We start from the raw sequence: 68,668 nt of genomic DNA on the forward strand, positions 1-68,668 counted from the left end.
AGGGATCATCAGGACCAGTGATCTGGCTGCTGTTTGTGAAAAGTCCTGTTCTATGTTCCTTGGTGAAGCCCAGCTTTGCCTTAAGGCCTCTTCTTTTTGTCTGCACCAGCTGGTGGGTCCTAGGCTGTGGGCCTATCAATGCCTCAAGACCCTGCCTTGGTCCTTGAGGCGGTCACATGTCTCCAGAGCCTCTGCCCCTCTCCTTACCCCTTCCCCTCATTCAGAGTCTGACAGCTTTTGTCTTTGGGGTCAGTTTATTGCACCAGGAAAACATGCATGGTTGGACGTGCGGCTTCGGAGCAGGGCCGAGCTCTGGCATCTGGCTGGGCTCAGGAGGCCTCTCAAGGCTCCTCCCTGCAAACACAAGAGGGGTCAGGGCCTGGGGGAGCTCCTGAGCTGGCTAGGGTCTTTGCCAAGGCCCTGTCCACACCATGCTTGGTTTCTGGGAGCTGCGGCCCCACCCAGGGGAAGCCGAAGCCCTGACACTGCTGGGGCAGTCTGTACTCTGAGCCCCCCAGTGTCCGAGGGAGCCACCTCCCCGGGAGACCGGACCCCCAGCAGCAGGGTCAGGCAGTGCTCCGGGGAAGCCACCAGCCCCGCCCCGACAGCCCATTGCTCTGTCTCCTCGCCCCCGCCTTGCCTGGCTGGCTCCGCTCAGTACTGGGGGCCCTCTCTGCTGTCAGCTGGGCCCCGGATGCTTGTCACTGTCAGTGCTGTGCTGTAGAAGAGGCTCAGCAGGAAGAGGGTGAGCAGCGTGACGGTGGTGGGCCAGAGGCTGGCCTCCGGGGTCTCTTCCTCCGGGCCCTCCCGCAGCAGGTCCAGCACCAGCCAGGGAAATGGGTCCCGGTGACCTGTAAGACACAGAGGGCCTGCCAGGCTCCTGCCTGTGTGGGTAGCAGCCAAGCCAGCACCCTCCCCTGCCATGCACTCTCAGGCTGGGCACACCGGCAGTGTGGGTGCCCTGTCTCAGGTCTGAAGCTGCCTCAAGGAGGACGAGGCAGCAGGACCTAGGGAAGGGGTTGGGACCCTTGCAGGTCTTGAGATGCCCACAGGATCCTGTCTCGGGGGTTCTCAGGGTTCCTTAGAGAGAGACAAGGCAGGGCAGGAGGGTGGGCACTCTCTTTGCTGTTTCCAGGAGAGCTCAAGCCCAAGGCCCCTGGAACCCCGGTCCTGCCTTTGTCCTCAGCAAACCCCCAGCAAGTGCCTGCTCTCGGACTGGCCTTGGCCTGGGCCCTGGGTGGGGCCAGAGAAGACCAGACATGCCCACCCTCAGGTGCTCCAGGTCAAGACATAGATCTGGGTCTGTGGCTCAGTGTGCCAAGGACCAGATGGATAAGACCAGGGCCTCTGTGGCTCTCTGAGGAAGTGGCTGATAAGCTAGGAGGGGCATCAGAAAGGCCCAGGTGAAGGCCCGGCAAGGCAACCCTGCTGTCTTCAGTTAGAGTCCCGGGGCTTCGATCTTCCATGTTGAGAGGAACTTGGACCTGCTTGTCATATGCTGACACATCCAGTCACTCATCCATTTGTCCATCCATCTATGTGTCCATCCGCTCACTCGGCCCTCCAACCATCCATCCTCTCTCCCATCCATCCATCCATCCATCCATCCATCCACCTGCTGGTCCATCCATCTATCTGTCTTTTCATCCATCCATCCACTCACCCATCCATCCACCTGTCTGTCAATCCATCTGTCCATCTGTCCATCCATCTATGTGTCTGTTTGACCCTCCATCCACCCATCCACTTCTCTGTCCATCCTTCCCTCCATTACATGTCCTATGGTCCATCCACCTATCTCGGTGCCATCTATCTGCCGGCTCCACGCCCATCTACTGACTCTTCCTCCTCCCAGTCTCTTTAGAGAGCTCCTCCTTTGGGCAGGTCCTGGCCCCTCGGTGTCTGGACCACCTTCTCTATGGGCAGCACTTCCCCAATTAATCCACTGCTCCCCCCACCCCAACTGCCCTTTGGTGACTGGGCCCTTGAGAGGGGTGTGGTGGCTGTAGAGAGTAGGGGTCCTCACCGCACCTCAGCCCTGGGAGCAGAGATTGGCACCTGAAGCCAGGTCCCCTGGGGAGGCCCAGAAGGTATCTAAGACAGGAGTTGGGGCCCCGCTGCCCCCTTGTGGGAGTCCTGGTGCCAGACGTCCCACAGCTGTCCTGGGACTGCCCCTCCAGGCTCTGTCTCCCCACTTCTCTTCTGTCAGAAGATCTAAGCATCAGCTGCATAGGGACCCTGGGTGGGAGCTTCTGATTTCTCCCCACCTCAGCCCCCCAACCCTGTCTATGGTTTGGGTCACACTTGGGCTCAGGAAAGGATGGGAGGCTTGAACCTGGGGGCCAGGTGGGGAGCAGGCGCTGCCTGCGAGGTCTCTCCCTTTGACCCCTGAGCTGTGCCCAGTTGGGCCTACAGGGAGGCCCAAGGCCAGGAGGGCCTGGGAAAACCCTCTGGGGGGTGGGTGGGGACTCCCCTTGCCCTCCCGGAGCTGGGTCTGGGCTGTGAACTTCCTGCACCTGCAGGGCTCAGATGCATGTGTGAGCCTGTGCACAGCCGAGAGCGTGTGGGCATGTGTGCATGTGTGTGCCCTGTGCACATGTGGGGTGGTGGGATGGGGCAGCTGTGCCCAGGCGGGAGGTGGCCTCCTTTCCAATGAGTCACTGGGGCCGTCCTGCACTTCTGCGCACGGCGCCCACAGAGGGTGGTAGAGCCTCCAGAACGCGGCCCTTCTCCCTCACGGTTCCTCCCGAGACACCAGACACTGCTGCGATGGCACCAGCCTCCCTGACGGCCCCGTCTCCCTGCTCACCCTCTCTAGTGCGCCCCTAGAGGCATCTTTCTGAAATGCATGTGACCAAGGCACCTGCCCATGGGAACTTCCTGCCAGGCAAGTTCCTGCCAGGCTGTGCCTGTCCCTGGCTCTGTCCTCTCTCCTGGGCTCACTTACACCCACACACGCACCCAGCGCACACTCACACACACAAGCACACAGGTGTGAAAGTACGTTGAGTGCCAGGCTGAGCGGGGGAAATTGAGGCCCTGAGAGGGTGGGGGCAGCGGGTGCTCTTTCCTCCTGGCTCCCCCCACCCCCGGCATGCGCAGACCCCCGAGGACGACAGACAGGCGGCTGGAGGGAAGCGTGGGGCTGCTTCAAGCGAGCACGGAGTTTATTCGAGGGGCGAGTGGGCGGGGCGGCTCAGTAGCAGATGCCCTCTGCCTCCGCCATGACCACGGACACGTTGACGTGGGTGGGTTTACCCGCCAGGCGGTCGATGGTCTTCTGGGTGAAGGCCAGGGGCAGGGCCTCGTGGCCCACCATGCAGGAGAAGGTGTCTCCCTGCTTCCAGTCCTCGGCGTCCACGCGCAGCACGCTGGTCACGGCGTAGGTGGGGATGGCCTGGCCAGGCTCTGGCAGGGATTCCCAGACGAGGTACTTGTCACGGGGCAGTTCCTGGCCCCCTTGCAGCCATCGCACCAGCACATCCTTGGGGCTGAAGCCCCGCACCAGGCATGTCAGTGTCACCAGCTCATTGAGGGCCAGCTCCTCCGACGGCGGCGGCAGCAGGTGGACCTGGGGCCGGAACGTGTTCACTGGAGGGCAGAGAGCATGGTCAGGGGTCTGGCCATGGCGGAGAGTGCCCCCCCGCCCCCTCAGTTTCCCTCTGTAAGGAGTGGGGGAGCCGGGGCAGAGGCAGGCTCAGGTGTGTGCCTTGCACACCGTGGAGCGAATGCCCTGCGGCTGGCACGTGGGGTCCACGCCCACCTTTGGGTTTGGTGATGGTGGCGGTTAGCGCGCTCTTCAACTCAGAGTGGGCGGCGGTGCAGGAGAATGTCTCTCCTTTGTTCCAAGGATCAGCACAGCCTGGCAGGATGCTGGACACGCTGTAGCAGCCACAGGAATCACGCGTGGGGGACGCCTGGACGGCATCCTTCCCACCTGAGGGCTGCCAGGTGAAGCTGACACCCTCGGATTTTTTCAGGCCACTGAGTGTGCACGTGAGGCTGGCATTGGAGCCCAGGAGCAGGTCTGCAAGGGCTGGTGGCTGCAGGGACAGGCTGGGCTTGCAGCACTGGGGACATGGATCTGAAGGTAAAACAGAGAGAAGTCCGAGCAGGTCAGCGAGCCCCACTGCCTGCCCTCCCCTGGCCTCCAGCTCCAGCCCTCCACCCCCCAAGGGCTCATCCTGGTAGCACCCCCTTGTCCGGGCAGAGCGCCCACAGGGCGGGGTCTGGGCTCTAACCTTTGCAGGGCACGTTCACGGACTGGCTGGATTTGGAGAGGTGCTGCACTTGGCACTTCAGGATCTGATCGGCTGGGCACTGCTCGACTGGCAAGGTCAGCTGGCTGCTCATGGTGTACAGGCCCCCGGCCTGCGCAGGGGGGAAGTTTCTGACAATAACGCCCTCGCGACTAGGGCTCCAGGTTACTGTCAGGGGCTCTGACGGGAAGAAGTCCCGGACCAGGCAGGCGATGACCACATATCCGGCAGGCTCGCTGCTCCCCAGAGTCAGTGGGAAGATTTTGGGGCTGGTTTCAGACACTGAAACACAGGATGGGCTGTGAGACGGCAGTCTTCCTGCTGACCAGACCCCCGACAGAGCCCCGTGAGTCTGGGACAATGCCCACCTTTCCTTTACACTGCAGGAAACTGGCACAGAGAGGGTTAGCGACTGCCTAAGGTCACACAGCTAGTACGCATTGTACCCAGCCCAGCTGGGCTGTTTCTGGACACACTCCTCAGGGCTCTGAGCACGTGGACCACCTACACTCCTCTGACAGGGCCTCAGGGGCAGGCCACTCCCCGATGGGAGTCTTAGCTGTTACACATGCTTCTCCCATTCCCCACTGAATCTTTGGGCACTGTCAGAGCCTTGGCCTTCCTCTGTGCAGTTTTCCTCACAGCCATGGCCTCCTCCAGGGTTTGGGGCCTTGGGAGAAATGGGCCAGGGAGAGGGCAGAGGCAAGACAGACAGGCCTGGGCCTGAAGCTGAATCCACATGGGCTGGTTTGGCTGATCCGAGGCTCAAACTGTGGAGGAGGGGGGACCTGGGCCTTCTGAGTCCTCCCTTCAACTTCTTGGTGTAGTGGGCTAGTCCACTGAGTGAGCCTACTCAGCACCGCTCAGCCCAGCTCATCGAAGTCAGCACAGCTCAGCCCAGCTAAGCCCAGGTCAGATCAGCCCGGCTCAGCCCAACTCCGCTCAGCTTGGCCCAGCTCAGCCCAGCTCAGCCCAGCTCCTCTCAGCTTGGCCCAGCTCAGCCCAGCTCAGCCCAGCTCAACCCAGCTCAGCCCAGCTCAACTCAACTCAACCCAGCTCAACCCAGCTCAGCCCAGGTCAGCTCAGCCCAGCTCAGCCCAGTTCAGCCCAGTTCAGCCCAGCTCAGCCCAGTTCAGCCCAGCTCAGCCCATCTCAACCCAGATCAACCCAGTTCAGCTCAGGTCAGCTCAGCCCAGCTCAACCCAGTTCAGCCCAACTCATCCCAGCTCGGCTTAGCACATTCAGCTCAACCCAGCTCAGATTAGTCAGCCCAGCTCAGCCCAGTTAAGAGTGGCTCAACCCAGCTCAGACCAGCTTAGTTCTGCTCAACCCAGATCAGTCCAGCTCAACTTAGCTCAGTCCACCTCAACTCAGTTCAACCCTGCTCAGCCCAGCTCAGCCTAGTTCTGCCCAGCTTGGCTCAGCCCAGCTCAATCCAGTTTAACCTAGTTCAGCTCAGCCCAGCTCAACCCAGTTCAACCCAGCTCAGCCCAGCTCAACTCAGCCCAACCCAGCTCAACCTAGTTCAATCTAGTTCAGCTCAGCCCAGCTCAACCCAGTTCAGCCCAGGTCAGCCCAGCCCAGCTCAGCATGTTTGGCTCAACCCAGCTCAGATCAGTTAGCCCAGCTCAGCCCAGTTCAATCTTGTTCGGCTCAGCCCAGTTCAACCCAGCTCAACCCAGCTCAGCCCAACTCAGCCCAGCCCAGCTTAGCACATTCAGTTCAACCCAGCTCAGATCAGTCAACCCAGCTCAGACCAGCTTAGTTCTGCTCAACCCAGATCAGTCCAGCTCAACTTAGCTCAGTCCACCTCAACCCAGTTCAACCCTGCTCAGCCCAGCTCAGCCTAGTTCAATCCAGTTCAGCTCAGCCCATCTCAACCCAGTTAAGGCCAGCTCATCCCAGTTCAGCCTCAGTCCAGCTTAGCCCAGCTCAGCTAAGTTAAGCCCAGTTCATCTCAGTCCAACTCGGCCCAGCCCAGCCCAGCCCAGCCCAGCTCAGTTCAGCTCAGCCCAGTTCTGCCCAGTTTGGCTCAGCCCAGCTCATCCAGTTCAATCTAGTTCAGCTCAGCCCAGCTCAGCCCAGCTCAGCCCAGCTCAGATAAGTTAAGCCCAGTTCTGCCCAGCTCAACCCAGTTCAGCCCAGCTCAGCCCAGCTCAGCCCAGTTCAGCCAGCTCACCCAGCTCAACCCAGCTCAGCCCAGTTCAGAGCAGCTTAAACCAGCTCAGCCCAGCTCAGCCCAGTTTAGCCCAGTTCAGTCCAGCTCAGCACAGATCAGCCCAGTTTAATCTAGTTCAGTTCAGCCCAGCTCAACCCAGTTCAGCCCAGTTCAGCCCAGCTCAGCCCAGCCCAGCCCAGCTCAACTCAGCTCAGCCCAGTTCTGCCCAGCTTGGCTCAGCCCAGCTCAGCCTAGCTCAACCCAGCTCAACCCAGCTCAACCCAGCTCAGCCCAGCTCAGCCCAGCTCAGCCCAGTTCAGCCCAGCTCAACCCAGCTCAACCCAGCTCAGCTAAGTTAAGTCCAGTTCAGCCCAGCTCAACTCAGCTCAGCCCAATTCTGCCCAGCTTGGCTCAGCCCAGCTCAGCCCAGCTCAACCCAGCTCAACCCAGCTCAGCTAAGTTAAGCCTAGTTCAATCCAGTTCAGTTCAGCCCAGCTCAACCCAGCTCAGCCCAGCTCAACCCAGCTCAACCCAGCTCAGCTAAGTTAAGCCCAGTTCAGCTCAGCCCAACTCAGCCCAGCCCAGCCTAGCCCAGCCCAGCCCAGCTCAGTTCAGCTCAGCCCAGTTCTGCCCAGCTTGGCTCAGCCCAGCTCAACCCAGTTCAATCTAGTTCAGCTCAGCCCATTTCTGCCCAGCTTGGCTCAGCCCAGCTCAACCCAGTTCAATCTAGTTCAGCTCAGCCCAGCTCAACCCAGTTCAGCCCAGCTCAGCTCAACCCAGTTCAGTCCAGCTCACCCAGCTCAACCCAGCTCAGCCCAGTTCAGAGCAGCTTAAACCAGTTCAGCCCAGCTCAGCCCAGCTCAGCCCAGTTCAATCCAGCTCAGCACAGATCAGCCCAGTTTAATCTAGTTCAGTTCAGCCCAGCTCAACCCAGCTCAACCCAGCTGAGCTAAGTTAAGCCTAGTTCAATCTAGTTCAGTTCAGCCCAGCTCAACCCAGTTCAGCCCAGCTCAGCTAAGTTAAGCCCAGTTTAGCTCAGCCCAACTCAGCCCAGCCCAGCCCAGCCCAGCTCAACTCAGCTCAGCCCAGCTCAACCCAGCTCAACCCAGCTCAGCTAAGTTAAGCCCAGTTTAGCTCAGCCCAACTCAGCCCAGCCCAGCCCAGCCCAGCTCAACTCAGCTCAGCCCAGCTCAACCCAGCTCAACCCAGCTCAACCCAGCTCAGCTAAGTTAAGCCCAACTCAGCCCAGCCCAACTCAACCCAGCCCAGCCCAGCCCAGCCCAGCTCAACTCAGCTCAGCCCAGCTCAGCTAAGTTAAGCCTAGTTCAATCTAGTTCAGTTCAGCCCAGCTCAACCCAGTTCAGCCCAGCCCAGCCCAGCCCAGCCCAGCCCAGCCCAGCTCAACTCAGCTCAGCCCATTTCTGCCCAGCTTGGCTCAGCCCAGCTCAACCCAGTTCAATCTAGTTCAGCTCAGCCCAGCTCAACTCAGCTCAGCCCAGTTCTTCCCAGCTTGGCTCAGCCCAGCTCAACCCAGTTCAATCTAGTTCAGCTCAGCCCAGCTCAGCCCAGTTCAGAGCAGCTCAACCCAGCTCAGGCCAGTTTAGTCCTGCTCAGGCTAGTTCAGCCCAGCTCAATTCAGTTCAACTCATCCCAGCTCAAACCAGCTTAACCCAGTTCAGCCCAGTTCAGTTAACTCAAGCCAGTTCAGCTTAGTTCATTCCTGCTCATCCCAGGTCAACCCAGTTCGGCCCAGTTCTGTTCAGCTCAGCCCAGCCCAGCCCAGTCCCACTCAGCCCTGCTCTGCTCTGCGACTGCGGCCCAGCTCAGCGCGCTGGGTGGTTCATCCTGCCCTCGGTCCTCGGGGCTAGAGGGCCCCTCCTTCCTCCTTCTCCTCCTCCTTGTTTTGGTACCTGCCTTCCTTCCATGCTTCCAGCCCAGGAGGCCCCGGTGTGGCCTGGCTGTGCAGGAGCTGAGGCCTGAGCAGCCTCTGGGACCCACCTGCTCAAGCTGCCAGAGGGTCCACGGTGGCTGGGAGAGGCCCAGGCCTCTCGGGCCTTGTGGCCCCACACCGCAGGTCCATCTGCCCAGCCGCTGCATAGGAGCTGGAGTGGGGAGGGAGGCCTGGGCCTCGTCCGGGCCCGCCTGCTGGTGGTGCGGCCTCAGCCGACCCCTGCCCTGCTCTGGGCCATTTGCACACTGCGAGGCGAGGCTGAGGCTGTGGGGGCCAGCTGGGGAGGGGCTGCATGACTGTGTCTGACCCACAGATGGGGTCACTCGCCCACTTCCTGTCCCGCCAGTTGCGGCCGCTTGCCTCCACGTCATGTCTGGTCTGTGGTCTGGCTGTGGTGGGGCCAGGTGTGTGTGGCCTGGGCTGTGGGACCCCCCAGGAGCCTGGCCCTGGCCTGAGACCATGTGGGTGCAGGGGTGGGCACCATGGTGGGGTCATGGCTCCCTCTGGCTGCCTGTGGGGCTGGGGGCCAAGGTTCGGGAAGCAGAGGCCAAAGCAGTCGGGGACCTGGGGTCTCTGGGGTGGAGGAGGTCCCAGAGGCAGAGATGGAGTGAAGGGCAGCAGGGCTGGGGCGTTGGGGACGGGCTGGCCAGAGCGACCCCAGAGTGACCTCAGAGTGACCCAAGAGCGCAGGCCTCATGGACCTGCAGGACACAGGCCATGAGTGTGGAGGACCCCCCCAGCCCGGCAGGGACGAGCATCGCCCTTCCTCGACCAGCCCCGTGAGCAGCCGGGGCCCCAGGCTGAGGCTGGAGTGAGGCTGTGGGAGCAGCCCGGGTCTGGAGCCTGGAGCCTGCGGGCAGGGCGGCCAAGGGCTGGCCTCCGCCCAGTTCCTGGCCAGGGGTTTTCCTGGCCCATGCTTTGCCGGGCACCTGCCGGGTCTTCCCTGGTGGCCCTGCCTGGACACACGAGGAGGCGTCAGCCTGGTCTACGCCAGGTTCATTTCTTTGTGCACAGAAGGTTCTGGAGCCGCCCACAGAGATTCGGTCCCCTCCGGAGAAGGACACTGCTGGGGGGAGAGCTACAGGCCAGTGGAAATGTCTGCCGGGTCGCTGGGCCCCCGAGGAGGTCGGCTTTTCCCTGGGGGAAGGCGGGGCTGGGCTGGGTAAGGGCTGGGGTCGGGGAGGGAGGGAGCCCAGCGTGGTGCTCCGGGTGGGCAAACGTGCCGGCCTGGCCAAGGGGCCTTTGGGGTTTTCGCATGACCCCAGGGATCCCACAGCATCACCCAAGAGGGACATTGCTCCCAGACCACTGGCCTCTGTCTGCCAACGCCCGCACCAGCACTGCCGGCGACTGCATCGCGGATGACTGGCCCAAGGAGCCTTCTTCTTTTTTTTTTTAAGGATTTTAATTTTTTCTCTTATAGTTGATTGACAAAGGTCTGTCAATTTCTGCTGCGCAGCGAAGGGACCCAGTCACACACGCTACACACCCGCTCTTTTTCTCACGCTATCCTCCATCACGTTCCATCACAAGGGACTGGCCGTAGTTCCCTGCGCTCTACAGTGGATGCTTCTTCTTGCTGGCCAGTGAGTGCCCAGGCCCTGTGCCCTCTGGGTGTATGAAGCGCTGGTGTCCCCTTAAGCTGCCCCGAGGGAGCAGAGGAGCCTGGTAAGGACACGCATTCGGGGCAGCATGGGTGGACATGCAGGAAACAGGAGGGCGGCGGGGCTGTGAGTGGAGCTGCCCTCTCTGTGCAGACAGCACAGCCCTGCCAACGCACAGACGGGCGAGCAGTGCAGGGCAGACGGAGCTTGGATCTGAGATGACGTGGGGTCTGGCATGGCCTGAGGGTCGCAGCAGTTGAGGGAAGAGCCTGAGTGTGCTCTGCGGTTAAGATTTACGGACTTGCTGGGCACAGATCTGGTTATGGGGCCAGAGCCAGCCTGGGCGAGACCTCCTTGGGTTTCCTCGGGGGTAGGAGGGGCCCCGGCTTGGCCAAGGCCTGCTGGCTGGGTGGTGCGTGTCCTGGGGCGGCCAGGAATAGGACCACTTGCTGACTGGCTTAAAACCACTGAAATTCAGTCTCAGCTCTGGAGGCCAGACACCTAAATCAAGGGGCGGACAGGGCCGCGCTCCCTCCGGAGGCTCCTGGGGAGGGTTCTCCTGCCTCCTCCAGCCACTGGGGGCCCCAGGTGCCCCCTCACCTCTGCCTCCATCCTCACACGCACCCCACCTCTGGTTTTTGTCATTGGATTTGTGGCACAGCTGGACAATGTTAAGTTAAGGTCGTCTGCAAAGACCCTTTGTTTGAACAAGGTCAAGACCACGGATTCCAGGGCTTAGGACGTGGACAAAGCTTTTGGGGGCATCTTTCAGCCCAGTGTGGTTTTAATGGAGAAGGAGAAGGCGGGACAGAGGGGGCCCGAGAAGGCGCCGTCTTGCTGCTGGAGGCTGTGTGCCACCAGCGTCCCTAGCTCTGGGTGTGATGGTGCCCAGCTCACAGGGCCCTGGTTCTGGGGTGCAAGTCAGAGAAAGAAGACATGCGGCCTTGCCCTTGGGGGCCCTTGGCTTGGCATAAGGGGAGCAGGGATCCCAGGCTTGTCTTGAGAGAGCCGTGCAGGGGGGCTACAATGGGGTCTGGTTTCCTGAGACTGTGTGTCTGTGCAAGTGTGAGTATGTGTGAGTGAGAGTGTGTGAGTGAGGGTGTGAGAGGCCAGGGCTGCGGCCGCGGCTGGTCCTGAAGTGGCTTTCCTGGCCCTGCCAGGTTCTAACTGAGCAAACCCTGGACCAGCCCGGGGTGCCCGATCCTGGGTGTTCTGGGTCCGACCCCGCGGGCTGCAGGCCTGTGTCAGAGGGGGTGGCAGGTGGGGTCTCCCCGAGAGGATGGCGGCTCTCGGGAGGGCCTTGGACGGGAGCGCAGTCTCGGCTGGACACAGCCCGGGCCACTGTGTGCTCGATGGAGGAGGTCGGGCCCCGCGGAGGGGCCCTAACAGTGCACAGGCCCTCAGAAGGGCCGGGAGGGCCAGCCCCGCCCTGCCCTCCTCCTCGCTGTGCCTTTTCAAATTTTGGAAGCGCTTTCTGGCTCTTGTAGAAGAGCCCAAAAGGCGCTTGTGCTTTGGGGAAGGACCCAGGGCTCAGGCTTCTCCCTTCCCCGTGCAGGCCCAGCGCTGCTGGTAGATGAAGGAGCCGCCTCCTCTGTCCCCTGGGCGCCCAGGGGACAGCCCCCCTCCAGAGGACTTCCCAGAGACCCTGCGGGCGGCTCCCTCCAGCTCCTTCCCCTTAGGGGAGGGGGCGTCCTTGGCCAGCTGGCCCTCTCGCTGGAGCCTGGGGCTCCCGCCCCCCCGGGTCAGCGCTTTCTCCCGAGGGCAGCGATGGCCAGCCACAGACAGCTGTGGCTTGTTCCCGGGGACGGCCGGGCGGGTGGGCGGGATGGGGCGAAGGCCTGGCCTGCCTGAGTGCGGGTGGAAGTGGGTGGACGGGTCTGGGCCGTGACGGGGGCCCGGGAGGCTGGTGCCGACGCCACCTTGGTGCTCTTGCAGCTGTGTCCCCGTGGCCTCCTGCGCTGACCACAGACTGAGCCGCTGGGGCCTTGCCCACCAAGAGTGGGATTCTAGCTTTCACCTTGGAGCGGGGAGGGCCGGGGAGCCGGGGCTGGAGGCCAGCGGGGCAGGCGTGGTGCAGATGGGCCGGGGGAGGGCCTCGTGAGGCAGCGTCCGTCTGGACACGAGGGCCCTCAGGGCCCCAGCAGTGTCCTCTGACCCCTTCCCCTGCCCCTTGTCCACAAGCCGGGGGGCCGCCTCCCACCCCCACGGGCCCACAGGCCCCTGCCTGGAAGTCTTTCGGGGGCTGTGGTCTTGGGAGAAGGAGCTTTGCTAAGAAAGGAGCGAGGCCCCGGCGAGGCCACGGTGAGTGGGGGTGGGGCAGCTGGGCCGAGACGGCGGCCGCGTGGACCCCCCGGGAAGCTCCTTCCGTGAGGGCCCCCTCCCACCCCGAGGGCCTTGCCCACAGCCCCAGGGTCCCACGGCCTCTCCCCAGAAGGCTTCTCTGCCTCCTCATTCTGCAGGCCTGGGGCCTGGGGTGGCCAGCAGGGAGGGTGGACCACAGGGGTGGAGGTGGGCACAGGGACTGGGCTGGGCACGGGGGGCACGGGCACTGGGAGCTGGGGGCAGGGAGGGGCGGGCTGAGCCTGGGGAGGGAGGCCTGGCGGGGCTGGGCTGGCTTCGGACTCCGGAGCAGGGTGCACGGGGACCGTGGGCCGGCCTTGGCCTCTGAGCCCTCGCTTTGGCGGTGGGCTCTGAGTGTGGGCTGGACCGTGGGCCCGCGCTCTGTTTCGAGGGTGGTTCAGTGCGAATGGGTGGTCGGCACCCACGTCCAGCGGGGTCTCTCTGCGGGGGAGCCACGCTCTTCTGGGAGTGGCCCCAAGTTGGGGGGGCGTGGGGGCTGTGATCGGAGGGGCCCCTTAGTGCCCTCGGCTTTGGGGCTGAGCTGGTGGTGGTGGCTGGGTCCCTGCCTCGGCCCAGGGCAGAGCAGGCTGCCCCAGGGTCACTCAGAGAGGCGGAGGGAGGAAGCGGATGCTGCTCCAGCCTAGGCAGCCGGCTCCTGGACGTTGGTGTAGTCATGGGAGGCTGGGGGCTGCTCCTGCAGGATGGCGGCCAGGACCCATTTCACCTGGGGGAGGGTGCTCGTGAGGGCTCTGCGCCCAGGCAAGGGGCTCTCCCTGTCTCTAGGTGCCCCGCCCGGCAGCAGAGCCGTCTGCGTGCCCACCTTGCAGAGGGTGATGGCAGCACCGTAGCTCACGCTGAGCAGGAAGAGCGTGGTGAAGACGAGGAGGCCCGTCCACATGGCCTCCAGCTCCTGGCTCTCGGCCTCCTCCGCACACAGGTCCTCCAGGGCCAGCTCTGCGGGCACCGGCTGGGCAGGCCCTGGCCGCGCGGCCAGGTGGGGGCGGTCAGTCCGGGCAACCTCAGGGAGCGGAGAGACCCAGGGCCCGGCGCCCTGACCCAGCCCCTCCCGTCCATCCCTCCAGGACTGGAGCCACCTGTCAGCCCTGGAGGGCTGGGGTTCGAAGTCCCTGAGCTGGCTGGGGGCTGTGTGGGGGCGGCCCTGGGCCTGGCCCGCTTGCCCCGCGTGGCTGGCGTTTCTTACCACTCTTCTCTGAGAGCTGGTCACCGCTGCTCAGCCGGCCCCTCAGGCCCCTCACCCTAGCTCTGCCCCCCCCCCCAGTCCCCTACCCCCAGCAGGCAGGGAGTCTCCCAGCCCCTGTTCACCGCAGAGCCTGGCCACGTGGCCAGCTAGGCCTCCTGGCCCTGTTCCCGCTCAGCTCCGCTCTCGCCGGCTGGGGGGGGCCCTGGCAGGGCCCTCAGGAGGGGTGTGGGCGCTGCAGCCCGACTCCCGGGACCCACGATGGCCCCTCGAGTCATCCCGTCATGAAGTGGGTGCCCTGAGGGCTGGGCCTGGCTGAGGGGACCTGTCCAGGCTGTGGGACCAGTGCTGCCCTGCCTTCCCGCCCCTCTTGCCCTGGGCGCCCCGCCACCTGGCCTCTGCTCTGGGCTTGTCTTCAGGGTGTCAGCTGTGTGTGCAGGTACTGTGGGTTCCTCTGCTGGGCAGCGTGTGTCTGGTTGTGCCTGAGTGCCTGTATGTCCATGGGTCATTGTGTGTCTGTGTCCGTACGTGTCCCTGTGCTTCAGTGTGTGTCTGTGTGTCCATCTGTCCATCTGGGAGGAGTCGGCCACAGGAGGTCGCCGAGCCGGGTGGAGCCCAGGGGCCCAGGTGTGAGGGCAGGGTTGGGGAGTGGCCTGACCGTGGTACGTGAGACATGTGTCTGCCTGCAGGGCTGCCCCGGTTGGCAGTGTTGGGCACTGACGGGGTTGCCGTGGGACATGGTGGGGGTGGAGGCTGAGCACCGGCGGACACGAGGGTGTGAAGGTGGGGTTGAGGCTGGGCGCTCCCTGCCCAGATCCACCCCGCGTGGAGTGAGCCTGAGCGGCAGCCAGGTGGAGCACTGGGTGCCGAGCCGGGCCTGGCGTGACCGCGGGGTGGGGTGGGCGTCAGAGTGGGCTCTGCGCCGGCCCTGCCTGTGTGGCGTTGGCCCACTTGCACCTGGCAGGTAAAGGTAGAGGAACCTGCGTGTTGGTGCTTGTGTCTGTGCTGGGGTCTGGTCTGCTCATTTCTCAGCCCAAAGGCCTGTGCGTGCAGCTGGGCCTGGGAGCTGGGGGCTTGTCTGTGTCCAGAGCGGCTGGCAGGAGGCTGGGGATGGGGGCTGAGGCCTCTGGGACTCCAGAGAGGCTGGGGTCTCTGTGGTCCCTCTCCCGGGGCTGCTCTCAGAACACTTTTGCATGGGCAGAACCCGTAATGGTGGCCGGGATGGGGCAGTGGTAGGTGGAGCCCTGTGCCTTCCCTTCCTCTGTGCCAAGACGCTCCTGTCTCACAACCCCGCAAACCCCTCAAGAATGGGCAGGCCCGGGGCTCTGAGCAGGCACTGGAGTGTTTATTGACATTGGAAGGTCTGGCCAGCCCCTCCCCTGTTCCAGCAGGATGGAGCCTTGGGCGGGGGTGAAGGGGGTTAGGGAGGCAAGAGGAGGGAAGGGGGGCATCATTTACCGGGGTTTTTGGACACCTCTTTCTGGAGGGTCCTAGAGCCGGGCAGTGCCTCGTGGATCACCTCGCAGGCAAATTTGTTCTGCTCCCAGTCGGACTGGCTGACCACCAGGCGGCTGTAGACGAAGAAGGAGGGGAGGGAGTCGCTGGCCTTGTGGGGCCTGGTGGTGGAGTGCCGGTCTGCCTGCACCGGGGCGTCGTTCCGCAGCCACAGCACAGAGATGTCCGCGGGAAAGAAGTTCTGGATCAGGCAGGTGAGGGTGAGCCTGCCCTTCTTGAGCTCGTCAGGGCTCCAGAGCACATAGACCTCGGGGGTCACGCGCTTGCCTGCAGGCAGATGTGGGGTCAGCGAGGCTCCGCCTGGGGGGCCCGCCCGCCCGCCGCCCTGGCCGGGGGCTCACCAGGGCCCTTGGAGATGGAGCGCAGGATGGGCTTGGGCAAGTCCGGGTGGGTCACGTTGCAATAGTAGGTCTCGCCCTCAATCCAGTCGCTGACATTCACCGGCAGTGTGGACGTGGCGCTGAACGTGCCGTTGAACTGGGGCTTGATGACGGGCGGGCCCGGAGGCGGGAGAATCACGCCCCCCTTGTTCTCCCTGGACCACAACAGGTTCACGTTCTCCGAGCTGGCCAGGTCCACCACCAGGCAGGTGAGCTTGGGCGACTTGTGGACGTACAGGTCGAGGGGCGTGGGCGGGCTCAGGTAAGCGCTCACCCCACGGGGCTCGGACTCCGCTGTGTGTGGGAGGGGCTGTGTGAGGCCCAGCCTGCCCTCCCCTCTGAACCCCGGGCGTCTGGGGGTTGGCAGGGTGGGAGCCATACCTGTGCACCTGAGGGCGTGTTTTTCATAGATGAAGCCGTAATAGGAGACCTGGCAGGTGTACGTGATCTGAGACGCCCACTGGCCCTGCGTGATGTTGACTTCGCTGTAGGTGGAGGCCAGCTTGCCCTCCAGCTGGTCAGGGGCGGTGTACGAGAACAGGTTTCTATCCTCCTGCCCGTCCACCAGCCAGGTGACCTTCACTTTGCCGGGGGTGTAGCCGGAGATATAGCATCGGAGATGGATGGTGGCTTGGGCGTCACCGTGGGGGTCGCAGGAGGAGTAGAAGAACCTCAAGGAGGGGTCGGTGAAATTCTTGGTGCACCCTGGCGGCAGAGGCGGCGGGCGCGGGGTTGGCCTCCCTGTCCCTCCTGCCCAGCCTGCCCCTCCCCCTCTGCTGTCTCCAGGGCTGGCCCAGCCCTGGCTCACCTGTGATGGTCCGGATGGTGGTGTTTGCAGCGTGAGCCACACTGCAGGTGAGCTTCTGGTTGGTCCACTCGCCCAAGATGGTCACCTGGCTGGTGACCGTGTAGAGGCTGGAGCTCGAGTCTTGGACAGCAGGGAAGGTCAGGGTGCTACTATTCAGGGATCCTGTGTCCCAGGTCACGGTCACTGGCTCTGGGAAGTAGCCCCTGACCAGGCAGCCCAGCGTCTTGGAGGTGGCGCCGGTTTTGCAACAAGAAGTCAAGGGGTAGACCAGTGGGCCCTGGATGGAGGCTGTGGGGACAGGGCCAGGGTCAGCACTGGCCTCAGGACTGTCACTCACCATGCTAGGCTAACTGCTGACCTGGGGGGCCTGGGAGGGAGGCCTGTGGGGGGAGGGTGGTCCAGTGCAGGGGATGCTGGGACTTTTGCCGTAGGCGCAGGGAGCAGGCGGCTGGCTCTGGCCCTATCCTTACCTCCCGGTCGCCCCGGGGTGCCCTCCAGTGAACTGCTCTGCCCCCATCAGAAGCAGTCGCCATCACTGCCCTTGGTCAGGACTCCTGCCCTTGGCCCTGAGTGGCTGGGCATGGGGCTCTTGAGTGGAGGTGCCAACCCACACCCTGAGGTGGAGGGTCCCCCTAGGAATCACCAGGCTTCTCCTCTGCCCCCTCCCCATGGACCCCACTGGGGATCAGGAACCCCGAAACCCCAGGAACCATCACGCTGTCCCTTCCTCTGCCACCCACAGACTTCATAAGGGCCTGGGCCTCCAGAAGCCCCGCTTCCCAGGAACCCCGAGTGTCCCTCTCCCACTCCAAACTCCCTAGAAGCTTGCTGTGGGCAGGTCCACCTGCCACCCACTGGGCCCTGTCCCTGTGTCTGTGGGTCAGTCCTTCAGGGCCCTGAGCTGCTCTGTCGGGGTTGTCCCTTTACCTCGTCCTTTTCCCCAACAGCCTGGCTCCCCTGGTGATTTCTCTGCCCTGCTGCACGTCCCCCCCACTGGGAGCCTGACTGCCACCCCCACCCCCGCTCCCTGAGCCCAACTACCGGCCCCGTGGAGAAAGGATGGAGACGCCCAGAGCTCCCCTCAGGCCCCCGCACCTCAAGCCCCAGCCGGCTTCTTTGGCTTCCACCCCTACCTGCATAGCCCCTGGCCCCAGAGCTCCAGACCCCAGCTGGTCCCGGCTCTGCTGCCTGGCTCTGCTGCCCAGCTCAGCTCTGCCTGCCCTGTTCCCTTCTGCCCATCCAGCCCGGCTGAGCACAACACATCTGACCTTGCGCTAGAACAGCCGAGATAAACCAGCTCACAAGGCCGGCCCAGCCCTGCCTGTTGAGCTCGGCCCATTTCAGGTCAGCTTGGATCAAGACAACCTGCCTTGACCAGCCTGGCAAGGTTCAGCCCCCGGTCTCCTGTTTTCCCCAAAGTAACTCATCCTAGCCCAGTCAAGCAGAAAATGGTTCAGTTTAATTGAATGATTGAGCTCCCAAAGCTCCCAAAGCTGGCCAGGATAACTCAACCCCCCACTCCAACCTCAGCTGATTAGCTCAGCCCAGCTCAGCCCAGCGCAGCCCAGCACAGCCCAGTGCAGCCCAGCTCAGCCCAGCTCAGCCCAGTGCAGCCTGGTTCAACCAGCTTAGCCCACCATAGCCCAGCTCAACCCTGGTCAGTTCCTCCCAGTTCAGCCCAGCCCAGCCCAGCCAAGCTCAGCCCAGTGCAACCCAGCTCAGCCCAGCCAGGCCAGCTCAATTCAGCCCAGCCCAGCTCAGTTCAGCCAGATTAGCCCAGGTCAGTTCAGCCCAGCTCAGCCCAATTCAGCCTAGCTCAGCTCAGTCCACCTCTGCCCAGTTCAGCCCAGTTCAGCACAGCTCAGCTCAGGTCAGCCCAGCTCAGCCCAATTCAGCCTAGCTCAGCTCAGTCCAGCTCAGCCCAGTTCAGCCCAGCTCAACTCAGCTCAGCTTAGCTCATCCCAGTTCAGCCCAGCTCAGCTCAGCTCAGCCCAGTTCAGCACAGCCCAGCCCTGCCCAGTTTATCCCAGCTCAGCTCAATTCAGCCCAGCTCAGTCCAGCTCATCCCAGTTCAGCCCAGCTCAGCCCAGCTCAGCCCAGTTCAGCCTAGTTCAGAACAGCTCAGCCCAGTTCAGCCCAGCCCAGCCCAGTTCAGCCCAGTTCAGTACAGCTCAGCCCAGCTCAGTCCAGCCCAGCCCAGCCCAGTTCAGCCCAGTTCAGCCCAGTTCAGCCCAGCTCAGCCCAGTTCAGCCCCGCTCTATCCTGCTCAGCCCAGTTCAGCCCAGCTCAGCCCAGTTCAGCCCTGCTCTGTCCTGCTCAGCCCAGTTCAGCCCAGCCCAGCCCAGTTCAGCCCAGCTCAGCCCAGTTCAGCCCAGTTCAGTACAGCTCAGCCCAGTTCAGCCCAGCCCAGCCCAGTTCAGCCCAGTTCAGTACAGCTCAGCCCAGCTCAGTCCAGCCCAGCCCAGCCCAGTTCAGCCCAGCTCTGTCCTGCTCAGCCCAGTTCAGCCCAGCTCTGTCCTGCTCAGCCCAGTTCAGCCCAGCTCAGCCCAGTTCAGCCCAGTTCAGTACAGCTCATCCCAGTTCAGCCCAGTTCAGCCCAGTTCAGCCCAGCTCAGCCCAGTTCAGCCCATCCCAGCCCAGTTCAGCCCCGCTCTGTCCTGCTCAGCCCAGTTCAGTACAGCTCTGTCCTGCTCAGCCCAGCTCAGCCCAGTTCAGCCTAGTTCAGAAGAGCTCAGCCCAGTTCAGAATAGCTCAGCCCAGTTCAGCCCAGTTCAGTACAGCTCTGTCCTGCTCAGCCCAGCTCAGCCCAGTTCAGCCTAGTTCAGAAGAGCTCAGCCCAGTTCAGCCCAGCTCAGCCCAGTTCAGAATAGCTCAGCCCAGTTCAGCCCAGCTCAGCCCAGTTCAGCCCAGTTCAGCCCAGTTCAGTACAGCCCAGCCCAGTTCAGCCCAGCTCTGTCCTGCTCAGCCCAGTTCAGCCCAGCTCTGTCCTGCTCAGCCCAGTTCAGCCCAGTTCAGTACAGCTCAGCCCAGTTCAGCCCAGCCCAGTCCAGTTCAGCCCAATTTAGTACAGCCCAGCCCAGTTCAGCCCAGCTCTGTCCTGCTCAGCCCGGCTCAGCCCAGTTCAATACAGCTCAGTCCAGTGCAACACAGCTCAAGCTGGTTCAGCTCAACGCAGTTCAGCCCAGTTCAGCTTAGCGCAGCTCAGCCCAGCTCAACCCAGCCCAGCCTTCCCAGCTTAACCCATTTCAGCCCAGTTCAACCCAATTCAGCCTGACTCAGCTCAGTTCAGCCCAGTGTCATCCCACTGAGCTACTCTGGTTTGGTCCTTCTCAACGGATCCCGGTCTCTTGTTTCAGCCCAACTAGGTTGAGCCAAGTGCAGTCCAGCGTGGGTCAGTCTAGGGCAGCTTAGGGCTGCCCAGCTGAGCCACCCTGGGATGGCCGAGACCAAAGCCCTGCTCAGCTGGAGCGGCTTGGTCCTGCCCCATCTCCCCAGATCAGCCTGGTCCAGGACAGCCCAGCTCGTGCCACCAGACCTCACTGAGACAGGATTTCTATAAACCCACTTCATCTGGCTCAGTCTAGCCAGCGTGGCCCCGATCACTGTGGCCCAGTCCAGCCCTGCCTGGCCCACCCTCGTCAGGCCAGTGTGGGCCAGCCAAGCCCAGGCCTGCCTGCCGTGGAGTCCAGGACAGGGACTGACCCTGCTGCTTTCCTCTTGGACCCTGGGCTGGTGGACAGTGACAGTCCTGGCTGGTTGCAGGCAGATCCACACCCAGCCCACTGTCCACACTCTGTGCGTGACCCCTGCCCCGGCCCAGAGGAGGGTCTTGGCTCCTTGGTCTTCTCCAGCTTGGCTCTGAGCACCCTCTCACCTCCCTGTGTGCCCACGCCGGGAAGGGACGGCTGAGCGACGTTGGTGACCAAGGAGCTCCGTCTACACCAGGTGGGCGGCCCAGGTGCCCTCTCCCAGCCGCAGCCTGGGCAGCTCTCCCCGGCGGAGGGGTACCTGAGGTGCCCATGTCAGGCGCCTGTGGCCGGCGTGGCCCATCCTGCCGGCCGTGGCCAGCTCAGGCGCCCTGGACGGCTCCCAGGTGAGGAGACTTGATCGTCATGATGGCTGTTATTTTTACGTCCAGAAACGGGGCCTGGAGAAGGGAGCTCTGCCTCAGTGCCCTCGGCTAAAAAGGGGGTGGGAACCCCCGGGGGCCCCGGCAGCCTTGGAAATTCCCTTTCTCTCAGTTCTTGGAAAGTCCATTGGGTGACGGCGGGTCTCAGGCAGGGCCCCTCTCTGTGGCCTTGTCCCCAGCTTCTGCCGCCTGGTTCATGGCCTCTCTCTCTCTCTCTCTCTCTCTCTCTCTCTCTCTCTCGATGCCACGGGCTGACGGGCTGTGCCGCGGGCACACAGTGTGGTCGCCATGGCCTGGGAAGCCAGAGGGCACCAGGCACTGTCTCCGCTGCCCCCGAGGCAGCCCCGCGAGGAAACGGTCATGGAGGAGCGTGGGGCCCCCTGAGGGCACGCCACCCCCATTCTGCATCGCGCTGCCCGGAGGAGTGGGCTGGGGCCAGCCCGGGGGTGGCTCTGTGTTGGAGCGTGTGGGACTGCGGGGCCAGCTGGTGCAGGCAGGCTCCCCTCACGTCCTCCTGGTGCCCGTGTGCCGGCTTCCCAGTCACCGTCCTATGGCCGGGCTCGCATCAGGGCTGCGACTGAGCTGTGTGGCCAGTGAGGGCTGGCAGGGCCCCTGGGGAGGCTGGATGTGGCTGTGAACTTGTACCCACCAGAGCCCGGGGTGTGCCATGCCACGTCTGTGCTGTGGCATCCTCAGGAGCTGTGGTGCCCGCAGAGTGGCCTTCACAGGGGCGCCTGCGGATTTTGGCTCTGGTCTGTTCCACTACCTTGTGCTGAGCTGGATGCCGGGCTGAGACTTGGCCTTGCCTTCTTGCTGCGGACGGGTCCTGCAGGCTTGTGTGTTTCCAGACCCCCTGCAGGCCAAGTGCACACACAGGGGAGGCCATGGGGATTTACCAGGCCAGTCCACCAGCAGGGGCTCCTGGGAAGGACCATGTGGTCTTTGAGGGGGTGACACCAGGACCCCGTTCCCTGCATCCAGGGAGAGATGGGCACTGTGGGGCCTGGCACCGTTGGAGGGAGGTCTGGGCTCCGTTGGGAGACCCCAGATGGCTGGGGTGAGCCCAGTGCACAGGGCCAGGGCCATGGAGGGCCCGGGGAGCCAGGGCCCAGCCTGACCTCTCTGCCCACGGGTAGTCCTGATCTGTGCCACCCTGCCGTGGGGACAGAGGCTGCGTGGGAGGTGGAGTGGGGAAAACCGAGTTTCCTGGAAGGACCCAAGATTATGAGAGAAACCCAGGGCTGCCAGAGCCCCAACTGGAAAGTCTCCCACCAGGCGGTGCCAGGCCTTGGGGCCTGCCCTGTGTGAGCATGCCGGGCTGGGGGCTTGGCCTCCCCCTGCTCATTCTGCCCAGTCGTGGGTGTTCAAGGCAGAGGCCTCGGTGCCCAGCCAGCCCCTCCCCCAGCAGCCGGGAGGTGCTGAGTTGCTGGGGCAAAGGAGGGGAGTCGGATGGGCCTCTCCAGCCTCGGGGCCCTGGGGTCCTGCAGCGTTGGAGGAGACTGGCTCTGGTCTCCCACTGAGCTCTGGGCACACACAGTCTCTGTCCTCTCTGGGGCTGTGGCCCTGCGCTGGCCTCTAGGAATTGCCCCCCGCCTTCCTCTTGCCCAGGGATGGGCCTGGCTACTCCCTCTCTGTCCCCTCCACCAGCAGGCACAGTCCCCTCGCCCTCCCTGCCTCCCTGTTCCCACCTTCACAGTGGTCCTGCCTGCAGCCTCTCCTGTGTCACCAGGGCCAGAGCCCAGCTCAGGGCCTAGCTGCCTGCTGTGGCCCCACAGTGCTGCCCCTTTACTTCAGTGACTTGGGACAGATTCTGCATCTAAACGGGGGCTGTCTCAGCTGGGTGCATATATCTGTCAGTGCCATGTTTCTCAGAGTGCGTGTGCCCGTGGGTACGCACGTGTGTGTGTGTGTGTGTGTGTGTGTTCGGGAGAGGGTCTGCCCTCACAGCCCGCTCAGGGCCCTGCTGACTGAGGAGGGCTGGGGGCTGCGTGCGCAAGAACAGGGCTGCCGCTGAGTCTGCATGTGCTTGGATCGGGCAGGGCTGCCCCACAGGGCTGGAGGACGAGGCGCAGCCCAGGGTGGGGGCCTGGACCACGAAGGCCGAGTCTTCCTCTGGCTGCTCCTTAATGTCCGGCTCAGGTGGGCCCAGAGCAGGATCCTGCGTGGTCAGGAGGCTCTCCAGGAGCTGGGGGGCTTGGGGATTGCAGGAGGTTAGGTGGGACCTGGCTGTATACCCTGGGAGGGGTGGGCTTTGAGCCAAGGCAGGGTGAAGCCCCCTCTGAGGCTGGGCCCCAGTGTAAGGACCTGGGGGGTCGCCAGGGGCAAGTGCAGGGTCTGGCCAGTGGCTGCTTAGAGGGAAGGCCCAGTTACGGATGGTTCTTAGACCTCCCTGACCAGGATTTAGCTGGGCAGCAGCACTGGCCTCCATGTCCCTCAGACTCAGCCAGGGAATCACTGCCCTCAGGTCCCATGGTGGGGTCCAGGCCCCAGAGTTCTCCTGGACAGTGAGACCAGCTGACCCTTCGTTACCCTTGACTGTCGCCTCAAACACTGGCCGCAGGTGCTCCAGTCCCCCCACATGGCCTCGTTCCCCTGGGGCCAGCCTGCCCCACTGCCACCCGCCTCTTCCTGGGGCTGGCCTGCTGCCTCCCGGGCCTCCTGCCGTCCTCTCCACCAGGGAGGCCCTGCCTCCAGCTCCGTGTCTGCCTTCCCAGCGAGGAAGCCGCTGTCCTGTTCTCTGGGAAGGCTGCCACTCTGTAGGGCACAGCGGGTGTCTCTGCTTGCATCCCAGTGCCCCACTGCCAACGAGCTGGGGCACCTCTTCAGATACCTGGGAGCCGTCTGGACTTCTGTCTCTTTTTAAAAAAATTCGTTCATTCATTCATTCATGTTTTCCTCTTTTGGTTGCCCACAGCTCATGGAGTGCCTGGGCCAGGGACCATGTCTGCCACAGTTGCAACCTAAGCCACAGCTGTGGCAATGCTGGTTCCTTAATCTGCGGTGTGGGGCCGGGGATTGGATCTGGATCTTGGCGCTGCAGTGACCCTGCCATCCCGTATTACCACAGTAGGAACTCCTCCTCTTGTTATAAGTCACTGGACTTACAACCTTTCTGAAATCTAGTATGATCTAATCTCAAAATCCTTAACCTAATTACATTTGCCAAGCCCTGTATCCAGACACGGTCATGTGCTGAAGTTCTGGGTGGACGCACACCCCACCAGGTAGATGTTGCCAGCCGTGCTCCACCAGCCTAGGCTTGTCCACCTCCTGTCAGCTTTAGAGTTGGCCTTTCAACTGTAAGTGTTTAATCCTAACAGGCTCTGACGTGGCTCAAGCTTTCCCGCTGCCTGATGGCACCACACTCAGCGAAGACCGGGTTCCTAGGAGAAATCGGGCTGTTTCTGAGCGCTCTCCTCTTCCTCGGGTCTAGTAGTTTGAGCACGAGTACCATCCTTTTCAGTTATTACGTTTGTATGTGTTAACACTCAGGGGATAGTCTCCCTGAAATCCCTTGTTTTTGCTTTTATTTTTCAAAATGGTCTAAGCTGTAAGTGGATCTCACAGACAGACAGAAAGACAAACAAACAAACAATCCCAACCCACAGGAATCTCATTGGGAGTAACTGCTTTTGTTAAGTTGGTTTTGCATGGAAATCTTGCTGACTTTCTTGTTAGTTCCCAGAGGCTGCTGATTCTGTCATTTTCTCTTGGAAACGACCACGTCATCTGCAAATAATGTCTATTTTACACCTTCTCTTTCAGTCTTAACAGCCCTGTTTCTTTTTCTTGTCATGTAGCTGTGGCTAGGACCTCCGATAATCTGTTAAATGACCATTTTTCAAACCATTTTGACCATAGTCCTTATAAAAAAGTATTTTCTGTGATAATCCAGTGCACACAACCTATTATTTACATATAACACATGTAATACATATACTTATGTCACTAAAACACACTTGTCATGAAAATTTTTAACTTTGTTATGTAGAGTGCATGGAGTTTTCTCCTCTGTTTTTGTTGATTGAAACAGACTGGCTGAGACTCTCTGATTTGGTTTCCCAATCCACAGCAAGTCCAATCACATATCTGAAAAGTACTGCAGAAGCTCTGACAGCGGTGACAGGCACCCTCGCTGTGTCCCTGACTTTATGGGAGCACTGTTAAAGTTTATCCATTAGGTGTGTTCATTGTAGCTTTATTCTTTCTTACCTTCTTTTGGGTTAAAAACAGCACTTCTTAATATTCCATTCTACTTTCTCTATTGACTTTTAATTTATTTTTTTATGGCTGCACCCAAACAGGGCATATGGAAGTTCCTGGGCCAGGGATTGAATCCGAGCTGCAGCTGCCACAGCTCCGGCAATGCCAGATCCTTTAACCCACTGTGCCTGGCCAAAGATCGAACTTGTGCCTCCACAGGGACCTGAGCTGCTGCAGTCAGATTTTTAACCCACTGCTCCACAGCAGGAACTCTGTCTATAGATGTTTTAGATAAGCCTCTTTGCATTATGATGTCTGTGCCTATAGTGTACATCCTGAAGTTATCACAGTGAATTTGGATTTAATATCTTACTGCTTCAAATAAATTATTAGAACCTCGAGAAAGTATTGTTTCCTTTATGAATTTGTACTTTGTGCTATTGTTGTATACTTGGTGTCTATACATGTTATAAATAAACCCCATTAACCCAGCTGTAGTCTTTACTTTAGGCAATCATCCTTTTTTTTTTTTTTATTAAGAAAGTAAGGGAAAAAAGGCGATTTTTCCACTTGCACATTTGCCACCTCTGATGCTCCCCTTTCCACCCTGTAGACCTGAGTTTCCATGGGGTGTCATTTCCTTTCAGCACAGAGAGTCTCTGCTAAGGTAGGTATTGCCACAAAGCTTCTCTATTAGGACACGCTTTCCCTAGTCCTCTTGTTCAAGGTTACGGGAAAGGCAGGAAAGCCTCTCCTTTACTGCAGACCCGTTTGAAATAAACTTCCTCAGTTTTCGTGTAACTGCCAATACATATTACATGTCCGTTTGGAGAGACGTTTTCTCTGTAAACAGGATTCTGGGAGGAAGCCTTCCTCCTTCTATTGTTTCCCGGTCACCATTTTTTTTGTCTGATAAAATGTCAGATGTAACTTGTCCCTGTGTGTACATGTCATTTCTCTGGCTGTTGTCACAACCTCTTTTCACTTTGGTTTCAATTTCCATGATTCCCTCGATTCATTGTTAGGAACTGGGTGGCCTTCTTCAATCTGTAAACTGGTATCTCTGCCACATTGGGAAACCCTAGGTTTTTGTTTCTTCAAAGACTTTTTCTGCCCCATTCTCACTTGTCCCCCTCTGGAACTCCAATATCACGTATTTTCAAGTGCTTCATAGTGTCCTATAGGACATGGAATCTCTTTTCATTTTTTTCCCCAGTATTTTACTTTCTGTTCTTTGGATTGAATTTAAATTTTTATTGATACATAAAATATAGGTAGTGTGTCATATCTATATAACGTGCAGTTGTATTTTACACACGTAGCACATTAGAATACCTGTAGTACATACAGAATGCCTATGTCCTGAAATACAGTTTTCTGGCCTTTCTCATGCCTTCTCCAATCTGCTGTTAGGCTCATCAAGTGATTTAAAAAATTCAGAACTGTACTCTGCAGTTCTAGCATTTTTATTTGGTTCTCGTAAGAAGTTTAAAATCTTCTGCAGAGATTAGCTGCTCACTCCTTATGAGCACACCCTCCTTTAAACTGGAACATACTTTGCGAGCTGCTTTGATGCCCTTTCCTGATAACGGGCACGAGTTTGGGTCCTTTGAGGACTGCTCTCCATTGATTACCTTGTATCTTGACTATGGGTCACATTTCCTTCTTCTCTCTTTTTTTTTTTTTTTGCAGATTTAGCAGTTTTTGGATGTACACTGGGTGTTGTGGTTGAAATGCAGTACAGACTATGGATTTTGCACTCTTCCTCACAAAAGTATCAATTCTTTTTTTTGTCTTTTTGCCTTTTCTTGGGCTGCTCCCGTGGCATGTGTGTGGAGGTTCCCAGGCCAGGGGTCCAATCGGAGCTGTAGCCCCCGGCCTACGCCAGAGCCACAGCAATGCGGGATCCGAGCTGCGTCTGCGACCTACACCACAGCACACGGCAACGCCGGATCCTCAACCCACTGAACAAGGCCAGGGATCAAACCCGAAACCTCATGGTTCCTCGTCGGATTCGTTAACCACTGCGCCACGACGGGAACTCCAAAAGTATCAATTCTATGTCAGAAGGAGTTAGCTTGACTGGACTTCAAAACCTCTCTGCCATGGCACCACTGCTGTGGTTGGCAGTAGCTAAAATCGCAGTTCTTTCAACCTCTTGGCTGGTGTTCTTTCCCCAGGCCCTTTGGCGTTTTCCCTACACATGCACAGGTAAAGGGAGAGTCAAGGATTTGGGTGGAGTTTACATATAGAACTTGAGGGTCCCCTTTTGTGGCTCGGAGCCTCCTTTTAGGCACGGTTCTCCTTAATTTGTAGGCTTTTGTTTTGTTTTTGTTTTTGAACCTCTAATGAAAGTAAAAAACGAATGCAAAAGAACACAATGTTGAAAACTTAGTGTGAATGTGAGTCTCACTGGATGTTCAAATCTGATATAGTGCACATTTCGTTCAGACTATTTCATCTTTTTACTCACTCAGATCACTTATACTTGCTATAAAGCATTGGCAACAAAATTCTTCAGATTCACATCTTTGGGCTACATTGCTTCTAAAGATACAGATTTCCAGTTTAAGAGAAGAAAATACTTCTTGTTTGCGCATGATTGAGTATATTTGAAAGAATCAATGGCTGCTTTCATCTAATAACTTCTGGTTTTTGATAAAACGCTGACGTTGTCACTGAAAAGGCGTGTCACGGAGCTGATCATTTTCGTTTTCAGAAAATGGAGAAGGGGTCACTGCAAAGTCCAGAATGGTCCCATTTTCTTTTAAACAAAATTCCCCTAAAGCAATTCTGCTACAGTAACCTGTAATTGACTCCAGGATCTTTTCCTCAAAACAAGCCCAAACTGCAACAAGACCCATCCCTCAAGTGGCCAGCAGCCGCCAGAGCCCCCGTGTCCCGTCCCGCTGACCACGGGCTGCTGCTCTAGAGGGGTCTTCTCATCAAGCCACTTACGCAGAACGGAAAACAACCAAAACATTTAAACTGCACAATACAAAAAGGTAAATTTGTAAGCAAAAATGACGAGTTTCCTAAACCCACAAAACTGGAGTATGCCAAAGGCCCAGGGCTCAGTGGAGGGCACCACAAAGCAACTTCACAACCACTGAAAGAAATTATTGCTGAATTTCGCCTCCATGCAGCCCTGAAATGGAGAACCCTCTGGAACACCTCATATGTTAAAAATAAATATTTAAGAGAATGCGAGGCTCAGATTGGTTTTCACAGACTTTGCACTTGAAGTTGAAGACCCAGGACTTGCAACCTGGGTCTCACGTGGTCTGTGCCAGTCACTGAATACACTGTGCTCACCGCGGCTTGGAGGATTTAGAAGCACCAGATGTTTCATGCAGTGACACACGCACTCTTCTTTTTACAAGGCATTCGCAGATCGCAAACCCCGCAGGGCTGTGGAAAAAAAGCTGTCATTTCTGTTCTGGAGTCACGAGGAAACAAGACCCAAGTCTGGCTCCGACAGACACGCGGCAGACAGGGGCTCCTCCCGGGCGATTCGGGATTCCGGATAAACTTCACAAACACGGAGGGAAAATGCCAACAAACCACAGTGCAAGACGGTGACCGCGCGTGGCCTCTGCTCTCAGGAAGACTGTCCCCTCGCCGGAATGAAGAGCCCGGCGGTGCGCTGCACTACAAACGTGCGGCCGCGTGGCCGAGCTGGCCGCCACCACCGCGGCTCTCTTTTTTACACAATCCTATTTAAAAATCTTTTGGATGAGTCGTCTTCCTGTTGGCCCACACCTCCTCTTTGTAAAAGCACCATTGAGCTACCCCCTGGGGGCTGAGACAGACCCGAGCTGGTGCTGAGGCTTGAGTTCAAGGCTTTGAAATGCAGTGACTTGCTTTTAGTAACAAATGAAACCCAAGCCTCGGGCCCCTGCGCTCAGTGGCTCCAGAGCAGGCTCCCCGGCCGCGGCGGCAAGGCCACGGCCCCACGTGGCGGTCCTTCTTTCCACCTGGCTACTCTAAACAGGCGAAGTTTTGTCCAGGGTCCCTCGCACAGTCAGCCCGATCTAAAGAGAAGATGGAGACAGACAGACCGTCGTGGTCGCAACCCTGCAGCAGACTCCCTTTTCCAGTCTGGCTTCGGGATCCGCGGGTCTGAAGGACTCAACCACTCTGTGGCTTTTCAGGAACACCCTGGTGAAGCCGTCGGTTTTAAGCCACAGTCTGGAGCAGTTCTTGAAGCGCAGTCCTGCATCCTGTGACCTGACCCCTCCAGCAGGTGTGACCGCAGATCCTGCTTGCATTCTAGCTGCGCCGGCGGCAGGACTGGGGTGCACCCTCAGACAAATCTTTCAAGGGGACTGTCTTCTCCTGTGTCTACTTGCTCTCGGCCCCTCACCAATGCCTTTATTTCAAACAGTTGTTCCAGGGCTCGTCACTGCGATTTTCAAGGAGTTAGTCCGGCCCAAGTTAGTCCTCACCACTGCCGGGGCTGCAGGCCCTTTCTCTGGCGGGGTCTTTCATTTTCATTTCCCCCATAACCAGTGTGGTTCCTTTCCAATGTCCAAGAGCTGTTTGGGCATCTTTTGTGAGACACCTGTTGAAGCATCTTGCCTATTCTCTACTGAATCATTTGGTTTTTCTAATTGATTTGCAGGAGTTTCCTATACATTCTGGATCTGTTTGACAGCTGTACATGTGTGTAGGAGAAATTGTATAAAAGAGTTTGAAGTGGATCGAAAGCTTACTTCTTGTGTCTTCATGGACAGCAAGGCCCTGTCTTGCAGTCCCTTCAAGGTTGTCTGATTCCGTGGGGCTCCACGCGTTCCATGCCTTTGAGTTACTTCCCCACTCTGTAGGCTGTGGATAATGGAGAGCCATGCAAATTCTCTTCTTTGAAGGAAAGTGATGCTTCCCTGCCTTCCATTTATAATCTATAGACTCCTTTCAGCAGCCTTTGTTCCACGGTAGACAGGTAGGACGTTGAATTCCACTCTGAACTGATGGATTGGTGTGTTGAGTAAAACTGGGAAATGTATTCCTCATGCCTCGACGGGCGCCGCCCCATCACATCGCGCCTCGAAACCCGTCCTTCGGCCTGTCGCTCTCTTCTCCCACGTGGCCCCACGTGGCCGTGTGCAGGACCTTCTGTGGCCGGGAGGCGGGAGACCGGGTGTTGGCCGCAGACCCGAGGCAGCCGCACCTCAGGGCGCTCTCCTGGGATCCCGATCCTGCAGGAGCTGCAGACTGAGCTGTATTTCCTGTCGTGGGGCCTCCGTGCCAGCTTCCCACTCATAGGCCTGCTCACGACCGTGCCCGCATCACTGTGGCGTGATTTCCTCAGTGCCTTCCTGTTCCCTGGACGCTCGCCTCCTTGAGGTCCAGAGGCCACGTCTGCCACTCTCCGTGGGTACTCAGTGCCCAGTGGTGACGGCAGAGTTGCCCTCGGGGACGCGGGTGTCCCCAGATGCATCTTCACAGAGCTTCCCGGGCCCCGTGTCTCTGGCCTTCTTCAGGCGTGGGGACATCTCGGGCAGCCTGCCCCTGAGGCCGGGGACCAGGACCGGAGCAGGAGTCTTTCTAAGAGGTTGTGTGGGCCGAGGGTGAGAAGACGTAGATGCCTGCCTGGTGTCCCCCCACAGGCAGGGGTCCCTCAGTCGGGTGGGGTCCCACGTGGGAGGGCTCCCACAGGCGGGGGTCCAATAGGCCAGGGTCCCCCAGGCCGGGGTTCTTTTTCTTTCTACCACTTTCTTCAATGGTAAGATCGCGACAGGGACCCCTGCCCCTTGGGCGCTGTGAGCACAGAGGGAAGTGAAGCCCTTGTGAGCGGGAGTCTCACGTGCCCGCTCAGCTGGGCCACTCAGGGTGAGCTTCGTCTGCTGTGCAGGGATTGGAATGTGGTTAAGAGCTACAATGCATGGGCCTAAGGAAGGAAGGGGACCCTCCACAGTGTCCACTCGCCCACCAGCTGAAGGCGTCAGGAACAAAACTGATTCCCTGAAGAGGAAGAAATTCTGCCTCAAGACGGCAGGACATGCTCCTGCCTGAGTTCCCACTTGCTGGCCCCCCAGGGCGCGTACTTGCCAGCCAAGTCCCTGCAAGCATGAGAGCCAGCTCCTAGAGAGAAGTCCTGCAGTCTCCGTCTGCGTGGCTGTTTCTCTAACCTCAATACCTGTAACTGGCCTTAGCTATATTTATAGCTCTATCTAGACGTGTACGTATATGCATTTTTAGCTCTATCGTAGGTATGTGCTACAGTGGTACCTCATCTTCTTCCTATTGCTACCTACCTATCTATCTACCTACCTACCTCTCTATCTATCAATCATCTATTTCTTGAGAACTCTGGCTAAAATTGTCCCTGAAAACCTGCACAGCAAGGGTTGTTGCTGCATTTGCACTTGCTGCAGAGTTGGTGTCCAGTGGTGGCAGTTGAGCATGTGCTCAGTTGGCAGCTTTGGCTTGGTGGGGCTGTGCTAACAGCCCCCAGGTGGGTGGGTTTCGACGTCAGGCCGTGTTTCCCTCACTGCCCGACCTGCTGCCGTTTGTCTGGCTTCTCTGTTCTGGGACCAGGCCAGAGGAGCAGGAGCTTCTGGGAATGTGCCATTCTCGGAGCGGAGGGGACAGTGCAGTGGCGGCTCTTGCCGTGGATACCCCGTGGATGCCCTGCGGCTACTGCAGGCCCAAAGGGAGGTGTGGACCCTCTTCCCAAGGAACAGGAGCCAGAGAGAGGTGGGTCCTGAGCTGGGAGGACAGCCATTAACGTGCCCCCAGGATGAGAACAGCACTGAGAAGCCCAAACCAGCTGCCTGAGAGCCCACATGCCGGCTGGGTCCTGGGCACTGTGCCTTCAGGGTCTGCCTGTGTCCCATGGCACTGTTGGCCCCTTGCCTGGTCTGGTCCTCCTCACGCCTTGCCTTGGGCAAGCTCTTGAACCCTAGTTGGCCTGTCCCCCTGCCCTGGACTGCAACAGCCACATTTGAAAGGAGTCTGGGATCTGCAGGGGAGGTTCGACAGGTACCTCCCGTCACACACATTCAGTCCCCTCCTCCTTGGAGCGAGCGGTACCTGCGAGCTCCCTGCAGTGCTGCCTCCCGGGCTGCGGCCTCATGTCACCCCAGGAAGACCTAACTCTCAGCTCTGAGTTGGTGCAGTTTGTCCGGCGACCCCACTGGCTGCGGTGTTTGCGACAGCAGCACAGGCTGATGACACAGCCAACACATGCGAGTTGCTTGTGGCCCCGCCAGGCCCCAGGCTGGCCGCTGTGCCCAGGAGGCTTGGGGGCGGTGGGGGGAAACGCTGGGGGGGGGGAGGTGGGGGGAGGGCGGCCAGGTTGGGATTCGGGGGGGAGGCGGGTGACACAGGCAGAGGTCCCAGTGAGCTGAGGGGTTGTAAAAGTGGTTTATTGCTGTGAAAAATGAGAGCAAGAGTGAGGAGAGTGCCTGGGCTCCAGACACTCACCAAGGAGAAAGAGCGACCACAGCTCGGCGGATGAGCCTTCCCTCCCAGTCCCGAGGCTGCTCCCTGGATGCCGTGAACCCACTTGGGGTTCCCGCAGAGACAGGGCGGGAGAGTCCGTTCTGGGGCGGCCTTGGGGGTCCGGGGCCTGGGGCTCGCTCCTGGGGGTTCTTCACCTCTCACCCAGGCCCCGGGACAGGCAGAAGGATCTCCTGCTGGATGGACGGATGGTCCGATAGACGTGACTCAGGCCGCGGACCTTGGGATGGGCTGGCTGCCCTGTACCCTGGGTGGCCCCTCCACCCCTGCCTGTGTCCAGTGAGGGCCCATCCTGCCTGCGGGGGTCCGAGTCAGCGGGACCCCCTCCAGGAGGCCGGTCTGGCGGCACCTCACGGCCTCCCTGGGCAGGGCCGCTCTGTCCCCACCGGGGCTCCTGCCGTGGCCTCGGGCCCAGGTCCTCCTCCCTCGAGTGCCCTGGGCTGGAGGTGACCTGAGCGCCTGTTGGTGGCCCGTCTGGGAACTTCCCTGCTGGGAGACGCTGGCGTTGGGGGCAGCTGTTCCCACTCCAGGCTGTGACACAGGAGCCTCCTCTCGGGGACCCTGCCTCTGGAGCCCGGTCTGGACGGGGTCCACAGGGAGCCCGGGCCCTGTCCCGTCAGCCGCTGGACGCCGGTCTCCTCGTGGCCGGCTGGACCCGCTCGCTGAGCCGGGCGTTCCTGGTGAGGACACGTGGCCCCGGCGGTGTCCCGTGGCTCTGGCGGGGGCTGGTGGTGGTGGGTGTCCATCAAGTCAGGTCGGGGCCCGAGCTGCTGCCCACTCGGGCTTCCGAGGGGCGGTGGGGGTGCGGGGCGCCTTCTGAGGGGGCCGCGATGCCCAAGGGCAGAGGTGCGGGCGAGGTGGCCGAGAGCCAGAGGTGGGCGAGGTCAGAGGGCGGAGGCAGGCCTGGCGCAGGCGGAGCAGCAGGAGCCGACGGACGCGGTCCTGTCGGGTCTGGGGCGGCCCTGGCCGCCCTGGAGGGCGCCCTAGGCCCCCTGCCCGATCATGTTTCTGTAGTCGGGGACAATGGTCCGCTTCAGCTCCACCACTGACGAGAAGATCCACTTCACCTGCAGGGCGCACGGGGTGAGGGCGGCCCGCGCCGCACGTGGACCGCCCCCCAGGGTCCGCCTGCCAGCCCCGCGGTCCCCGGTCCCCGACAGCCACCGTGTCCCGGAGAGGACCAGAGGCCAGGGCGGGTACAGGGAGGGGCCGTCACAGTGACAGCGTGGCCACAGGGAGGGCCAGGGAGGGGCCGGCAGGGGGCTCCGGGGCACGGGTGACAGCGGGGCTGGCCCGCTCACCTTGAAGAGCGTCACGGTGGCGCTGTAGCACACGCTGAGCAGGAAGAGCGTGATGAAGATGGAGATGGTGGTCCAGAGCCCGTCCAGCTCCCCGTCCTGGGCGTCGGCACAGCTCTCCTCCAGGAGCAGTTCTGCACGGGGAGGAGGGGTGGTCAGTGCTGTGCCAGCCCGCGGGGCCTGGGGTGGCTCCAGGTGGGGGACCCCCCGGCTGAGCTCAGTGCCCGGCCCCGGCCCCGGCCCCCCAGTCCTGCATCCTGGGCTGAGTCTCAGCCTGGCCAGGGATGTCCTGCCCCCTCTCCTCTGGTGGGGGCCCCCGAGCATGGGGACCGTCTGGGAGGGGGTGTCCTGACCGTGCAGGCCAGTGGCTCAGGCCCCGCCCTCTCTCCGAGGGGGCCAGGCCCGGAGGGTGGGCGTTAAGCCGAGCAGGGGCCCGGTGGGCTCTGGCCCAGGGAAGGGCCGAGACGGCCTTGGGGTGTGTGTCCCCGGGCCGCGGGGGCGGCTGTGCTGGGGACAAGCGGGCTGGGGATTTCTGCTTGTTCCGGAGGGGGCGTAGGTGCCAGGGGAGAGCGGGGCCGGGCGTCGGAGCGGGTCCGTGTGGTCTAGTGTGCCAGTGTGGCTGAGCAGCCCGTGGGGCCTCGGGGGATGGGGCCGGGCTGGTGTCCCCGGTGAGGGTGTGTGAGACCCAGCTCCATGCTCTGGTCTGTGAGGGCCCGGGGGTGTACACATGTGTGCGTGGGTAGGTGTGTGTGTGCCCGGGTGTGTGTGCATGTGGATGCAGGCGGTGGGCGGGTGTGCTGGGAGGTGGGGGCGGCGTGCATGCGTGTGCGAGAGCCCGGGTGTGCGAGTGGAGGAAGGCGGTGGGGTGGGGGGGGCTGGGCAGCTCGGTGGGAGGGGCTTGATATCAGTGGGTCTGGGCTCCACTCCTGGGGGTGTCTGGGACTGTCCCTCCCCTGGACACTCTGGGCTGCCTACCTCTGCCCCTGTGGGACACAGGGGTGAGTGTTGCCACGAGTGCCCAGGCCTGGCCCCCTGCGGGGACCAGCAGGGCAGAGCCCCGTGGCCTGAGGCGGGGTGGGGGCCTGATGTCGGGTGTTTGCGGGAGGAGCAGGGCCGTCCCCACCCTGTGGGCACAGGAGACCCAGGAGACAGGCAACCTGGGGACAAGGACGGGCCGCTGCCCCTGAGCTTGGGCTTGGACAGAGGCGGGACGACCTGGGCAGTCATTTCCCCGAGGGGGCCTGGAGGGCTTCACCCGTCCGTCCACACACAGCAGCCGGAGCAGGTGTGCCAGGAGGGCAGCCCGCAGGAGAGGCCGCCTCAGGCAAAGCTCCCTCCTCGGCCTCGGGCAGCCCCCAGGGGGCCTGTTCAGACCCCCACCGACCGGGTCTGGCCCAGGTGGGACCTCTCCCCCCAACGCCACGGGGACGCCTCTAGCCCAGAGCCTGTCCTGTCCCTGGCCCCGCGGGTGGCGCCTGCACTGGGGCTCTGCCTCGGAAAGAACCATGACAGCGTTGCGGGTGCCAGGGTGGTGTTGGGTGCTTTATTTCATGCTGGCCCGGGACGTATGTACACAGCGCTGGGGCTCAGGTGAGCTCTTGGGACCCGAGAGCACGTGGGGTGCAGCAAGTGGCTCAATTACCCTGAGTCTTGGAGATGGACTTCTGGGTGTAGTGGTTGTGCAGAGCCTCGTGCATCACCGCACACTGGAATGTGTCTCCACTCTGCAACCTGGCCTTGTCCACCGAGAACTTGCTGTACAGGAAGTAGGTCCCGTCCACGTCCTGCTGGGGCGGGGTGGTGCGGTAATTGCCCTCTGGCTCCGGCTGTCCGTTGCTCTTCCACTCGACATCGATGTCAGGTGGGTAGAAGCCAGTGACCAGGCAGGTTATGCTGACTTTGCTCCTGGACAGCTCCTCGGCGGATGGGGACAGGGTGTACACCTGCGGCTCCCGGCTCGGCCCTGTGAAGCCAGGCACCTCTGTTAGCATGATGGTCCCCCCAGGTGGCCCCACAGGTCCCTCTCCGCCTGCCCCCCTTGCCCCCCTTGCCCACCTTTGGCCTTGGAGATGATCCTTGTGATGGGGGCTGGGAGGTCTTTGTTGTTGACCTTGCACTCGAACTCCTTTCCCTTCAGCCAGTCCTGGTGCTGGATGGGCAGGACGCTGACCACACGGTAGGTGCTGTTGAACTGCGCCTCCTTTGGCCTCGTCTGGGCCGTGTGCACCTCTACGCCGTCCACATACCAGGAGAACTGGACCTCCGGGTTTTCCTGGCTCACATCTACCACCACGCACGTGACCTCGGGGGTCCGGGAGATCATGAGGGTGTCCTTGGGTTTTGGAGGGAAGATGAAGACCGAGGGCCCGTTCCCTTCACAGGCTGGTGGGGGAGACAGAGTGCGGGTCAGCTCGTGGCCTGGGGTCCTCCTGGGCACCTGTCCCCCCTCGGGCCGAACCTGGGCTCAGGCTACCTCCTTGGGGAGGAGGGCGAAGCCCGAGTTTCTTACCTGGGCATATGGGACATGGTCGTCCTGAGGAGAGAACACACAGAGTCACTGGGGGTAGGGAGGGTCCAGGGTTGGGCTCAGGTCAGGGTCAGGTCTTGGTACATCCCAGAGCAGCTCGTGCTGCTGGGGGCCCAGGGCCGGGGGAGGGGTCCCGCCTGTGCCCACCCTGGCCTCTCCGAAGTGCCGAGTTGACCCCTCCCTGAGCCTGGGCCTGCAGGTGAAGGGGACAGAGGTGAGCGGCCCTGACACCCTGGTGGGGTGGTCTCTCGGCAGGAAGGCTGACCTCAGCCCGTCTACACACCTGCCCCCAGCCCAGGCACTCACCAACACACAGGTCCACCTTGGTGGTGGTGGCCGGGTGGTTGACATTGCACGTGAAGCACTTTCTGGACGAGCTCCTGGCCGGCACGGTCACCGTGCTGCTGAGGGAGTAGAGCCCTGACGGCTGCAGGACGGATGGGAAGGTGTGCACGCCACTGGTCAGGGCGCCCGAGTTCCAGGTCACGGTCACTGGCTCGGGGAAGTAGCTTGAGGCCAGGCAGCCCAAGGCCACGTTAGGGCCAGACGTGTCCCTGCCGCAGGGGGCCAGAGGGTAGACCGATGGGGCCGTCTTGGGGGCTGGAAGAGAGGAGGCTGCGTGACCGCCAGGGCCTTGTTCCTTGTGGGGCGGGCAGCGAATCGGGCCCCGAGAAGAGCGGGGCCGCTGCGCCCAGCACCCACTTGCTTCCAGAAAGTCGGCAGACCAGCCGCCCAGCTCGCTGCCATTGCAGCTGCAGGTTCTGGGCGCAGCTGCCTGGTCAGAGCTGGGTGACCGCCTGGATGAGAGCCCGCCAGGGCCCAGAGCCCCTGTGGGTGCCTGGCCCGACCAGCGGGTGGCCTGTGTTCCTGGCCAGCTTCTGCTGGTCCCCTGAGGCCACCGTCCTGCTTCCCCAGCCTGGCAGGGACACTGCCACCCACTGCCACCCACTGCCCATGCTCTGCTCCTGGCCCCTGGTCCTGGCCTGCTGTTTGCTCTCCAGGCCCCGTTCCTCTGGGTCAGCTCTGCAGTCAAGGCCCGTGCGCGTTGGTCCCTGGCACCAACATGCCCCTTTCCCTGGGCGAGGGCAGGTAGTCTCCTCCGAGGCCCCTCCCCTGCCATCCCTCCGGCCCTGGCCCAGGCTCCAAATCTGGGCCTCTGGGCCCACCGGTCCCTCCTCCACCGGGGCTCCTGGCTTGGCCCTGAGCTCACCCGAGGCAGCTTTCCCCAGAGCCCCGGCCCCTGCAGCCCAGCTCTGGGCCTCCCAGCTGCCTGCTCAGGCCAGAGCCCTCCCTCTGCTCCTGCCCTTCCCGCTGCCAGCCTGCCTGGCAGCACTGCTGCAGACGAGCCCTGCCCCTGGCCTTCCTCTCCCACGGGGCGCCAGCACCCCATGCGCCCCTGCCCGGTTGGGCCGGTCCTCTCCCCCCTGTTCTGTTCAGCCATTGCCTGCTTCCCCAGCTCAGGCCCAGATGAGCCCCTCGACCCCCCGACCATGTGCACTGCCCTGTGCCGCTGTTCTCACTTAGGACTCCAGCTGTCCTGTCCTATGTCCCCTCACTTTGTTCGACCAGGGCTGGGGCCCATGGGCCCGATCCCTGTGGCCCATGGTGTCTGTTTAGGCCTGCCCCTGTCTCCAGAGTCCTGGAGCCCTTCCCCCCAAGGGGTACACTTTCCACCTGGCTAGCCCTGCACCAGCTCATCCCTCCAGCCTGGACTCCCCTGAGCTTAGCCTCTCTGCTGCTGCCCCTGCCCTGTCCTGCATTCCTCCAGCCCCTTCTCACCTGCCCAAGCTCCACCTGCTCCCAGGAGGTGCCAGGGCTGCTCCCTGCAGTTCATGCCCCTGCTTACCTGCCCGAGCTCTACCAGCTTGCGGGGGCCCCCAGGTTTGCCCCTGCATTCCACCCCTGTTCACCTGTACAAGCTTAATCACTTCCCAATAGCTCCAGGTTTAGCCCCCTGCCCTATGAGCCCCTGTTCACCTGCCCAAGCACTACCTGCTCCCAGGAACTCCAGGTTCATCCACTGCCCTCTCAGCTCGTGCTCACCAGCCCAAATCTACCTGCTCGCAGGAGCTCCCATTGGTGTTCCCTGCCCTTCTAGCCCCTCCTCACCTGCACAAGCTCTACCTGATCCAGGATCTCTCAGGACTGCCTCCTGTCCTTGCAGCCCCTGCTCACCTGCACAAGCTCGTCTTGGTTCAAGAAGTTCCAGGTTCAACTGTTTCCTCCCAGCTTCTGCTCACCTGCCCTAACTCTACCTGCTCACAGGAGGTCTCAGGACTACCCCCTGCCCTCCCAGCCCCTGCTCACCTGCACAAGCTCTACCTTGTCCAAGGAGCTGCCAGGACTGCTCCCTGCCCTCCCACCCCCTGCTCAACCACACAAGCTGCCCCTGCTCCCAAGACCTCCAGGGGAAGCCCCTGCCCTCTGAGCCCCTGCTCAGCTCCCCAAGCTCAACCGCCTCCAGGAGCTCGAGGTTCAGCCCCCTGCCCTCCCAGCTTCTGCTCACCTGCCCGAGCTCTACCTGCTCCCAGGAGGTCCCATGACTGTCCCCTGCCCTCCCAGACCCTGCTCACCTGCCCAAGCTCTACCTTGTCTCAGAAGCTCCAGGTGCGGCCCCTGCCCTCCCAGCCCATGCTCACCTGCACAAGCTCGTCCTGGTTCAAGGAGCTCCAGGTTCAACTGGTTCCTCCCAGCTTCTGCTCACCTGCCCTAGCTCTACCTGCTCACAGGAGGTCCCAGGACTGCCCCCTGCACACCCAGCCCAAGTTCACCTGCACAACCTTTACCTGCTCTCAGGAACTCCAGGCTCTTCCCCCTGCTCTCCAACCCCTGCTCACCTGCCCAAGCTCTCCGTGACCCAGGAGCTCCAGGTAACTCCCCTCTGGCCTGCCAGCCCCCTGCTCACTTGCACCAGCTCTATGTGTTCCCAGCAGCTCTAAGGACAGCTCTTCCGCCCTCCCGGTTCCCTGCTCACCTGCAGCCTACCTGCCCCTTTCCCTGGGGCTCCTGGGCCTCAGCATCTCCACCCCCTTCCTGCCCCCGAACCCTCAGCCTTGTCTAGCTCCACTCCTGGCTTCCTTTCTTTCCCAGGGCTGGCCTTTGTTCCCGGAGCCCTGGGTGCCCACCCTCTCTGGGTAGCATCCCCCTGGCAGAGCCTCTGTCCCACCTGGTCCCCTCCCGGAGGGGCTCCTGACCCTTCTGAGCTCACCCTCTTCTCTCCGCGACCACCCTTGGAGCCTGTCTGGTCCCTGGCTCCCTCTAGTTGCTGGCTCAGCTGCACTGGCGCCCAGCTCCCAGCCCCTGGCTCCCGCTCCTGCCCTCAGGCCCCTGGCTCCCGTCAGCCCTCCTGCGGCCTGTGGAGCTTTAGGCTCAGTCCCTGTGCTGCCAGCTCTGGGCACACAGGAGCCCGGCCCGCCCTGCCTGCTCTGCTCCCGGCTCACCTGCTGCCCGTGGCCCTGGCTCCTTCCCCGGGACCCGACAGTTACTGCTTTCATACCTGCCCTGGGGCTCAAGCGGGCTCCGGCAGCCGGGACAGGACCCTGCAACCCCAGGTGACCTCTTTGTCCCCTGCGCTGTGTCCGTCTCTTCCCTGGGTCCTCCGCCCAGACCCACCTGTCCATCCTGGCCTCGTCCTCAGCCCCTGCCCAGCCCTGTGCCTCCAGCAACCTGGCCGAGCAGATCCCTCAGGCCTCTGACCCCAGCCCATCATGTTCCCCAGAGGCCTGGCGGCCCCACCGACCTCCTCTGGCCTCTGGGGCACCACCTCTGTTGGCGTGGGCGTGCCCCTGCCAGGGCTCCCTGTTCTCTGTGCTGGGCGGGCGACATGACCCGCTTGCAGGCTGCGATCCCTGGGCTGGGTCGGCTGCAGCCCTGCTGTGGGGTCTCCCCTCCTCGTCCCCCCGCCGCTGCCCCTGACCCAGTCCTCGTGAACCCCACGCACCGAGTGTGGGGGCCGAGGAGGTGGCTCCCCTGCTGCCCCGGGCTCCGGGCCCCTCCTGCTCTGGCCCCAGGTGCAAGTGGCTCCTTGTGTCTGTGCTCTGTGCCTGCAGCCCTGCTTCCTTGGGTGGGTGTTGGGTCCCTGGAGGCATGACCTCCCTGCCCACAGCCCTGCACACTAAGAATGGGATTGAAACTGGGTGGCCTGGCTGCTTCCTGGAATTCCCTTTCCTTCTGTGTGGTTTCTGTCCCAGAGGGCCTGGGGGAGTCCAGACAGTGCCCTGGCGGCTCATGTGGGTGTGTGGGGTGGGTGAGTGGAGCCTGGGACCCAGGGGAGGGCGTGGGAACCCAGGCCGTTATGGTTCTCTACGTCCCACTGGGCTTATGCTGCCTTGCCCACCACAGCCCAGGTGCCAGGCCCCTCGTGTGAGCCCTTGGCCTCTTGGCCCTGGTGGGCACCCCTTCTGCCCCCATGAGCGTGTGGTCGGGCCCCGCGTATGACATTTCCAACGGCATCTTTCACAGAACTAGAACTGCTGATTCCACCAGCTCCACTTTTCTTTTTCAAGGTTGCTTTGGCTCTTTGGGGGTATATTGTGTTCCACATAAATTTTGAAGTTTTTATTCTAGTTGTGTGCAAAACGCCACTGGCAATTTGATAGGGATGGCATGGTTGGATGTGTAGATTGCATGGTTACTGCGGTCATTTGGACAATGCTGAGTCTTCCAATCCAGGAGCATGGTCTGGCTTTCCATCTGTTTATGTCATCTTTGATTGCTTTCATCAGCGTCTTCTAGTCTTCATAGTATGGGTCTTTTGCCTCTTTAGGTAGGTTTGTTCATAGGTGTTTTATTCTTTTGGATGCATTGATAAGTTTGATTATCCCCCCCCCCCCCGCCCTTTCTGGCCTTTTGTTGCGAGTGTGTAGACATGCGGTAGATTTCTGGGCATTAGTTTGTATCCTGCCACGGTACCTAATGCACTGATGAGCTCTAGCAGTTCCCTGGTGGTATCTTTAGGACTTCCTACGTGCAGCGCCATGTCCTCTGCAAACAGTGAGAGTCTTACGTTTCTCTTCCAAAAGGACGGCGTTAGTTTCTTTTTCTTCTCTGACTGCTGGGGCTAGGACTTCCACTACCATGCTGAGCACACGGCGGCCAACTATGTGGTGAGGGTGGCCACCCTAGTCTTGGTCCTGATCTTAGTGGAAATGAGTTCAGCTTTTCACCTTGGAGTGTATTAACGGCGGGCTCCTCCTATGGACTGTGTTCTGTTGAGGGGCATTCTCTGAGACCCTGATGCCCCCACGCACAAGTCCGAGGAGCCCTCTGAGGCAGAAGACCCTGGGCTTCCCGGGGGCCCCCGAGCCTCGACGACCTTCTCCCCTGTGGGCATTCTGCCAGCCCGCGTGCCGATTTTATACACCTTTGATTTCCTGGGTGGCATCACTTCTCACTTGAAACCCCTAGAGGGGCTTATGTTTCCTGGATTCGCCCTGGACTTGCACGGCAACAAGTGAAATGTCCTAGCAATACAATCACCTCTCTGGAAAGGAGATGGAACTCCAATAAACAACATAACCTTGTATTAAAACATTTAGTGGCTTCTAGGGAACCCCTAAAAAGAGGAAGCACGTTACACATGTAATTGTTCCAGCCGACACTTCCAGCTAATGTCTCAGTTAACAACCAGCATCAGCTGCCAGACATGTGAGAGATCAAGCCCTCAGAGGATTCCACTCCCAGCTTTTGAGCCATTTCAGCTGACACTAAATGGAATAGAGGTAGTAATGTAGGTAACGCAATGGTTCCCTGGAGATTGGAGTAAGATTGCAGAATAAAAGCAGTTGAGTTCAATTTCTCTCCTAAAAACAACAGAATTCACAAGTAATGGCTGAGCAATCTTCAACCAAGTGGACCATAAACCTTCAAAAAGATATCCTACTCCAGAAAACAAAGAGGAGGCCACATCAAGAGGTAGGAGGGGTGATTAGGTGATATAAACAACTCCATACCTCCCATGTGGGAAGCCCCACAGACTGGAAACGAACTGGTTCACAGAGACTCACCTACCAGGAGTGAGACTTCTGAGACCCACATCAAACTCCCATGTGTGGGGCTCTGGCACTGGGAGAAAGCGCCCCTGGAGCATCTGGCATTGAAGGCCATTGGGGCTTGTGCGCAGGAGCTCCACAGGACTGGGTGAAACGGAGACCCCATTCTTAAATGGTGCACACAGACTTTCACTTGCACTGGGTCCCGGGGCAAAGCTAAGTCTCCATAGGAATCTGGGTCAAACCTGACTGCAGTTCTTGTAGGACATCCTGGGAAAACAGGGGTGAATGTGGCTTGTTGTGAGGGAAGTCATTGGAAGCAAAGCTCTCGGGAATCTTCATCAGCGTGCCTTTCTCTGGAGGTGACCCTTTTGGAAAAACCTGGCCCTACCCATCAGTGCTGAGAAACCCCAGGGCAAACAACAATCCAGGTGGGATCACAGCCCTGCCCCTCAGTAAACAGACTGCCTAAAGACCCCTCAGGCATACAGCCACCTCTAATCCCATCCAGAGATAAGGCCCCACCCACCAGAGGGATTAGAATCAGCTCCATCTACCAGGGGGCAGGCATCAGTCCCTCCCATCAGGAAGTCTACAGCAAGTCACCCATACCAACCTCAACCACAAGGGGGGCAGCCACCAGAAGTAAGAGATGCTACAACTCTATTATCTGTAAAAAGGTCACCACACCAAAAACCTATAAAAATGAAAAGACAGAGAACTATAACTCAGATGAGGGAGAAAGAAAACCCCCCAGAAAATCAGCTAAGTGATGAGGATATTCTCAGCTTCCTGGAAAAAGACTTTAGATTGTTGATGCTGAAGATGATGCAAAACATTGGAAATAAACTGGATGCAAAGGTGGATAACTTATAGGAAACACTAAGCAAAGAGATACAAGATATAAAACTTAAACAAGAAGAGATGCAAAGTACAATAACTGAAAAAAAAATTCACTAGAAGCAGCTAACAGCAGAATACAGGAGGCAGAAGAATGAATAAGCGAGGTGGAGGACAGATTAGTAGAAATTATGAATGCGGAACAGAAAAGAGAAAAAAGATGGAAAACAAATGAAGAGAGTCTCAAGAGAACTTTGGGACAACGTTAAATGCACCAACGTCTGTAATATTGGGGTGCCAGAAGGAGAAGAGAGAGAGAAGGGGACAGAAAAAGTATTCCAAGAGGTAATAGCTGACGACTTCCCTAACATGAGAAAGGAACCACCCACTCAAATCCAGGAAGCTCAACGACTACCATACAAAATAAACCCAAGGAGGAATACACCAAAACCCACATTAATCAAACTGACCAAAATTAAACACAAAGAGAAAACGTTGAAAGAAGCTAGGGAAAAGAAACAAATAACATACAAGGGAACCCCGATAAAGTCATTGGCAGATTTTTCAGCAGAAACTCTGCAGACCAGAAGGGAGTGGCATGATATACTTAACATGATGAAAGGAAAAACCCTCCAACCAAGATTACTTTACCTAGCAAGGCTCTCATTCAGATTAGAAGGAGAAATCAAAACCTTCACAGATAAGCAAAAGCTGAGAGAATTCAGCAACACTAAACCGGTCTCACAACAAATACTAAAGGAACTTCTCTAGGCAGAAAAGAAAAGAGAGCAACAGGAAACAAAAATACCACAATAGACAAGGCTTACCAGTAAAGGGATATATATACAGAAAAGATACGAAATCATTCCATGCACAATTATGCCACCAAAATCAGAAATCATGAGAAGAAGTGGGTAGAAATGCAGGACACCAGAGATGAACTTGAAATTAAGAGACCAACAGCTTAAAACAATCTCATATACATATAGACTCTTATATCAAAATTTCAGAATAACAGCATACCAAAAATCTACAATTGATATACAAAAATCAACTCAAATACAACACTAAAGATAGTCATCAAACCAGAAGAGGAGAGAACAAGAAAAGAAGGGAAGAAAAAGAGCAACAAAAACAAATCCAAAGCAATTAATAAAATGGCAATAAGAACATACATATCACTAATTACCTTAAATGTTAATGGACTAAACGTCCCAACCAAAAGACAGACTGGCTGAATGGATACAAAAACAAGATCCATATATATGCTGTCTTCAAGAGACCCACTTCACTTCTAGGGACACATACAAACTGAAAGTGAGAGGACGGAAGAAAATATTTCATGCAAACGGGGATCAAAAGAAAACTGGAGTAGCAATACTCATATCAGACAAAATAGACTTTAAAATGAGGAATATTTTAAGGGACAAAGAAGGTCATTACATAATGATCAAAGGATCAATCCAAGAAGAAGATACAACCATTTTCACCCAACATAGTTTCACCACAATATATAAGGCAACTACTAACAACCTTAAAAGGAGAAATTGACAATAACAATAATAGCGGGGGATTTTAACACCCCACTCACAGCAATGGACAGATCATCAGAACAGAAAATCACTAAGGAAACACAGGCCCTGAATGACGCATTAAGCCAGATGGAGTTAATAGATATTTATAGGACATTCCATCCAAAAGCAACAGAATACACATTCTTCTCAAGTGCACATGGAACATTCTCTAACATTGATCACATCCTGGGCTACAAATCCAACCTCCTTAACTTTAAGAAAATTGAAATCATATCAAGCATCTTTTCCGACCACGACGCTATATGACTGGAAATCAACAAGAAGAAAAAAACTGCAAAAAACACAAACACATGGAGACTAAACAACATGCTACTAAACAACCAATGGATCACTGAAGAAACCAAAGAGGAAATTAAAAAAATACCTGGCAGCAAATGACAACGAAGACACGACACTCCAAAACCTATGGGATGCAGCAAAAGTCGTTCTAAGAGGAAAGTTTATAGCAATACAAGCCCACCTCAAAATAAACAGAGAAAGCTCAAATAAACAAGCTAACTTTACATCTCAAGAGAGAAGAATAGACAAGACCTAAAGTTAGTAGAAGGAAAGAAATCACAAAGATCAGAGCAGAAATCAATGAAATAGAAATGAAGAAAACCACAGAAAAGATCAATGAAATGAGAAGCTGGTTCTTTGAAAAGATCAACAAAATTGATAAACCTCCACCCAGACTTATCCAGAAAAAGAAAGAGAGCACTCAAATCAACAAAATTAGAAATGAAAAAGGGGAAGTAACAACGGACATCACAGAAATATGAAGGATCATGAGACACTACTATATGCAACTACGTGCCAAGAAAATGGAAAACCTAGAAGAAATGGACAAATTCTTAGAGAAGTACAATCTTCCAAGACTAAACCAAGCTGAAATAGAAAAGACGAATGAAGAACTGAACTGAACTGAATTTCAAGAACTGAATTTGAAACTGTGATTAAAAAACTTCCAACAAACAAAAGTCCAGGACCAGATGGCTTCACAGGCGAATCCTATCAAACATTTAGAGAAGAACTAACACCTCTCCTTCTGAAACTATTTCAAAAAATTGCAGAGGAAGGGATACTCCCAAACTCATTCTATGAGGCCACCATCACCCTGATACCAAAACAAAAGCTACCACAAAAAAAAGAAAACTACAGGCCAATTTCACTGATGAACATTGATGCACAAATCCTCAACAAAACACTAGCAAACTGCATCCAACACTACATTACAAGGATTGTACATCATGATCAAGTGGGATTTATCCCAGGGATGCAAGGGTTTTTCAATATCCGCAAATCCATCAGTGTGATACACCACATTAACAAACTGAAGAATAAAAACCATGTGATCCTCTCCATAGACGCGGAAAAAGCCTTTGACAAAATCCAACACCCATTTCTGATAAAAACCCTTCAGAAAGTGGGCATAGAGGGAACCTACCTTAACATAAAAAAGGCCATAGATGACAAACCCACAGCAAACATCATTCTTAATGGTGAAAAGCTGAAAGAATTCCCACTGAGATCAGGAACAAGACAAGGATGCCCACTCTCCCCACTGCTATTCAACATAGTTTTGGAAGTCCCAGGCACAGCAATTAGACAAACAAAAGAAATACAAGGCCTCCATACAGGAAGAGAAGAGAGAAAACTGTCACTGTATGCAGACGACAGGATACTCTCCACAGAAAACCCGAAGGACTCAACCCCAAAACTGCTTGAACTGATTAATAAATTCAGCGAAGTAGCAGGATGTAAGATTAACATTCGGAAGTCAGTCGCGTTTCTGTATGCCAGCAATGAAATATTAGAAAAGGAATACCAAAATACAATACCTTTTAAAATTGCACCTCAGAAAATCAAATACCTCGGAATACACCTGGCCGAGGAGGTGAAGGACTTATATGCCAAGAACTATAAAACTTTAATCAAAGAAATCAAAGAAGATGTAGAGAAATGGAAAGACATTCCATGTTCACGGATTGGAAAAATCAATAGTGTAGAAATGGCCATACTACCCAAAGCAATCTACAGAGTCAATGCAATCCCTATCAAATTACCCAGGACATTTTCCACACAACTAGAACAAACAATCCAAACATTTATATGGAGCCACAAAAGACCCGGAAGCGCCAAGGCAATCCTGAGAAACAAAAACCAAGCAGGAGGCATAACTCTCCCAGACTTCAAGAAATATTACAAAGCCACCGTCATCAAAACAGTGTGGTACTGGTACCAAAACAGACAGACCGACCGAGGGAACAGAATAGAGAACCCGGAAACAAACCCTGACACCTATGGTCAATTAATCTTTGACAAGGGAGGCAAGAACATAAACTGGGAAAAAGAAAGTCTATTCAGCAAGCCTTGCTGGGAAACCTGGACAGCGGCATGCAAAGCAATGAAATTAGAACACACCGTCACCCCATGCACACAAATAAACTCAAAATGGCTGAGAGGCTTAAATACAAGACTAGACACCATCAGAGTCCTGGAAGAGAACAGAGGCAAAACACTCTCTGACATCAACCTCATGAACATTTGCTCAGGTCAGTCTCCCCAAGCAACAGACATAAGAGCAAAAATACACCCATGGGACCTCATCAAACTGAAAAGCTTTTGCACAGCAAAGGAAACCCCAAAGACAACAAAAAGACAGCTTACAGAATGGGAGAACATAGCTTCAAACAATGCAACGGACAAGGGCTTAATCTCCAGAATACATAAGCAACTCACACAACTCAACAGCAAAAAAGCCAATCACCCAATGGAAAAATGGGCAAAAGACCTGAATAGACTGTTCTCCAAGGAAGATATACAGACGGCCAGCAAACACAGGCAAAAATGCTCAACATCGCTGATTATAAGAGAAATGCAAATCAAAACTACCGTGAGATACCACCTCACACCAGTCAGAATGGCCATCATTAAGAAGTCCACACATAACACGTGCCGGAGGGCGTGTGGAGAAAAGGGAACCCTCCTGCACTGTTGGTCGGAAGGTAAGCTGGTACAGCCTCCGTGGAGAACAGTTTGGAGATACCTTAGAAGTCTATACATAGAACTTCCATATGACCCCGCAATCCCACTCTTGGGCACGTATCCGGACAAACCTCTACTTAAAAGAGACACATGCACCCGCATGTTCATTGCAGCACTATTCACAATAGCCAGGACATGGAAACCACCCAAATGTCCATCCACAGAGGATTGGATTCGGAAGATGTGGTGTACATACACAACGGAATACTACTCAGCCATAAAAAAGAAGGACATCATGCCATTTGCAGCAACATGGATGGAACTAGAGACTCTCATCCTGAGTGACATGAGCCAGAAAGACAAAGACAAATACCATATGATCTCACTTATAACTGGAATCTAGTATCCAGCACAAACGAACACCTCCACAGAGAAGAAAATCATGGACTTGGAGAGTAGACTTGTGGCCGCCCGACGGGAGAGGGAGGGAGTGGGAGGGATGGGGAGCTTGGGGTTATCAGACACAACTTAGAAGAGATTTACAGGGAGATCCTGCCGAGTAGCATTGAGAACTATGTCTAGACACTCACGTTGCAACAGAACAAAGGGTGGGAGGAAAACTGTATACATGTAAGAGGAACTTGAGCCCCATGCTGTGTAGCGGGATAAAAACAAAAAACCAAAATCAAAACAAAAACAAAAACAAACCAAAGAAAAGAAAGGAGCGAGGCCCCGGCGAGGCCACGGTGAGTGGGGTGGGGCAGCTGGGCCGAGACGGCGGCCGCGTGGACCCCCCGGGAAGCTCCTTCCGTGAGGGCCCCCTCCCACCCCGAGGGCCTTGCCCGCAGCCCCAGGGTCCCACGGCCTCTCCCCAGAAGGCTTCTCTGCCTCCTCATTCTGCAGGCCTGGGGCCTGGGGTGGCCAGCAGGGAGGGTGGACCGCAGGGGTGGGGGTGGGCACAGGGACTGGGCTGGGCACGGGGGGCACGGGCACTGGGAGCTGGGGGCAGGGAGGGGCGGGCTGAGCCTGGGGAGGGAGGCCTGGCGGGGCTGGGCTGGCTTCGGACTCCGGAGCAGGGTGCACGGGGACCGTGGGCCGGCCTTGGCCTCTGAGCCCTCGCTTTGGCTGTGGGCTCTGAGTGTGGGCTGGACCGTGGGCCCGCGCTCTGTTTCGAGGGTGGTTCAGTGCGAATGGGTGGTCGGCACCCACGTCCAGCGGGGGTCTCTCTGCGGGGGAGCCACGCTCTTCTGGGAGTGGCCCCAAGTTGGGGGGGCGTGGGGGCTGTGATCGGAGGGGCCCCTTAGTGCCCTCGGCTTTGGGGCTGAGCTGGAAATCCTGGACGTCCATGTGCCCGTGGGGGTGTGTGTGTGTGTGTACGACGCAGATGTGGGTGTGCGTGGGCAAGGTGAGATGGCACCGGAGTGTGCAAAGCTAATGCTGGGGGTCTAGGGGTCAGGAGGCCGCGGGGGTCTGGCTTCAGGCTCACTCAGGGGAGCCCGAGGGGCTCAGGGGCTGGCGTCGGGCCCTGGGCTCGGGGTGCGCGGGGCACGTGGAGAGGTGGGGTTGCCGTGGGATGAGGCGTTGCTGGGGGTCAGGGTGGGAGGCCTGGGTCCGGTGGGGGAGTTCTCGAGGGTGCGGGGGCCAGCCCCGCTGTCGCCATGCTGGCGGTCCCGCGGGAGTGGGCCGGCCAGGGGCTGATGGCTGGTGCGGGGACAGACGTGAGGGCCAGGGCCTGGGGCTGAGCAGGCTGCGAGGCCCATGGGTACGTTCAGGTTTGGCTAGACGTTTAGGGTGAGGGAAACGGAGGGTGTGGGGTGAGCCCCAGGACCGTGGCCTGAGCCCCCAGAACCAGGAGGCGGAGGGCGCTCCGTGCCCTGCATGCCTGGCCCCTGCTGTCCACCCCACGTCCATGCTCTGGCCGCACGTCCCGGCCTCCCCGTGTCTGGTTCAGGGACCCCTGGAGCGACGCAGTCCGTTCCCTGCATGCTGCTCTGGCTCCGTCTCCATCCTGTTCCCTGCGGGACGCTGGAGGGGCCCTTGCCGATGCCCTGGGCTCTGGGCCAGGCTGAGCAGGACCACAGCTCCTGGCCTGGGAAGCCATGGTGCTGGCCTCGGCCTGGGGCTCCTCCCCTCGCCCCGAGAGGCTTTCAGCGCCAGCATTCAGCGGCCCAGGTCACGTCCCCAGGTGACCCAGCTCCCGTCAAATGCCTCCCTGGGACAGCTCCGGGCTGGCCCTGTCCCCCTTCCTGGAGCTGTGACTAGGAAGCACGGGCAGCCGGGCCCCCTGCTCTGCCCTGTTGGGAGAGTCCTGTCCCCTCTAGCCCTGGCCCGAGGCCTGTTCCTCTGGGGCGGGATCACCTCTGGGAGGTTGGAGTCCTGGCCGCACCCTGGACGGCTGTTAGCCGGCCGGCGGACACGGCGGCCTGGTCGCAACCACCAGGCCCCCTCCCTGGTCCCTCACCGGAGCCCCGAGCGGCCCCTCGGCTTGTCCTGGGACGGGCTTGGCCCTCTGGGCAACCCAGGCAGAGGTCTCCACCCGAGGTCCCCTTCCCCGCCCCCCGCGTCCTTCTCCCTGACCCGTCTGTCCTGAGCGCTTGAGCCGGGTCCAGCTCTGCTCCCTGGGCCAGCCCTTCTCCCGACCTCTGTCCCCCGATACCCCCTGGCCTGGCCTTCCCAGGCCCTCCCTCCTGTCACACACATTCAGTCCCCTCCTCCTTGGAGCGAGCGGTACCTGCGAGCTCCTTGCAGTGCTGCCTCCCGGGCTGCGGCCTCATGTCACCCCAGGAAGACCTAACTCTCAGCTCTGAGTTGGTGCAGTTGGTTCGGCGACCCCGCCGGCTGCGGTGTTTGCGACAGCAGCACAGGCTGATGACACAGCCAACACATGCGAGTCGCTCGTGGCCCCGCCAGGCCCCAGGCTGGCCACTGTGCCCAGGAGGCTTGGGGGTGTGGGGAGGAATTCATGGGGGGATGCCAGGGGCGGAGGTCGTGGGAGGACGCCAGGCTGGGATTCGCAGGGGAGGCGGGTGACACAGGCAGAGGTCCCAGTGAGCTGAGGGGTTGTAAAAGTGGTTTATTGTGAAAAATGAGAGCAAGAGTGAGGAGAGTGCCTGGGCTCCAGACACTCACCAAGGAGAAAGAGCGACCACAGCTCGGCAGACGAGCCTTCCCTCCCAGTCCCGAGGCTGCTCCCCGGATGCCGTGAACCCACTTGGGGTTCCCGCAGAGACAGGGTGGGAGAGTCAGTGCGGGGCCCGCTTAGGGGGTCCGGGGCCTGGGGCTCCCTCCTGGGGGGTCTCACCTCTCACCCAGCTCTGGGGCTTGTGGTCGGAGCTCCTGCTGGATGGACGTATGGACAGATGGACATGACTCAGGCCGAGGACCTCGGGGTGGTCTGGCTGCCCTGTACCCGGGGTGGCCCGTCTACCCCCGCTTGTGTCCAGTGGGGCCCATCTTGCCCGCAGGAGTCCAAGACAGCGGGACTCTCTCCAGGAGGCCGGTCTGGCGGCACCTCACGGCCTCCCTGGGCAGGGCCGCTCTGTCCCCACCGGGGCTCCTGCCGTGGCCTCGGGCCCAGGTCCTCCTCCCTCGAGTGCCCTGGGCTGGAGGTGACCTGAGCGCCTGTTGGTGGCCCGTCTGGGAACTTCCCTGCTGGGAGACGCTGGCGTTGGGGGCAGCTGTTCCCACTCCAGGCTGTGACACAGGAGCCTCCTCTCGGGGACCCTGCCTCTGGAGCCCGGTCTGGACGGGGTCCACAGGGAGCCCGGGCCCTGTCCCGTCAGCCGCTGGACGCCGGTCTCCTCGTGGATGGCTGGACCTGCTGGCTGAGCCGGGCGTTCCTGGTGAGGACACGTGGCCCCGGCGGTGTCCCGTGGCTCTGGCAGGGGCTGGTGGTGGTGGGTGTCCATCAAGTCAGGTCGGGGCCCGAGCTGCTGCCCACTCGGGCTTCCGAGGGGCGGTGGGGGTGCGGGGCGCCTTCTGAGGGGGCCGCGATGCCCAAGGGCAGAGGTGCGGGCGAGGTGGCCGAGAGCCAGAGGTGGGCGAGGTCAGAGGGCGGAGGCAGGCCTGGCGCAGGCGGAGCAGCTTGAGCTGACGGACGCGGTCCTGTCGGGTCTGGGGCGGCCCTGGCCGCCCTGGAGGGCGCCCTAGGCCCCCTGCCCGATCATGTTTCTGTAGTCGGGGACAATGGTCCGCTTCAGCTCCACCACCGACGAGAAGATCCACTTCACCTGCAGGGCGCACGGGGTGAGGGCGGCCCGCGCCGCACGTGGACCGCCCCCCAGGGTCCGCCTGCCAGCCCCGCGGTCCCCGACAGCCACCGTGTCCCGGAGAGGACCAGAGGCCAGGGCGGGTACAGGGAGGGGCCGTCACAGTGACAGCGTGGCCACAGGGAGGGCCAGGGAGGGGCTGGCAGGGGGCTCCGGGGCACGGGTGACAGCGGGGCTGGCCCGCTCACCTTGAAGAGCGTCACGGTGGCGCTGTAGCACACGCTGAGCAGGAAGAGCGTGATGAAGATGGAGATGGTGGTCCAGAGCCCGTCCAGCTCCCCGTCCTGGGCGTCGGCACAGCTCTCCTCCAGGAGCAGTTCTGCACGGGGAGGGGTGGTCAGTGCTGTGCCAGCCCGCGGGGCCTGGGGTGGCTCCAGGTGGGGGACCCCCCGGCTGAGCTCAGTGCCCGGCCCCGGCCCCGGCCCCCCAGTCCTGCATCCTGGGCTGAGTCTCAGCCTGGCCAGGGATGTCCTGCCCCCTCTCCTCTGGTGGGGGCCCCCGAGCATGGGGACCGTCTGGGAGGGGGTGTCCTGACCGTGCAGGCCAGTGGCTCAGGCCCCGCCCTCTCTCCGAGGGGGCCAGGCCCGGAGGGTGGGCGTTAAGCCGAGCAGGGGCCCGGTGGGCTCTGGCCCAGGGAAGGGCCGAGACGGCCTTGGGGTGTGTGTCCCCGGGCCGCGGGGGCGGCTGTGCTGGGGACAAGCGGGCTGGGGATTTCTGCTTGTTCCGGAGGGGGCGTAGGTGCCAGGGGAAGAGCGGGGCCGGGCGTCGGAGCGGGTCCGTGTGGTCTAGTGTGCCAGTGTGGCTGAGCAGCCCGTGGGGCCTCGGGGGATGGGGCCGGGCTGGTGTCCCCGGTGAGGGTGTGTGAGACCCAGCTCCATGCTCTGGTCTGTGAGGGCCCGGGGGTGTACACATGTGTGCGTGGGTAGGTGTGTGTGTGCCCGGGTGTGTGTGCATGTGGATGCAGGCGGTGGGCGGGTGTGCTGGGAGGTGGGGGCGGCGTGCATGCGTGTGCGAGAGCCCGGGTGTGCGAGTGGAGGAAGGCGGTGGGGTGGGGGGGGCTGGGCAGCTCGGTGGGAGGGGCTTGATATCAGTGGGTCTGGGCTCCACTCCTGGGGGTGTCTGGGACTGTCCCTCCCCTGGACACTCTGGGCTGCCTACCTCTGCCCCTGTGGGACACAGGGGTGAGTGTTGCCACGAGTGCCCAGGCCTGGCCCCCTGCGGGGACCAGCAGGGCAGAGCCCCGTGGCCTGAGGCGGGGTGGGGGCCTGATGTCGGGTGTTTGCGGGAGGAGCAGGGCCGTCCCCACCCTGTGGGCACAGGAGACCCAGGAGACAGGCAACCTGGGGACAAGGACGGGCCGCTGCCCCTGAGCTTGGGCTTGGACAGAGGCGGGACGACCTGGGCAGTCATTTCCCCGAGGGGGCCTGGAGGGCTTCACCCGTCCGTCCACACACAGCAGCCGGAGCAGGTGTGCCAGGAGGGCAGCCCGCAGGAGAGGCCGCCTCAGGCAAAGCTCCCTCCTCGGCCTCGGGCAGCCCCCATGGGGCCTGTTCAGACCCCCACCGACCGGGTCTGGCCCAGGTGGGACCTCTCCCCCCAACGCCACGGGGACGCCTCTAGCCCAGAGCCTGTCCTGTCCCTGGCCCCGCGGGTGGCGCCTGCACTGGGGCTCTGCCTCGGAAAGAACCATGACAGCGTTGCGGGTGCCAGGGTGGTGTTGGGTGCTTTATTTCATGCTGGCCCGGGACGTATGTACACAGGGCTGGGGCTCAGGCGAGCTCGTGGGACCCGAGAGCACGTGGGGTGCAGCAAGTGGCTCATTTACCCGGAGTCTTGAAGATGGACTTCTGGGTGTAGTGGTTGTGCAGAGCCTCGTGCATCACCGCACACTGGAATGTGTCTCCACGCTGCCAGCTGGCCTTGTCCACCGCGAGCTTGCTGTACAGGAAGTAGGTCCCGTCCACGTCCTGCTGGGGCGGGGTGGTGCGGTAATTGCCCTCTGGCTCCGGCTGTCCGTTTCTTTGCCACTCGACATCGATGTCAGGTGGGTAGAAGCCAGTGACCAGGCAGGTTAGCGTGACTTTGCTCCTGGACAGCTCCTCGGTGGGTGGGGGCAGGGTGTACACCTGCGGCTCCCGGGTCTGCCCTGTGAGGCCAGTCACCTCAGTTAGCATGATGGTCCCCCCAGGTGGCCCCACAGGTCCCTCTCCGCCTGCCCCCTTTGCCCCCCTTGCCCACCTTTGGCCTTGGAGATGATCCTTGTGATGGGGGCTGGGAGGTCTTTGTTGTTGACCTTGCACTTGAACTCCTTCCCGTTCAGCCAGTCCTGGTGCTGGATGGGCAGGACGCTGACCACGCGGTAGGTGCTGTTGAACTGCTCCTCCTTTGGCCTCGTCTGGGCCGTGTGCACCTCTACGCCGTCCACGTACCAGGAGAACTGGACCTCCGGGTTCTCCTGGCTCACATCTACCACCACGCACGTGACCTTGGGGGTCCGGGAGATCATGAGGGTGTCCTTGGGTTTTGGAGGGAAGATGAAGGCCGAGGGCCCGGGCCCTTCACAGGCTGGTGGGGGAGACAGAGTGCGGGTCAGCTCGTGGCCTGGGGTCCTCCTGGGCACCTGTCCCTCTCGGGCCGAACTTGGGCTCAGGCTACCTCCTTGGGGAGGAGGGCGAGGCCGGAGTTTCTTACCTGGGCATATGGGACATGGTGGTTTGGTCTTTGTTCCTGAGGAGAGAGCACACAGAGTCACTGGGGGTGGGGAGGGCCCAGGGCTGGGCTCAGGTCAGGGTCAGGTCTTGGTACATCCCAGAGCAGCTCGTGCTGCTGGGGGCCCAGGGCCGGGGGAGGGGTCCCGCCTGTGCCCACCCTGGCCTCTCCGAAGTGCCGAGTTGACCCCTCCCTGAGCCTGGGCCTGCAGGTGAAGGGGACAGAGGTGAGCGGCCCTGACACCCTGGGCGGGACTCTCCATCCTGGGAACTGGTCCCTGCGGGCAGGGGGCTCACCCCGGCCTGTCTCGACGTGCACTCCCGCCCCCAGCGCAGGCGCTCACCAACACGCTTGTCCACCTTGGTGGTGGTGGCCGGGTGGTTGACATTGCAGGTGTAGCTCTTGCTGGACAGGCTGCTGGCCGGCACGGTCACCATGCTGCTGAGGGAGTAGAGCCCTGACGGCTGCAGGACGGATGGGAAGGTATGCACGCCACTGGTCAGGGCGCCCGAGTTCCAGGTCACGGTCACTGGCTCGGGGAAGTAGCTTGAGGCCAGGCAGCCCAAGGCCACGTTAGGGCCAGACGTGTCCCTGCCGCAGGGGGCCAGAGGGTAGACCAATGGGGCCGTCTTGGGGGCTGGAAGAGAGGAGGCTGCGTGACCGCCAGGGCCTTGTTCCTTGTGGGGCGGGCAGCGAATCGGGCCCCGAGAAGAGCGGGGCCGCTGCGCCCAGCACCCACTTGCTTCCAGAAAGTCGGCAGACCAGCCGCCCAGCTCGCTGCCATTGCAGCTGCAGGTTCTGGGCGCAGCTGCCTGGTCAGAGCTGGGTGACCGCCTGGATGAGAGCCCGCCAGGGCCCAGAGCCCCTGTGGGTGCCTGGCCCGACCAGCGGGTGGCCTGTGTTCCTGGCCAGCTTCTGCTGGTCCCCTGAGGCCACCGTCCTGCTTCCCCAGCCTGGCAGGGACACTGCCACCCACTGCCACCCACTGCCCATGCTCTGCTCCTGGCCCCTGGTCCTGGCCTGCTGTTTGCTCTCCAGGCCCCGTTCCTCTGGGTCAGCTCTGCAGTCAAGGCCCGTGCGCGTTGGTCCCTGGCACCAACATGCCCCTTTCCCTGGGCGAGGGCAGGTAGTCTCCTCCGAGGCCCCTCCCCTGCCATCCCTCCGGCCCTGGCCCAGGCTCCAAATCTGGGCCTCTGGGCCCACCGGTCCCTCCTCCACCGGGGCTCCTGGCTTGGCCCTGAGCTCACCCGAGGCAGCTTTCCCCAGAGCCCCGGCCCCTGCAGCCCAGCTCTGGGCCTCCCAGCTGCCTGCTCAGGCCAGAGCCCTCCCTCTGCTCCTGCCCTTCCCGCTGCCAGCCTGCCTGGCAGCACTGCTGCAGCCGAGCCCTGCCCCAGGCCTTCCTCTCTCGCGGGGCGCCAGCACCCCATGCACCCCTGCCCGGTTGGGCCGGTCCTCTCCCTCCTGTTCTGTTCGGCCGTTGCCTGCAGTCCTGGCTCAGGCCCATAAGGGCCGCTTGGATCCCCCAACCATGTGCACTGCCTTGTGCCGCAGTTCCCACTTAAGACTCCAGCCGTCCTGTCCCATGTGCCCTCACTTTGCTGGAGCAGGGCTGGGGCCCGTTGGCCCGATCCCTGTGACCCATGGCGTCTGTTCATCCCTGCCCCTGCCCCCGGAGTCCTGGGGACCTTCCCCCCAGGAGCCCACTTTCCAGCCTGGCTAGCCCTATATCGGCCCCTCCCTCGAGCCTGGGGCTCCCCTGAGCTCACCCCCACTCTGCTGCCCCTGCCCTGTCCTGCATCCCCCCTGGCCCGGCTCACCTGCCCAAGCTCGCCCTGCTCCCAGGGGGTCCCAGGTCTCCTCCCCGCCCTCCCAGCCCCTGCTCACCTGCACAAGCACTACCTGTTCCCAGGAGGTCCCAAGACTGCCCCCTGCACTCCCAGCCTGTGGTCACCTGCCCAAGCTCTACCCGCTCCCAGGCACTCTCAGGAGTGTTCCCTGCCCTCCCAGCCCCTGCTCACCTGCAGAAACACTACCTGCTCTCATGCGCTGCCAGGTCTGTCCCCTGCCCTCCTTGACCCTGCTTACCTGCCCAAGCCCTACCTGTTCCCAAGAGCTGCCAGGACTGCCCCCTGTCCTACCCACCCCTGCTCACCTGCCCGAGCTCCGCCTGCTCCCAAGAGGTCCCAGGACTGCACCCTGCCCTCAGCCCCTACTCACCTGCCCAAGCTCTACCTGCTCCCAGAAGCTCCAGGTGTGGCCCCTGCCCTCCCAGGCCCTGTTCACCTGCACAAGCTCTATCGGCTCTCAGGACCTCCAGAACCTACCCCTCAGCCCAGCCCCTCATCACCTGCACAAGCTACACCTGCTCCCCAGAGTTTCAGCTTCAGCCCCTGTCGTACCAACCCCTGCTCACCTGCACAGGCTCTCCGTGGTCCCAGGAGCTCCAGGTTTCTCCCCACTGGCCTGCCAGCCCCCTGCTCACTTGCACCAGCTCTATGTGTTCCCAGCAGCTCTAAGGACAGCTCTTCCGCCCTCCCGGTTCCCTGCTCACCTGCAGCCTACCTGCCCCTTTCCCTGGGGCTCCTGGGCCTCAGCATCTCCACCCCCTTCCTGCCCCCGAACCCTCAGCTTGTCTAGCTCCACTCATGGCTTCCTTTCTTTCCCAGGGCTGGCCTTTGTTCCCGGAGCCCTGGGTGCCCACCCTCTCTGGGTAGCGTCCCCCTGGCAGAGCCTCTGTCCCACCTGGTCCCCTCCCGGAGGGGCTCCTGACCCTTCTGAGCTCACCCTCTTCTCGCCGCGACCACCCTTGGAGCCTGTCTGGTCCCTGGCTCCCTCTAGTTGCTGGCTCAGCTGCACTGGCGCCCAGCTCCCAGCCCCTGGCTCCCGCTCCTGCCCTCAGGCCCCTGGCTCCCGTCAGCCCTCCTGCGGCCTGTGGAGCTTTAGGCTCAGTCCCTGTGCTGCCAGCTCTGGGCACACAGGAGCCCGGCCCGCCCTGCCTGCTCTGCTCCCGGCTCACCTGCTGCCCGTGGCCCTGGCTCCTTCCCCGGGACCCGACAGTTACTGCTTTCATACCTGCCCTGGGGCTCAAGCGGGCTCCGGCAGCCGGGACAGGACCCTGCAACCCCAGGTGACCTCTTTGTCCCCTGCGCTGTGTCCGTCTCTTCCCTGGGTCCTCCGCCCAGACCCACCTGTCCATCCTGGCCTCGTCCTCAGCCCCTGCCCAGCCCTGTGCCTCCAGCAACCTGGCCGAGCAGATCCCTCAGGCCTCTGACCCCAGCCCATCATGTTCCCCAGAGGCCTGGCAGCCCCACCGACCTCCTCTGGCCTCTGGGGCACCACCTCTGTTGGCGTGGGCGTGCCCCTGCCAGGGCTCCCTGGTCCCTGTGCTGGGCGGGCGACATGACCGGCGTGCAGGCTGCGTTCCCTGGGCTGGGTCGGCTTCAGCCCTGCTGTGGGGTCTCCGCTCCTCGTCCCCCCACAGCTGCCCCTGACCCAGTCCTCGTGGACCTCACACACCGAGTGTGGGGTCCGAGGAGGTGGCTCCCCTGCTGCCCCGGGCTCCGGGCCCCTCCTGCTCTGGCCCCAGGTGCAAGTGGCTCCTTGTGTCTGTGCTCTGTGCCTGCAGCCCTGCTTCCTCGGGTGGGTGTCTGGTCCCTGGAGGCACAACCTCCCTGCCCACAGCCCTGCACACTAAGAATGGGATTGAAACTGGGTGGCCTGGCTGCTTCCTGAAATTCCCTTTCCTTCTGTGTAGTTTCTGTCCCAGAGGGCCTGGGGGGAGTCCAGACAGTGCCCTGGCGGCTCATGCGGGTGTGTGGGGTGGGTGAGTGGTGCCTGGGACCCAGGGGAGGGCGTGGGAACCCAGGCTGTCACGGTTCTCTACGTCCCACTGGGCTTATGCTGCCTTGCCCACCACAGCCCAGGTGCCAGGCCCCTCGTGTGAGCCCTTGGCCTCTTGGCCCTGGTGGGCACCCCTTCTGCCCCCATGAGCGTGTGGTCGGGCCCCGCGTATGACATTTCCAACGGCATCTTTCACAGAACTAGAATTGCTGATTCCACCAGCTCCACTTTTCTTTTTCAAGGTTGCTTTGGCTCTTTGGGGGTATATTGTGTTCCACATAAATTTTGAAGTTTTTATTCTAGTTGTGTGCAAAACGCCACTGGCAATTTGATAGGGATGGCATGGTTGGATGTGTAGATTGCATGGTTACTGCGGTCATTTGGACAATGCTGAGTCTTCCAATCCAGGAGCATGGTCTGGCTTTCCATCTGTTTGTGTCATCTTTGATTGCTTTCATCAGCGTCTTCTAGTCTTCATAGTATGGGTCTTTTGCCTCTTTAGGTAGGTTTGTTCATAGGTGTTTTATTCTTTTGGATGCATTGATAAGTTTGATTATCCCCCCCCCCCGCCCTTTCTGGCCTTTTGTTGCGAGTGTGTAGACATGCGGTAGATTTCTGGGCATTAGTTTGTATCCTGCCACGGTACCTAATGCACTGATGAGCTCTAGCAGTTCCCTGGTGGTATCTTTAGGACTTCCTACGTGCAGCGCCATGTCCTCTGCAAACAGTGAGAGTCTTACGTTTCTCTTCCAAAAGGACGGCGTTAGTTTCTTTTTCTTCTCTGACTGCTGGGGCTAGGACTTCCACTACCATGCTGAGCACACGGCGGCCAACTATGTGGTGAGGGTGGCCACCCTAGTCTTGGTCCTGATCTTAGTGGAAATGAGTTCAGCTTTTCACCTTGGAGTGTATTAACGGCGGGCTCCTCCTATGGACTGTGTTCTGTTGAGGGGCATTCTCTGAGACCCTGATGCCCCCACGCACAAGTCCGAGGAGCCCTCTGAGGCAGAAGACCCTGGGCTTCCCGGGGGCCCCCGAGCCTCGACGACCTTCTCCCCTGTGGGCATTCTGCCAGCCCGCGTGCCGATTTTATACACCTTTGATTTCCTGGGTGGCATCACTTCTCACTTGAAACCCCTAGAGGGGCTTATGTTTCCTGGATTCGCCCTGGACTGGCACGGCAACAAGTGAAATGTCCTAGCAATACAATCACCTCTCTGGAAAGGAGATGGAAGTCAAATAAGCAGCATAATGTTGTATCTAAAACATTTATAGAAGGAAGAAGAGTCAAAGGTGCAAGTCAATAGAAGGATGGAAATCATAGACCTTAGAGCTTAAATTAATGACGTAGTGACCAAGGAAACAGTAGAGAAGATCAATAAACCAAAAGGTGGTTCTTGGAAAAGTCTAATAAGATCGATAAATCTTTCTTTTCCCCTTTCTTTTTGTCCTTTTCTGTGACCGCACCCACAGCATGTATCATCAGCACATGAGACTTTAGCCAGACTCATCGGGGACAAAAGGGACAGGATTCAATTCAATAAAATCAGTGACGAAAACTAGATGCAATTGAAACACAAATCTCATAAGAGACTAGTAGGAGCCACTGTCTGCCCATAAAATGACAACCCGGAGGAAATGGACTGATTCTTACAGGGGAACAGCCTACCAAGCCTGAACCAGCAAGAACTAGAAAATACAAACAGACGAGTGACAAGCACTGAAATTGAGAATGTGATTTAAAAACTTCCAGAAAACCTAGGTCAAGGGCCTGACGCCTTCGCAGATGACTTCTGTCAAACATCCAGAGAAGAGTTAACACCTATTCTTCTGAAGCGCTTCCAAAAAGTTGCAGGGGGAGGAACACTCTCAAACTCATTCTGTGAAGGCACCATCGCCCCGATACCGAAACCAAAGATACCAAAACAAAAAAAAACAAACAAAAAAAACCAAAAAAAAAAAAAAAAAAAAGGAGAAAATGACAGGTGAATATCACCGATGAACATAGATGGAAAAATCCTCAACGAAATATTAGCAAACTGCGTTCACATGTACAATAAAGAGATCCCTCGCCATGATCGAGGGGCTTTATCCCAGGGATGCAAAGATCCCTCAATATCCGAGAATCGACCAACCGAACAACAAAATCCATCTGATCCTCTCAACAGATACAGAAAAAGCTTTTGACAAAATTAACACCCCTTCCTGATAAAACCTCTAGTGGGAAACTACATCAACAGAGTAAAAGCCATGTCTGACAAACCTGCAGTTAACAGCATTCCCAACGGTGCAAAGCTGAAAGCATTTCCGCTAGGATCAGGAGCAAGACAAGGATGTCTGCTCTCACCACTCTCCTTCCACGGAGTTTTGGAAGTCCTAGCCAGGGCAATTAGAGAAGAAAAGGCATCCAAATCGGAAACGGAGAAGTAACACTACCGCTTTTTACAGGTGACGTGCTGCGATACCTAGAGAATCCTCAAGGCACTACCAGAAACCTCTTAGAGCTCGCCAATGAATTTGGTCAAGCTGCAGGATACAAAATTAACACACAGAAATTGGCTGCCTTGCTCTACGTTAACAATGAAAGAGCAGCGAGAGAAACTAGGGAAACCATCCCACTGAGCAGTGCCTCGAAATGAATGAAATGCCCAGGAATAAACCTACCCAAAGACACAAAGACCTGGACTCTGAAAACCATAAGGCACTGCTGGAAGCAACCAAAGACGACACAAACCGGTGGAAAGCTAGACCATGCTCCTGCCCTGGAAGAATTAATACTGGCAAAAGGGCCATACCACCTAAGGCCACCCTCACTCTCAGTGCAATCCCTCTCAAATCTCCAATGGCATTTTCCACAGAACTAGAACAAAAAACCTCAAAAATTTGCATGGAAACACAAAATACCCCAAATAGCCAACGCAATGAGTGAGGAAAAAGTGAGAAAAATGGAGCTGGTGGAATCAGGCTCCCTGACTTCAGACCTTACTACAAAGCTGCAGTCACCCAAACAGTATGGCACTGGCTTAAAACCAAACATATACATCGCTGGAAGAGGAGGCAGGTCAATCCATCCATGACGAAGGGGCAAGAGTAGTCAATAGAGAAGAGAAAGTCTCCTCAAAGATCGGTGCCAGGAAAACCGGACAGCTCCACGTAACAGAATGAAAGCAGAACACTCTCTAACGCCAGACACACACGCACACAACTCAAAAGGAATCGAAGACCTAAACATAAGACCGGATGCCTATAAATCCCAAAGGATAATAGGCAGAACACTCTTTGACAGAAACCACAGCTGTAGCTCTTTGGATCCATCTCCTGGCATAATGGAAACAGAAAGAAAATAAAACAAACGGGAGTTAACGGAACTTAAAAATATGCGGCACTGCAAAGGAAACCACAAGCAAAACAAAGAGACAACCTACAAAAAGGGAGAAATTATTTGCCAATGAAGGGACCGCCAAGGGATTCATCTCCAAAACATACAAACAAGGCATGCAGCTTGATTATGAAGAATCCCATCAAGAAAGAGGCAAAAGACCTACACAGGCATTTCTCCAAAGAAGACAGACGTGCAGTTGGCCAAAAACGCATGAAAAGGTGCCCACTGTTGCTAATTATTAGAGAAAGGCAAATCAGAACTGCCATGAGGTAGCGCCTCAATCCAGCCAGAGTGGCCATCATCAAAAAGTCTGCAAACGGGATGTATATACTGGAGAGGGTGTGGAGAAAAGGGAACCCCCTACGCTGTCGGTGGGGACGTAGGTACGACCACTCCGGAAAGCGGCCTGAGCTTCCTGAAAGCACTGCGAACAGAACTGCCGTCCGATGCGGCAACCCCAGTGCTGGGCACACAGTGGGAGAGAACCACAACGTGAAAACGCACGGGCTCTCCAGCATCCGTCGCAGCACTCCTCGCAATGACCAAGACAGGAAGCGGCCCAAACGTCCGTCTGGACGGACGGTTGCAGAAGGTGAGGGGCACAGGCACAACGGGTTATCGCTCAGCCGTGCAAAGGATGCGGCGATGCCATTTGCCACCACGAGGTCGGACCTAGAGGTCGTCCTGCTCCTCTGGCTGAAGCGACGCGGACGGAGACCGACATCGTGCGGCATTGCCTGCGTGTGGGATTAAAAGGAGGGGTGCGAGTGGACTCGAAGCAAAACCGCGACGGACCCGCAGACATGGGGCCACCGCACGCTTCCCCAGGGCGAGAGGTGGGGAGATGAGCCAGGAGGTTGGGATCAACCTCTCCACACACCGCTGTGTATGTGTCCTGACGTGTGTCTGCCTGTCTGCACGTGGGTGTGGATGCATATGTGTGTGTGTGGCCGGGCCGCTGTGCCGGGGACCTGAAAGTAACACAACATGGCAAATTTACGACGGTGTAAAACTACCCTTCAATGGAAGAAATTGCGAAAGAGGAGTTTGCGTCATGGCGCGGCGCGAATGAATCCGACTGGCGTCCATGAGGACGCGTCGCCGCGAGCTGCGGTGTAGGTCACAGAGGCTGCTCGGCTCTGGTGTTGCTGTGGCTGTGGTGCAGGCGGCTGCTGCCGCTCTGGTTCAGCACCTAGGCTGGGACCTTCCAAATGCCGTGGGTGTGGCCCTAAAACGGTATAATATAAAATAATATAGAATAAAGTCAAATGAAATTAAAAAACGAAAAAGAGAAAGGCCCGGAGTCTCCTCCTGGGGTGGTCTGCGTGCCCTTCAGGTGCGGGCAGCCCTGGCTTGAGGTCAGTCCTGTGAGGACGAGGAGGGCGGGCCCAGGGCAGAGCGGTGGTCCCAGCAGGACGCTCCCCGCCCGCGGCGCTGCTCAGGCCCCGGGCCGGCCCCGCCGCCCCCTTCTCTGCTCACCTCCGCCTCCGGGAGCCATCCCCTCCCTGCCCAGGCGGCTTGGCCAGCTTCCCCCTCGCCCCCTCCTTGGGTCCAGGTCCCAGGATGCATCGGGCGCCGTTTGCAACCACGGCCCCGAGCCGTTGCCGGACACCTGTGTCTCCTGCTCCACTGGACGTGTTTCCAGGGGCAAAGCCGAGGCCGTGTGTTCTGAGCCCCCAGGGAGCGGCCCCCACCCGCTGGCGGGGCCGCCCCGTGGGTCTCCGACGCCTGGGAGTGTTCACTCTTACTGTGAAGGTGGCGTGTGCATAGCAGGGCCCATTAGGCGCACAGGCAGTACAGGTGAACCCCCTGTGTGATGCGTACGCCGACGTTTCAAAGGATTCCCGCGTGCAGAGGGCTCCTTCCCACAGGGCGTGTCGGGGTGGTGATGGAGGCCGTGGGGCAGGGGCAGCGGGTCGGCCAGCGCGGCTCGGCCCCGTGTGGTGGCCAGGGCACCTCCTGTCCGGCGGGCTGTCCCTGTAGACAGAGGCAGGTCTGAGGCAGGTCTGAGGCAGAGGGCGCAGCCGCCGCCTGGGCTGGTTCCTGCGGATGGTGGTCGTGTGTCCTGGGCGGGCGGCTGCAGCTGAGAGTCAGAGGTGTGGATGTATTTACGTGTGCTTTGGCCTTCGTCTAGGTACAGATTCACTCGCCAGAGCCCGGACCCCCTGCCCTGCCAATGCCAGTGATCACGAAGGCCCCCTACCTGATCCCCAGGGCACCCCACCCACCTGCTCCCATCCCAGCCCACCCCACCCCCTCACTTCCGGTCCCGGTGCATCTCCCACCCCACTTGCACAGCTACTCAGTGCCCCCCAACCCTACAGACCTCAGTGCACTCCAACACCTGCGCAGATCCCCACTGCACCCCGCCGCAACTGCCCAGATCCCCAGTGCACCCCAACCCCACCGGCACGAATCCCTAGTGCACGCCATGTCTTCTGCACAGAATACCAGTGCACCCCACCCCATGCAAACAGATCCCCAGGGCAAAGCCACCTGCTCCTGAACCGATTCCCTGGGAATCCCATCGCACCTGCACAGATCCCCAGTGCACCCCACTCCGGTAAATCCCCTGTTCATCCCACCTCCGTCAGTGCAGAGCCACAGTGCACCCCCCGACACACACACAGATCCCCAGTGCCCCCACCCCAGCCGCCCTGATACCCAGGGCAGCCTCCCCCACTTGCACAGTTCCTCAGGTGACGCCACCCTTTAGCTCTTCAGGTCCACCGCTCCTGTCTCCCTACATCCCTAGTGCACCCCACCCCCACCTCTAGATATCCCCAGTGTACCTTACTCACACCCTTACAGATCCTCATGGCATCCCAGCCTCATCTTCTACGGTCCCCTAGGCACCCACCTCCATTGGCACAGAAGCTCGGTTCATCCTATCCCCCCCCCGTACAGAACTCCTGTGCACCCCAGTTCCCCCTGCCCGGATCCCCAGTGCTCCACGCCTCTACCTGCAAAGATACCTAGTGCACCTTACCCCCACTTGCACAGATCCCCTGTGCACCCCTCCAAATGTACCCATCCCCATGCACGGCACACCCACCTTCATCTTTTCCCAGGGCACCCCACCCTACCTGCACTGATTCCTAGTCCATCCCACCCCCACCTGCAACGATCGCCAGTGCACCCCACCCCCATAGATCCTGAGTGCCCCTCTCATCCTCCTGCACAAGTCCCCAGGGCACCCCACCCACAGATTTAGATTCCCAGTACACCCAACCCCCACCTTCCCAGATCCCCAGTGTGCCTCACCCCCACAGTTCCCCAGTGTAGCTTACATTCACCTGGACAGGTCCCCGTCGGGACCATTGGAGCAACCCCCCTGCTTAGATCCCAAGCACACCCCACCTCCACTTGCACAGAAATCCTGTGCCCTCTACCACCACTTGCACTGATCCTCTCGGCACCCCAGCCACACCCTCATGGATTCCCGGGGCACCCCACCTCTGCCAGCCCTTATCCCCAGGGCACCCCACTGAACCTGCACAGATTTCCAGGGCACCCCACTTCCAGTTGAGAAGACTCCCAGTGCATGCTACCGACACCTGAACATATCCTAGTGCCCCTCCCCCACAGGTCCCCAAGGCACCCCACCGCCAACTTCACATATAAACAACGTACCTCACCTTCACCACCACAGATCCGCACTGCACACAAACACCACCAGCAGAGATCCCCACCCAGTGCACCCCACCCCGCTGAAATAGCTCCGCAGTGCATACCACCCCCAAATGCACAGATGAGACCCAGTGCACCCCAGCCCACATGCACTGATCCTCATTGCCAGCACCCCACCAGCAAAGAGTCCCAGTGAACGCCACCCTCACCCACACAGATGCCCAAGGCATTCCTCCCCTTTGACAGAGAACCCTGGTGCAAGGCACCACCACCTGCACTGGTCCCCAGGGCGCCCCAGGCCCACCTGCACAGATCCCCAGCTTGTGCTTTGGGGAAGGACCCAGGGCTCAGGCTTCTCCCTTCCCCGTGCCGGCCCAGTGCTCCTGGTAGATGAAGGAGCCGCCCCCTCTGTCCCGGGCGCCCAAGCGCCGGCCCCCCTCCAGAGGACTTCCCAGAGACCCTGCGGGCGGCTCCCCCCAGCTCCTTCCCCTTAGGGGAGGGGGCATCCTTGGCCAGCTGGCCCTCTCGCTGGAGGCCAGCGGGGCAGGTGGGGTGCAGATGGGTGGGGGGAGGGTGTGGAGGGCCTCGTGAGGCAGCCTCTGTCTGGACACGAGCGCCCTCAGGGCCCCAGCACTGTCCTCGGACCCCTTCCCCTGCCCCTTGTCCACAAGCTGGGGGGCCGCCTCCCACCAACACAGGCCCACAGGCCCCTGCCTGGACGTCTTTCGGGGGCCGTGCTCTTGGGAAAAGGGGCTTCGCTAACAAGGAGTGAGGAAGACGGACAGAGGCAAGATGGCAGAAGAGTAGGGGGACACGCTCGCCCCTCCCACAAACCCAACAACAACAACACACCCATCTACAGGTTAAGCAGCAATCAGGCACTGGCAGAAGAACCTAACCTCCAATAATGACAAGAATCTCATGACATTACTGGGTAAAACAAGAGAAAAGAGGAGGGTGAGAGAAGGGGAATCCGAGCTGGATGTGCGCTCGTGAAAGGGAACTGTGGAGGAGAAAGGGATCCCACACCCTGGAACGTCACCTACTCGCTGGAAAGATCAGCCGAATCAGAGGACTCTCCAGATGCAGAGGAGAGTGCAGCAGGAAGTCAGAGTTCTGAAAAGCAGAGCGAGAACCAAACACATCATCTGAACTACGGGCACAGTCCAAAAATTGAGGCGCTTGGGTGGGGGCTGGGCATTGAGAACTCAGCTCCGGAGGTTAGTCCCTGGGAACGGGCATGGGTGGGCAGTGCGGAGACTGCTTGGGGGTCTAGGAACCGGTCTGTCAAGGTTGATGGGGCAGAGACTGCCTGGGAGACTAGAAAGCAGAGCTTTGTGGGGGGAGGGAGCAATACGCTAAGGGTGGGGAAGCAGAAAGCCAAATCAGAGGGAAGCTGGGAGAAGAGCTGGGTCTGTGCAGTGTTGGGGAGGGGAGAGAAGGGGTGTGCCCCCATGGAATACTCCCCACACCACAGCGAGCTCACTGGCCTGCCAGCTATCAGAAAGCTGTGCTTCCCAGTGCATCCCCGCCCCCCACCGCCACCCCTCACGCACGCGCCGGACCTGGGGCTGCCTGCCATCCCGGAGGGTGGGCCTCAATAATTGCCGGAAGCCTACCACCGCAGGGGCTGCCCCTGCCCTGGCCTTCTTGTCCTCTGGAGGGGCTACTCCCCCACAGAGCAGCACCAAACACTGCCAGCCCCCGGGAAAAGGCCTGCAGCCTAGAAAAGCTAGAACAAGCTTGGCCCGGCCATGAAAAATCTGCCTACGTTCTCAGGCAGTCCTTCCAAGTTGGGCTGCCCTGGGGAAGAGCCTCTTGGGTTCTCAGAGGCCCAGCTTGCCACTCCAGCCCTTGGGGGGTGCCGCATTCCCATGGAACAGCTGCCCAGCACTGCCAGCCCCCTGCAAGAGCCCCAGAGCTCAAAAACACCAGAGCAAGCTCTGCCCGGCCGAGTGACATCTGCTTCCATCACGGTGCAGACCTCCCAGTCCTGTCTGTCCTCAGGAAGTCCTCCTTTGCTTCAGAGAGACCCTGTCAGCCCCGCCCACCCTCTCGAAATGCCACGCTGCCTCAAAGAAGACTGACTAACAACGCCAGCCCTCAGGAAACATTCCACGGCAGTGCCAAGGCAAACACTGCTGGCCACGGAGAGTACAACTCCACCAGGAGAAAGAAAACAAGCAAGATGAAGAAGCTGAGAAACCACCCCCAGTCAAACCAACAGGAGAACTCACCTAAAACAGTCAATGATGAAACAGATCTCTGCAGTCTGACAGACCTGGAGTTCAAAAGAGAAATAGTGAAAATAATGAAGGAATGAAGAGAAGATAGGAACAGTAATGCAGATACCCTCAGAAAGGAACTGGAAAATATAAGGAGGAGCCAAGAAAAACTAGAACATTCATTGGCAGAGATACGAACTGAATTAAGGGCAGTAAAAACCAGAACAAATAATGCAGGAGAACGAATCGGTGATGTGGAAGATAGAATAACGGAAACCACCCCATCAGGTCAGCAGACTGAAAACCAAAGGAAAAACAGGAGCGCAATATAAGGGACCTATGGGACGATATAAAGCACACCAATCTACGCATAACAGGGGTTCCAGAAGGAGCGGAAAAAGATAAGGGGATGGAAAATATATTTGAAGAAATGATCGCTTCAAATCTAAAGGACACCGAGTTTAAGATACAGGAAGCACAGAGGGCCCCAAACAAGTTGAACCCAAAGAGACCCACACCAAGACACATTATAATGAAAACGGCAAAAGTTAGTGATAAAGAGAGGATCCCAAAGGCAGCAAGAGAAAAGCAGAATGCTGCCTATAAGGGAACCCCGATAAGGTTATCAGCTGATTTCTATACAGAAACTCCACAGGCCAGGAGGGAATGGCAAGAGATATTTAAAGTGCTAAAAGGAAAAAAAAAATGCAACCTAGAATACTCTATCCAGCAAGAACATCATTTAAAATAGGAGGGGAAATAAAATTTTTTTCCAACAAACAAAAGCTAAAAGAATACAGCAATACAAAATCCAGGCTAAAAGAAATACTGAAAGGGCTTCTCTAAACCAAAAAGAAAGGAAGGAAAGGAAGGGAGGAAACAGAAACAAAAAAAGGAGGGAGAACTAGGATTGAGGAAACCACAGTCAGAGAGCAGTCACTCAAATAAACCAGCATACAGATTTAGTCATGAACAAGTTTCAAACAAAAGAAAGCTAAAAAGAAAAAAAAAGTCATCAAAATCATAAAATGTGGGCAAGGGAAGTAAGGAAATAATAGACACTTTTTGGTTTGTTTATTTGTTTCTCTTCTTAATTTTAGTGTAGTAACGAAGTGTTTGAACCTACAGGACCATCAGGCCAAAACACACAATTATAGGAAGGGGTTAGCATACTTAAAAAACAGGGCAACCACAAGTCAAAACCAAACATTGCATTCGCAAAAAATGAAGAAAAACACTCAAGCAGAAAATAGCCAGAGACCATCCAACCAAGGGAGGAAAAAAAAAAAGAAGAAAGGAAGAATGGAGAACCATAGGATCAACTGGAACACGAGGTTCAAAATGGCAATAAATGATCATCTATCAATTATCACCTTAAATGTCAATGG

At 59.0% G+C, this 68,668-nt stretch overlaps 1 long non-coding RNA gene, 1 pseudogene and 5 gene segments (V, D, J or C); all 7 read right to left on the reverse strand.

The window, feature by feature from the left end:
• Positions 1–235: 235 nt before the first annotated feature.
• On the reverse strand, positions 236–852 carry LOC146402117 (uncharacterized). The gene is made up of 2 exons (XR_014809386.1): positions 641–852; positions 236–354 (listed from the first exon to the last, which is right to left on the reverse strand). It is a non-coding gene; the product is annotated as an uncharacterized LOC146402117 (long non-coding RNA).
• Positions 853–3,144: 2,292 nt separating this feature from the next.
• On the reverse strand, positions 3,145–4,542 carry LOC102165485 (immunoglobulin alpha-2 heavy chain-like). The segment is given in 3 exon segments: positions 3,145–3,591; positions 3,764–4,084; positions 4,242–4,542. Coding segments are annotated over 3 exon segments (828 nt in total).
• Positions 4,543–9,950: 5,408 nt separating this feature from the next.
• Positions 9,951–30,040, reverse strand: LOC102163090 (immunoglobulin heavy constant epsilon-like). The segment is given in 12 exon segments: positions 9,951–13,036; positions 13,133–13,290; positions 14,969–15,292; positions 15,367–15,699; positions 15,787–16,110; positions 16,214–16,501; positions 20,088–20,149; positions 20,599–20,814; positions 21,109–21,195; positions 21,353–21,495; positions 22,288–22,527; positions 29,945–30,040. Coding segments are annotated over 12 exon segments (2,355 nt in total).
• Positions 30,041–31,894: 1,854 nt separating this feature from the next.
• Positions 31,895–33,646, reverse strand: LOC146402118 (immunoglobulin heavy constant gamma 1-like). The segment is given in 2 exon segments: positions 31,895–33,076; positions 33,311–33,646. Coding segments are annotated over 2 exon segments (405 nt in total).
• A 1,175-nt stretch (positions 33,647–34,821) lies between these two features.
• Positions 34,822–50,133, reverse strand: LOC110258347 (immunoglobulin heavy constant gamma 4-like). The segment is given in 5 exon segments: positions 34,822–35,270; positions 35,363–35,689; positions 35,817–35,840; positions 36,141–36,434; positions 49,958–50,133. Coding segments are annotated over 5 exon segments (1,017 nt in total).
• Positions 50,134–50,279: 146 nt separating this feature from the next.
• Positions 50,280–52,000, reverse strand: LOC146402119 (immunoglobulin heavy constant gamma 1 pseudogene; annotated as a pseudogene). Its single transcript, XR_014811463.1, has 2 exons — positions 51,683–52,000; positions 50,280–51,455 (listed from the first exon to the last, which is right to left on the reverse strand). The product of XR_014811463.1 is annotated as an immunoglobulin heavy constant gamma 1 pseudogene (transcript).
• Positions 52,001–53,191: 1,191 nt separating this feature from the next.
• LOC110258349 (Ig gamma chain C region-like) lies at positions 53,192–55,375 on the reverse strand. The segment is given in 4 exon segments: positions 53,192–53,640; positions 53,733–54,059; positions 54,186–54,221; positions 54,547–55,375. Coding segments are annotated over 4 exon segments (1,506 nt in total).
• Positions 55,376–68,668: the final 13,293 nt, after the last annotated feature.

The sequence above is a fragment of the Sus scrofa genome, chromosome 7, assembly GCF_054392235.1.
Source record: "Sus scrofa isolate SSC_HxYL_T2T_F1_AM1 chromosome 7, Sscrofa_HxYL_maternal_Yorkshire_Landrace_v2.0, whole genome shotgun sequence".
NCBI lineage: Eukaryota > Metazoa > Chordata > Mammalia > Artiodactyla > Suidae > Sus > Sus scrofa.